This window comes from Lissotriton helveticus, chromosome 7 (genome assembly GCF_964261635.1).
Source record: "Lissotriton helveticus chromosome 7, aLisHel1.1, whole genome shotgun sequence".
Lineage (NCBI taxonomy): Eukaryota > Metazoa > Chordata > Amphibia > Caudata > Salamandridae > Lissotriton > Lissotriton helveticus.
This window is the reverse complement of record NC_136068.1, coordinates 1244843187-1244915275: the sequence shown is the minus strand read 5'-3', so window position 1 is coordinate 1244915275 and position 72089 is coordinate 1244843187.

The following is a 72089-nucleotide window of genomic DNA, read 5'->3' as shown; positions in this document are numbered from 1 at the left end:
TTCAGCCACTCCACCGGACTACACTGGACAGACCACAGCTGCGTCCACTTCAACTTCAGGAGAACCACAACCCACCATCACCCGCAACAATTTTCCCGCAGAAGCTGGAGCAAGATCACCGCTGACCAGCTCACCACCACCCTCAGCCAGAACCCACCCACCAACACGACGGACCCCGACGAAGCAGCCCGCCACCTCACACTGTGGCTCACCGACTGCGCCGACGAATTCGCACCACTGAAGAACCCTCCCAGCAGACCCGGCAGCAGGAAAGCCTCATGGTTCACCACCGACCTCAAAGACTCCAAGAAAACCTGCCGCACCCTCGAGAAAGCCTGGCGCTACGACCAGACATCAGAACACATGACCGCCCTCAAGAACGCCACCCGCAAACACCACCAGCTGATCCGCACCACCAAGAAGACAGCATTCAAAGAAAGACTGGACAACAACACCCACAACAGCAAGGAGCTCTTCAGCATCGTCAAAGAGCTCTCAAATCCCAGTGCCTGCAACACCGACATCACTCCCTCGCAAGACCTCTGCGACTCTCTCGCCTCGTTCTTCCACCGCAAGATCACCGACACCCACAACAGCTTCGGCGCACAAACCACGCACCCAACCGCCGAACCAGCGCCCCCAAACCACCACCCTCTGCAACTGGACCCCGGTCAGCACCAAAGACACCATTCGCACGATAAACACCATCCACTCCAGCTCACCTACCGACCCATGCCCACACCATATCTTCAACATAGCCGACTCCATCATCGCACCCCAACTCTGGAACATCATCAACAGCTCCTTCGCATCCGCCACCTTCGCGGAGAGCAGGAAACACGCCGAGCTGAGCGCCCTCCTCAAGAAACCCACCGCGGACCCCACGGACCTGAAGAACTTCCGCCCCATCTCGCTCCTGCCCTTTCCAGCCAAAGACCGTCAACAGACAACTCTCCGCCTTCCTCGAGACTAACGGATCCCTCGACCCATCACAGTCCGGCTTCCGAGCAAACCACAGCACCGAGACCGCCCTCATCGCAGTCACCGACGACATCAGGTCCCTGCTCGACAACGGGGAAACGGCTGCCCTCATCCTCCTGGACCTCTCAGCAGCCTTCGACACCGTCTGCCACCGCACCCTGATACAGCGCCTCAGCAACACCGGAATCCAAGGAGCGGCCCTGGAGTGGATCATCTCATTCCTCGCCGGAAGAACCCAGAGACTCCGCCTCCCCCCGTTCCAATCCGCGGCCACTGAAGTCATCTGCGGTGTCCCGAGGGGATCCTCACTCAGCCCAACCCTCTTCAACGTCTACATGAGCCCTCTCGCAGTCATCGCCCGCCGACACTACCTCAACATCATCTCCTACACCGACGACACCCAGCTGATCCTCTCCCTCACCAACGACCCCACCACCGCCAAAGCCAACCTCCAGGAAGGAATGAGAGATGTCGCAGAATGGATGAAGATCAGCTGCCTGAAACTGAACTCAGACAATACGGAAGTCCTCATCCTCGGACCATCTCCCTTCATGTGGGACGACTACTGGTGGCCCCCTGCCCTGGGCAGCGCACCCAAACCTACAGACCACGCACGCAACCTGGGCTTCATCCTGGACTCCTCCCTCACGATGACCAAGCAAGTGAACGCAGTCTCATCATCCTGCTTCAACATCCTGCGCATGCTCCGAAAGAACTTCCGATGGATCCACACGGAAACCAGAAAGACGGTCACCCAGGCCCTCGTCACCAGCCGTCTGGACTACGGGAACACCCTCTATGCTGGAACCACAGCCAAACTCCAGAAAATACTCCAGCGCATTCAGAACGCCTCAGCACGACTCATCCTGGACATCCCTCGCCACAGCCACATCTCTACCCACCTGAGAGACCTGCACTGGCTCCCCGTCAACAAGATGATCACGTTCAGACTCCTCACCCACGCACACAAGGCTCTCCACGACATGGGCCCAAAGTACCTCAACAGCCACCTCACTTTCTAAACACCCACCCGCCAGCTCCAATCCGCCAGCCTCGCCCTCGCCTCCATCCCACAAATTCGGAAATCCACCGTCGGAGGAAGACCCTTCTCCTACAACCAGGTAAGCCCTTTTGTACCCACAGGAGAGGTTTGGACAGATTGTGGGGACCCTCCCAGGGGAGGGTCTGGACAGTGGGGAGGTTACTCCCCTGTCATTTGTCCAGTTTCGTGCCAGAGCAGGAGCCAACGGCTCCCAGGACTGGTTTGAACTGGACTATGCAGAGGGACACCAAATGTACCCTTCATGCAGACTTTTGGTCGCTGAGGGGTACATTTGGTGTCCCCCTGAGACGCACCCACCCAAGTCAAATACACTAAATCCTGTCTGGGAGGTGGTCACACCTCCCTCTGACAGGATGCCTATTGTTCTGCCTTCCCCTGCTCAAGCTTGTCTCAGCAGTGGAAGCAGTGTCTCTGGTCGGCAGCGACCCTTTTGGGTTGCCTAGGACAAGAACGCTGGCACCGAAAATACAAAGCTCGTTTCTGAGGGGTGGAATCATACCTCCCATACTGGTTACTGGTGTGGGGGTAAGATTCCACAATGTTTGATACCAAACACAATAGGTTTACTTTCAGCAGTTTTAGAGTTGATCATTACGCGGTGGCATAATGCCACTCTAAATGTCATAAATGGCTAATACACTGATAACCCGGGAGAATGGACTCCGTAGGCTGCTGGGGTGTCCTGCTCATGCAGGGACACCCTCTCACCTAGAACCAAGCACTCTGCCATCAGGATTGTTAAGGGCTGCTATAGGGTGGACTTATAGGATTTAAGTGCAGTGACCCTTAGATAGGAAACCTATATCTAAAATAAGAGGTGCATGCACCACCATCTTACACAGACTGCAATGGCAGGTCTGTAGTAGTTCCATTTTGCCTGACCTCTCATGGGTGGCATAATACATGCTTCAGCCCATGTGAGGCCTCTGGGGTACCTATGACCTGGGTACATGGGTAACATATGCTAGGGACTTACAAGGGAACCTCTGTATCCAATCTGGAGTAAATCTAAATACATGGCATAACAGTTGAGGGAGAAAGCAGATAGACTGGGGTCCGGATTAGCAGGGTCCCAGTCAGACTAGTCAAAAACAGTATCACATGAAGAAAATATTGGGGGTAACCATGAGAAGCAGATGCTACTTTCCTAAAGTAGTGTTAAAATTACAAACCACACGTGAAAAAGTTAAAAAAGGTAAGAAGTTTAATGTTGGTTTTGAGATAAGAAGAAATAAAACCTCCAGCCATTTGTAGCCCCCCTAGTCCCAACTGTCCTCTCAGAATCTTGATTCCCTATATAACCTGTCATGATGACATAGGTACTAAGTCACATAGTTAGCATTCCACTCTACAGAACAGGTAGATCTTTCTCTTTCCCTGAAATGATAGAACATCAATATAATTTGAAGAAGGAAAATGAAATATACCATAGAAAAGTTTACAAAAAGGAAATAATAATACATATCATCTTACCCAAAAGCAACATAAATTAAAAAGTAAATATACACAAGTATGACAATGTAATCAACATGACATTTGTAAACTTTTGCTTATTAAAAGAGCTGGTAATAAACACCTCATTTGAACCTCAATTGCAATGCTAAAGAATTAAAGAGTACTACACAAAACAAGACTATTACATTTTCAATTCAAAGAAGTCTTTATTTCATTAAACATATCATGAAAGACTATACATGTTAAAAACTATCCATGTTAAAAAAGTCATAAACAATACATTATCAGTGACAGGGCATCGCTCCCAGAGAATTAAGTCTTCAAGTTAATCCATATAATGAGTAATAAGTTATTCTTAAAACAAGATATAAAAGCCTATACAATAAGTTAAGTATATAAAAGATCCTGAGGTCAAAAAACGATTGGCATCACAGAATTGATTATACACAGAAATTAGGTAAAACATTTTAGTTCTGGCGTAGCTTTCTCCTCCGAATTGCCCACATCCAGTGTAAAAATGTTGCGACAGCAATTACAATACATTCTGAGCAGTCAGTTTGGAGAATCCTTAATGCCTCTGCCCAGTGGTAATACCCTTCAGCAAACAAATGGGCTTCAGCCACTTGTGCCGGGGATGTTTATACTCTGGGCAGATAAACAAGATATGGGCTATACTTTCCGGCTGAGATAGACAAAATGGACAGGATATATTATTCTTAGCTTGCCATTTGCCGGAGAAGGAATTGACAGGAAGGGTGCCCACCCTATATTGGTGGTACCGTTTCCTGTCTTCGGGAAGTGTGATAATGTCCCAATAGCCCTCATAGACAGATTCTTGTTTAAGCTCAAGGAAGTTTCTTGTGAGTGATGGGCCAATACAAGTTCTAAAATTTTGCATTGACACCATTGACCAATATAACTCCCTGAAAGCCTTTTGAGGCGAAAAAGAATTAACAATAGGGTTCTCCCACAATAAGCTCAGACCCATGGTGGTGTAAGCAGCCCTAACCTCTCTCAACCATGAAATTCTATTGGCTGTATCTGCGTCTCGGACTTCGAGGAGGGCCTGGGCGTACTAAGAGAGTTCCGGTGTATCCCAGAGTCTCCTTCAATAGGCCGAAGGTCTAAAACGTGCCACATCCTCTAGTCGTTGGCAGCCCAGATCATAGAAGAGGGGCAAAAGTGGCATAGATGGAGGAAGACCAGCTAATCCCCTCACAAACTTGTTTTGAGAGCTCGTGAGTTGTGCTAGATCACTAAACCCCCTTAATTCTGCCCCATAAAGTATGGATGCGCTTATTTTGGTGCTATAAATTTTCAGCGCGGGGGCAATAGGTTTGGTGGCCGAAAGACGCAATTCCTTTATTAGAGCATCTGCTAATTGGGCGTGTTTGGGGGCCAACTGATTGATGTGGGGTTTCCATTCTAACTTGGAACCCAGTGTAATACCAAGATAGGAAAAGGGTTGGGTCTGTTCTAGCAATTCACCATTCATAGCAACCCTCCCTCTCACAAGCTTTTGCTTGTGCATGACCATGAACTTAGTCTTTGTCACATTGATGGTAAGGCCATAATCCTTGCAGAACACTTCAAAGCGCCCAATAGTATGCTGTAGGCCTTACTGCGTTTTCAATATTAACAGAGTGTCATCTGCAAACATTAGCAGGGGGATCGGTTTTCCATCCAATTTGGGAGCATTGGTAGGGTGGTTCTTAAAATACTGGATAACCCTGTTAATATACAATGAAAACAGTGTTGGGGCCAGGACACACCCTTGCCGTATCCCTCTGCGAATCGGAAACCTGTCTGTAACTTTGCCTTGCTGTCCCCACCGGACTTGGGCAAAATTTGAGTCATGGAGTTTAATTAAAAAAGCCAGTACATCCAGTGGCATACCTTGTTCTACAAAAACACTCCACATCTTAGAGCGCGGTACCAAGTCAGATGCCGACTTAAGGTCGACAAATGCCGCAAATAGAGTGCCACCTCTAAGGATTACCACCCGCCAGTAAATTAAAACAAATCAAAACCTGATATATAGTGCTTGTGTGTGTACGGAATCCGGCCTGGAGAGGGGACAGAATATCTTCCTCCTCAATCCAGGCTTGGATCCTAGACAACATGAGCCTAGCTATCACCTTCTGGATGCAGACTATCAGGCTTATAGGCCTGTAGTTGGCTGGATCCGAGCGATCCCCCTTCTTGAAAATCGGGATAATCTCGGCACCCTTCCAAGTATCTGGTATGGGGGAGCCTTTAGCAATAGCATTTGCAAGGGACTGGATGTAGGGAGCCCATACTCCCCTCTCATGTATAAACAGGTCAGCAGGAACACTGTCCAGATCAAGATACGAATCTAGCAAAGTAATAGTCTCAGAGGCTTTACCCCCAGGCTAACCCCCTGCATAGATATTAAAAATGTAGAGATCCTTAAAAGTGGGGCTTTGGATTTTTATTATTAAAATATCGCTGCTCTTAGAGTCCAGCTGGCTGACTTGGTAGCTGTCATCCTGTCTAACCCAAATAGTCAACCCCCCCCATTGGTCTACCCCTCGTGCTCGGTGTGGCTAAGTTGTGAAAATGTAGGTATCCTAGTCTATACTGACGTTCCGTTTGCCAGGTTTCCTGGAATAGTAAAAAATCATGTTTATCTATAAATGTTAGCCAATCTTGGGACTTTCATTTGTTCTTCAGCCCTGCGATGTTCCAAGAAACCAAGGATTGTACTGTAAGACCAGGACTGGGGTAACCACGTAGCTGGGATCCACTAACTCTAGGAATAACATTGGAAGTCATTGGACCCAATACTAGGCCAACAGCTGACCTTGGCGTAAGGTGAAAGCTACTTGTCCCTATATGGTCTACCCTGTTATCGATGGTATTAGTATCACTGTTGCATTCATATGGGCCGGTGAGCGGTAGAGCAAAAACTTCCTATCTATGATTGGAACTTGTGGTTTTGCCATCACCATGCCCTTGTGACATGCCTGCTCCAGAAGTCTTAGGGTCTGTTGAAGGGGGCAATAAATCATGGGCATCTAATGTGCTAAGCACATCAAATCGATTAGACACCAAGATTTCACTGTTAGTATCTCTTGGCCAGTTACTCGTTGGCCTATCACTTTTTAGTCGTTGGTAAACATCGGGTCGGTAGAAGAAACCCAGCGGGAGGACATTGATACCCTCATTACTTGTCTAAAATAAGCTGCCTGATCCAGTATAAACCGGACCATATTTGGTGACCTAAAGCTAAGCACAACACAGTCACCATCTGTGACCAACCCAGGCTACCCTTCTAACCATCTTAAATTCCTGGAAAAGGTGGTTTCCTAGCCCTGTTTTACTATTCAGGAAGTGGAGTGCCTTATTGTTAAGAGAGAACCAATGCTCCTCTTCATGAAGTGGGAGTTTCGGTACGTTGGCTAGCATAATGGTGGGAGGTGTAATGAGGCTCCCAGAGGCAGCACATTTCCACGGCCCTGAATTCTACCTGTAGGGCCTTGTGGTCCTGCACTACCATTTTGTTCAGGCGGTATTGGATGAATCCGTAGCATTACCGTTGGAATTGGGGGAAGACTTACCAACCCGCAGCCCTGGGAGCTAGGTGGAAATCTTGATTCTCTATCATTTGGCTCAGTTTCTTGTCTGGTTCCCAGGATTATAGGTAGATCTTTACATAGGTTCTTCTCTAGTGTACTTAACCTTTGAGCAATTGCGTCAAGTTTCACCATAACAGGATTGATCAGTGCTAATAACCTTTCTTCAAGCTGTTTTAGGAAATCTGGTGTCACCTGGGAACAACTATGGCCCAGCGCTACCGCAGGTGGACTACAACTATTCTCACTCCCCTTAGGGCTATCTGAGGCCGTAGACATTGCCCCAGGCCCTCCCTGCTCAAGTGCAACGTTCCTATTATTAGCCTGCTTGAAGGTCTGGTGACTCTTCTTTGACTTATCTTTCCCATTGAGGGCTTGCATAACCTTCGGTTGCCTAGTGCGGGTGTGTGGCGGAGAGGGAGGTGGTGTTGAACAGGGAGAATTGTCCGATGTTAGTGGTACAGGAGTGCCCTGCTGTTGGTTGGATGCAATACTTTATGATACTCTAGGGCTCGTAGCTACAACTACATTGGGCTCTGACAAATGAGCTTGTGGTGGAAATGGGTTTGTTGGTTCCAGGGATAGCCTCCACGCTGTAAGCTGGATCTCGAGTATTAACACGGACTCAGCCCTATAGAGAAAGGCAACACCTACCCCATTACCCCCCTTGCGTGAGATCTTACTCGTAGCCTAAGTTATCACGCTTGCTTAAATATACAGAACTTATTGGCCAACAATAAACCATTAGGTGGCACAATTTTGTCTACAACAGTTATCCAGCAGTTAACCTCCTACTCGTGCTTAAAAAGAAATATTAACAGGGTCCCTTAAGTCCGGAGTCATACGTGATAATTATGCTTACTTAAAATCTGGATAACAAAGTAAGGGAGGTGGCCCAGCCCAGCCTCTGCCTGCCGCTGATGGGTGCGGACGGGCCCGCCCTTGGCCCGGACAGCGCCCGCGCATGTCCCGCGCTGCGTGGGGCCTCCCACGGTTATGAGTGCCTCCTGGCGCTAGGCAGTGACGCGATAAAACAGCACCACAGGGGGCTTCTGGGTAATGTGGTCCCCTCAGTCCGCAGTGATGGTGATTTGGGCGATGAAAGCGGCAACAGCCGTGATTTGACAGCGTTTCCCCTCCTGGCAGCGAAGTACCAGGTAAGGCAGGAAGATTAGCAGCGTCCCGCACTGCGTGAGGCCTCCCGCGGTTATGAGCGCCTCCTGGTGCTAGGCAGTGATGCGATGATACAGCACCACAGGGGGCTTCTGGGTAATGCAGTCCCCCTCAGTCTGCAGTGATGGTGATTTGGGTGATGAAAGCAGCAACAGCCGCGAGTTGACAGCGTTTCCACTCCTGGCAGCGAATTAACAGGTAAGGCAGGAAGATTAGCAGCAACTATTACTAATGTTTCTTATCCATTGATGTGATTCACCTCAGTTAATCTGGCCATGATCCATACTTCACCTGAATCTACCACAACTCCATTACAATGGTCACATGAGCCTGGAAAATATTTTCCTCACAAATCCAGGTTTCCTAATCATGACATTATTACTTTCTTTCCAAAAATAGGTTTGGAAGAATGTTTGCCATCATACCTAGCATTGTACCTTGATTGATACCTCTTACATCTTGCAATGACTTCCTCTTCAGGATAAAGATCATCACCGCTATGTGCTTTGCTGAGCTTCAACCATACTGGATTGAGCTTGGAATTGGTCATTCTTCCTCTAAGAGTTAAAAAAAGAAGATTTTAGGGAAACACTATTTAGTGTCCTCTATGAGGCCACCAGGTTTCACGCAATTCTTCCTGCAATGAAAATTAAGGGGTATATTTATGAGGGCTCTGTGTCATATTTGCACCAAGCAACGTTGTACATGCACAACGCAAACCTATCAGACATGTTTAGGACGCCATGCAAAGCCACTTTGTGTGGCTTTGAATAGCTTCACAAATATGGTGTAATGCAACTCAGATGTGCCCCTAATTTTCCACTGCCGTTTGAACACAACTTTTGAACATTCAGCTCATCCTTTCTGCTAACCAATTGGCTTGTAGTATATAGAGAGCTGTCTTCAAATGGATAATAGAAAAGCCATCCACAAATGTCTTTGTTTCTTCTGAGATCAGCTGTACTTCATTGTCTGTCAACAAGTACGGTGGTACACCTTCCCTTGTGAATTCTTCTTTAAGAAATTCTATAATCGTTTTGGTGTTGGGCATGCTGGCACATTTGGTTACCACCCACTTAGAGGTATAATCTACCAGAAGTAAAAATCACATTCATTTTAAGGGAGAAGTTCTGATGAACCCACAACATCTAATGGCAACTTTCTACAGGGTTCAGTTGCCATATTTACAGGTAACAACGGTAGACAATGCATTGCTTTACTCTTATCACTATTACCACATGACGAACAATCCTTAACTGCCACTTCTACTTGATGATCCATTACATACCACTGATCCATCGTCTTACCGTACCTTTGGCCAAACTCCTACCCAGATGTCCTTGATGAGCTAAATTGATCACTTTCTCTTGCAATCTGATTGGCGGCACCACTTTAGAACGTCTGTATAACTTCCAGTGCAAAAAATTAAATCATCACAGAAGTTCCAAAAACGCTTTACTTCCTTGGACAAGTCCATACCATCAGGCCAACCTTTAATTATGTACTCAAATAATCCCGAGATCTTTATCAGCATCCCATTCCTCAGGGAACCAAATATTCTCTTTGACCCAACCAATGAGGCTAAGCTCATTTTCCTCATTAACTTGGTAACGGTAACCTGGGCAAATAATCAATAGCTTTTTTGCTTGCACCAGGAACCCTGAAATTAAAATCAGCCAACCACTCTGACCATTTCTTAATCAATGGGGTGAAATGTCCACTAACTTTGCTACTAAAAATCAGCATCTATAGATCGTGATCCATCCTCAAAGTGAAGGGAATACTCAATAAACATAATTTGAAATGATGAACAGCCCATGAGACCACCTTTTCCTCACTTTAAATGACAGAATATCTTTCCGTTCACACATTTGATTGCGTGAGAGGCAAAAGCTATCACCCTATCTTCTCCCTCTACCACTTGAAAGAGAACCTTTCCTAACCCACATAGGCCAGCATCAGTGAATAACGAAGTTTACTCACAAGTATTAAATTGGCCCAGGTTTACTAAAACCACAATGCTTTCGTTTATAGTATCAAAAGCTTTCGGCAATTAACTTTATAAAGGACCTGTATGACAACACCCTCCCAAAACCCTTCTCTAGGGTGAACAACCAAAAATGAATTGAGTGCAAAAGATCTATCCAAATTCTTGAAGCTCAAGGTTCAGATTGTTAAACTACCCATAAAACTGGCACCTCCCTCACTTCCCTCCAAACTAGCCCAGTATAAAACATTAGGACATATAGGGCCAGATGTAGGTACATTTTATTTTACCACCTCTTAAATACCGCATCATACCGACTCGGTATTTAAGAAGTGGTAAAATAAAAGTACCGAGATGTAGGTAAATGCAGATGTGCATTTACCGATTCGGAAACAATCGGTATTTACCGATGCGGTAAATACCGACCGGTAAATGCCCATGCATTCCTATGGGCTTTGAAGCCCATAGGAATGATTGGGCATTTACCGGTCGGTATTTACCGCATCGGTAAATACCGATTGACACAAGGGTGCAGGGGGTGTCACTTTGACACCCTCTGGCACCCCCAAAAGAGGCTTGGGTGCCATGTGGCAGGCATACCTGCCCTAAGGGCAGGTCTGCCTGTCATATGGCATAGGTGTGCATGCACACATGTGCAAGCACACCAGAATCGGTATTTTACCATCAAATAGTATTTGATGGTAAAATACCGATTTTTTAATGCTTGTGGGACTCAGAAGAGTCCCACCTACATATCAATTTTCCCTATTCCGTAAAAATACCGATACCGATACCGGTATTTTACATATTCGGTAAATTTACCTATCGGTAAATTTACCGAGTCTGTAAAATACAGGGCCCTACATCTCAAATTGCATTTACCGGTCGGTAACGGCCGAATTCGGCCGTTACCGACCGGTAAATGCCTACCTACATCTGGCCCATAGTATCTAAAAGTTATCAATAGAACCCACTGGACACTAAATGGACTGCAAAAGGTTAACCTTATTGATTCCCTCATATGTTGCCTTTCTTAGAGGCACACGCAATTTGACTCTACAACTCTCCCTGTGGTGCTCCCCTCAAACTAAATTATGGACCACCCTACACACATCCAACCACATTTTTAAACCCCCATGAAGAAGTAAATGGCCCCAGATTCATCGCCTTCTTCATCGCAAAGGGAATCCATAGATCCAGGTCAGAGTTACACATTAATATACCCCCTCAATGGCAACTGACCACCATGATGTTCCAATGGCTGCTCCTCACCTTTTTGACTTCCCCCATTGTTTCTGGTTTGATTTAATTTCGTGTCTTCATTTATTTTTATTTTTGGTAGAAGAACGCTTACAAAACTCCCACAAGTTAAAGATGAGATTATTTAAAAAACATACCAGGCAATAGCTATGACTTAGTGACGATGATTACCTGATCTGAAAATATATGTGTACAATCGTCACAATCTGAATATGTAAACAATATCATGGATGTTTAAAAACTTAGGGGTAATGAAATGTACAATTTTCTCAATCTGAATATGTAATCAATAACTTGGATGTTTGTAATGATGTGACTAAGGCCATGTATCAACAACGCAGATGATAATCAGATTAATGGAAGGTCTAATACCTGAAGTCATTCTGTATTTTGGTTTTATTTCTTATAAAATTAACTGATAAAAAATTATTTGAATTCTAAAATAGTATCAAAAGCTTTGACACACCTTTCATTCCAAACAAACTAAGTTCCATTTTTAAACAGTGATCTAAAAGTTAAAGACACACTAGCAAACCCAGGAATGAATTTCAAACAATATTCAGCCAGGCTAAGACATGAACACATGTGATCTTTATTATTAGGCGATGGTGCCTCAGCTATGCTTTCGGAAAGATTTAACTTAAGACTGATTCCTTTAGAAGACATTGTTTGTCCTAAATATGAAACAGATGGCACTTTAAATCTGAGCCCAAAGCTGTGCATTCTGTTCAACACTTTCCACAAAACCTCATCATGTTCCAACTTGTCAGCATCAGACACTAAAATGTCATCTTCATAAAACAGAACTTTGGGAATCCCTGACAAAACCTTTTTCATTGCCCTCTCAAAACATATTGCTGCAGACGCTAAACCAAAATTCATAGGAAGAAACCTATCTGCTCCCAATGGAGAAACAAATCATGCCTTGAATCAACATGTGAGGGAATCTCATGATAGCCTCATGACAAGCAGTTACACTAAGCACTTTATCTTTACCTAAAGTTGAAAGGATTCAAATATGTTAGGTAATGGTTATCTGTCAACCCAAATGTGCTAATTAAGTTCTCACAAATCCACACACATTCAGATTTTTTTATCTGAATGTGCTTGGTGCTAAAATCCCTGTGGCAAGCCACTTAGACAATTTCGTTTCCTCAATTACCCCAGCATCTAATAGTTTTTGCAATTCGTCTTTGTGAATAGAAGGAATAGATAGAACATGTTTTATTTTGCTTGATTTTGTGCTGGAAAACCTTCAGGGTACCTAAAGTATCCTTGAAAACATCTGGAAAATCATTGAATATATCTGCATTGTTTCCAGAATCAGTAAGCAACAAAACCTTCTATGTGGAATTAGTGATGCCAATGTGTCCTTGGTGAAACCAACTTAGAAGGCTATCTCCTCTTTTAGCCATAGACACCTTCCCTTTTGTCTCCCTGTCCTGAAATTGTATCCTCAACTCTGTGTGTCCTAGTACACCAATCTTGATTTCACCATACCCACTGGGTAACAATTCAATGTATTCAGAGCTAAAGATGTTCTCTCAATTTCTTTCCCCAGCCATTTTATAGGGCAAACCAGAATCAGCTAAAACACTCACTTCTTCGCCGCCAGTAAAGATCGTACATTTGAGCATAATAATAGTGTCACTATCTACACTATCATCGATTTTGACACTCAGGAGTATTTCTTTTTCATTCTCAACCATTCCCAAACCTGGACTTTTGTGCTTCTGCATAATGGCATTTTTCCCCACTTTTCTTGCATGTAGCAAAACCTGGCAAAACAGCTAGGGCTAGTAGAAAGATGAGACTTAGTGAAACACCTAAAACATGTGCCATGAAATTGCTCATTACTCTTCCTTTTTCTCATACTGTCACCTGTTACACGCTGCACACTCTCATCCCCAGCTTCACAAATGTTCTCTTCCATAATGTAACTACTCATCCCATGAGATCCTTCACTTCCCCTTAGTTTATTTTATTCCCTGTACCCATGTGGTAGTATTCTCCATTTCCTCAAAATTGACAACTGCTTCTTTAGGAGCAGAATCCCTGGCCAGTTTCTCTATAACTCTGTGAGATTTGGTACATCTTTTTCTCTATTCAGAGAATCAGACAAAGCCTCAAACTCATATATACATACTAAGGTTTTCAAACTTGCTACATAGTTCCCAATCTTCTCAGTTTTCTCTTGAACTCTCATGCACAAATTCATGTATTTCCAACACAATATTCATTTGGGAACTAAAATGGCTTTCAAGCATAACACATTTGATATGAGTCCCTAGTTCTCCATGACCCCTTCCCACAGGTATCTCATCCAGACTCTCATAAATATTCCTTTCTTCCACACTCAAATTATGGAGTAGTGCAGTTTGTTTTCTGACTGCAAAAATATTTTCTCTTCCTATGACAAGCAAATAGGAATCAATTCAATTTTTCCACTGTTTCCATTCTAAAAAGGATTCTCCCTTGTCCAAAATAGATTGTGGCAGATGAGACATATTTGCAGCAGCCATAACTGTTACTTGCAAAGATCCCAAGAATTGTGAGAAAAGTTGAAATAAAACAAATGGTTGAGGAACAGTTGACATGTGCCTATCAATTTTGATAGAATAGCTGCAAAGTATGTAGAACCTCACCTCAGTACTTCAAACAACTGAAATAGGGTGAGACTTTCTCTGCTTCTTGAGACAGGGTATTAATACTAGCTCCAAAATAGTGTGCATGTCGCCACTTACTGGCACAGGGTATGGGGTGTCTCAACATGCTTACAACAGTCACCATTGGTGTGCCCATCACCGGTTGAAGGTAGTGAAAATCACCTATGTTGGAGATCACAAAGAGATCTCCTATAAAATGACAAAACTGTTAGTTAGGCCAACTACATAGTATTTTACAGCTGGTGAAGGTTGTAACCCAAGGTTTCAAGATGGCCGCCATAGTTGGAAACAGATTTATCCAGTCCTTAGTGCTTCAGAATGGCCACCAAATGCTCCTTACTTGGTTTCACAGTTATATGGTTGGCTTACCCCTGTTTGGCATATTTAATTGACCTGTACTCACCTATACAATGGTATCCCATATGCCCAGGTCCTGTAACTTAAACGCTATCAGGGTGCCTGCAGAGCTGCTTGTGCCACCCACAGAAGTAGTCTTTGTAACCAAGGCCAAGCCTCTGCCGCTGCAGGGCCTGTGTGTGCTGCTTAATGTCACTGTGACTTGGCATTTAAAGTTATTTGCTAAGCCGGAAACTCCCCTCTTACTACATATAGGTTACCTCTATGGTAGTCCCTAGGTAGTCCTTTGGGCAGGGTGTTGTGGTAGGTAAACGGTAGGACATGAGCCTTGATTGTGTGGCACGTCCTGGTAGTGATAAACAGCCTATTTGGTTTCTAACTGCTGTGAGTGTTGCTTCTCTAATAAGTTTGATATGGGTTTCAGCGGTAATTTCTGATCTGGAAGGAGTAGCGTCACCATGTTTGGTATGTTTGGAATAGTGGTGATAAATCCTGCTTATTGGTGTAAGTGGATTATTTATTACTATTGTAGAAATCCCACTTTAAGAAAGTTGGTATTTCTGTGTGCTTATGACTCTTTGAGGCACATGTACAAGCCCCTATCGCCATCACATATTCACTATTACCAACGTTGTGGTGGGGATAGGGGCTGCACCTTATGTACAAGGTGGCGTTAAGCCACTTAATGTGGCTTAACGCAGTCTTGTATATAAGGCCCACTTTCACACTATGGTTAGCTTGAAAGGGGTGGGCAGTGGGTATTGCTGTGGGTGTTCCACTGCAACATCCATTAATTTTGATTCTGCTCCTATGTACAATGGTGGCGTACATTGGAGGCAGTGCCAAAATTAAGACCAGGTAAATCCTGGTCTTAAGTTGGCAACACGAAGAGAAATTAATTATTTCTCCTCGTTTTTGCTTTTTCCATGAATGCTGCCTTGTGCAGCACACATGTAAAAAGCAAAATGCCATGGTTTGCTTATGTACAGGAAGGTGTCCCTTCCTGGACATAAACAATCTTTAAAAGATATGCCATTTTGTCACTTTTATGTGTGCCGCATGAAGCCGCACACATGAAAGTGACAGAATGGTATTTTAGGATTGTTTATGTGCAGAAAGAGACACCTTCCTATACATAAATAATCCTCACCTGCATGCAGACACCCTTGCACCATGGTGCAAGAGTGCCTGCGTTGGTGCTAATTTGCTGAACTTAGCACCATTGCAGAGGGAAACTTAAGGCTGCACCACATTCTTGTAAATATGGTGCAGCCTTGTGTTTCAGTAGTGGTGGAGCGTTGCGTTAAGCCAAGGAGGCTAACGCCGCCCCGGCCACTTCCTTGTACATATCTCCCTTTGTGCTTTGCAACCTGACTCCAATCGACATCTAGGGTAGAGTGACAGATGGGCTTGTGCATACTTTCCAGACAGCCATCACACAGGAAGAGTTGGATGTAACAAGGTTGCAGCTGCATTCATCTGCATACTGAATGGTCTTCCCTGGCTGGGAGAGAGGGAGGTGGGTCACACTTACATTTATATAGGCTGGGCCCTGCCCTCACACAAACCGCTTGTTTAACCCTACTGATGTCTGTGGCCAGGGATGAGACTGAATGCGGGTGTTGTGCACTTCTAAAAGTTCTTTTGAAGTTACCGCCACATCAAAAACAATTGAGTATAAGTACAAGGGCTCTGACCCCATGATTTTAGACACTGTGTGAGACTTGTAACCAGATACTGCTGGATCAAAAAACTGCACATTGCCAGAATGAACTGTTATGCTGCAAGGAATAACAACCACTGTACTGACTTGCTTGTTGTGCTGACATGTGGCCTGCTGGGCTACATGAAGGACTGAAACTTTGCTCAAGGACCCTGATGAGATGGGCTGCTATCTGCATTCCTGCTTGGGTGCCCCCAGTGATCTCCAAGGGCATGTTGTCTTGATCCTGGTTGTATGCAACTCCAGGGTTATCACAAGTTGCATCTGTACACCTGTGCTCTAGGGCTCTTGTGGTCTATAAGCCTGGTAGCAGTGTGAATTACCGTAGGTGCTGTGCTGGAGTGCTCCCCTTCTTGCCCTGTTTTCTGCAAATCAGCATGTGTTAAGCACTTATGCCCAGCTTAAATTCAAGTCCAGATTGAACGGTTCGCTGCAATCTGGGTTTGCCAGAAAAATGTTTGTGGATTGCAGTGGGGGGTCTTCCCCAGACGCGACGTGCAGATGGGGACAGGACGTGCCTCGTTGAGGCACCCTTCCCCTGATTCGGTCCTCACCTCCTATTTCAAGACTTAGTCCTAGCATGGCCCCCTACGCTGCTGGAGACTTGAATAGTAGGGCTTGTGCTCTTGGGACCAGGGAAGCATCTCTTCCATTGCTGCCATCTGAAACTTCTGAACAGGGGGAGTGGCTTAAGCGCCAATGTGAACGGAAGCAGACCTTGGAGCTCCTCCGCAGCCGCCATCTGTAGCAACTGATCCTGAGCAATAATCTGGGCCCCCGGCGCTGAAATCCGTGGTGGAATACCTGGTGCCAATTTTGAGGGGTGATTGAGACGTTAATGTGAGCGGCCGAGCGTAAGGACAAGGTTTTTATTCAGTTCAGAAGCCCGCCGAATCGAGACCTAAAATGGCGGCCCCCTTCGACAGGACAGTCGCCTGACTGAGAGGACGACTGCTGTGGACTGCGGGTATCCTGAGAGCGTCCCTGCCCATAGGCGATTCTGCCTGGGAGGAGGACGTGACTTACCTGGACATCTTTGATAAGGAGGCGTTGAGGGGCAGCGGGAGTGAGCAGATATCTCCAGGCTGGCTGGCAGTGGATGCCTGACTTCAAGATGGCGGAGCCCGAGACACGGTCTGCGCCGCGATGAAGCCTTCTACATTTGAATCCTGCCTCCAACTACGCCATATTTGGATGTGATATTTGGCCTGAGCTGCTGAGCGGGAGACAACCTGTGGTATTGCTGGAGTGGAGTGGAGGGCTGGCCCGGCGAGCGATACTGCGGTTGCCTGTGAGTGCCTGAGACCTGGGGCAAAGCAGAAGCGCAAAGTGCGCGAAAAGCTGAGTGACAGTCGAGAGGATCCTGGTTGCAGTGACACTGGCTGGCATAAGATTGGGCGACTGTGGCGCAGGCTCCCGATGGCTGAAGGCGACCATGGCGAGCTGAGTGGACTACCATCAGGTGGCCCCTGAGCTCAACGGGTCACTGAGTAGAGTGGAGGAGGGGATTGGTGTCGACACGTGGACAGCTATACTGGGGCTGCTACTGGTGTGGAAGGCCTGCGATTTGGAGTAGGACAGACTGGTACTGAAGGGGTGGGAAGCACATCCCCTAGACACCAGGGGTGCGCCTGGATACTGATGCAGTACATGTACCGCACCTTCAGCAAAGGCAAACAGAACTGACGGCGGCTGAGGGGATGAAGTCGACCTTCCTCAGTACTGATTGCAACCGGAGATAGGGGCTGTATGGCTGGAGAGTTCGCTGCTGAGCCTCAAAATGGTGGCCATGTGCGGCGAAGGAGAGGCCTGACCGGGAGACGGTCGCGGACTCAGGGGGCACCTTGGGAGTGCCCTGATCTTCCCTACAGACGCCGGAGCGGCAGTGGCGGCTCTCCCTGACCATCAGCAGTAAGAAGGAAATGGGAGTGGGCAGTTGTTCCTGGTTTGTTGGCCGGCCGCATTTGCCTGACCCTAAGATGGTGGCACCCATGATGTAGGTTGGCGCCATTCCCTCGGTTGTCAGCGTGAGTTTCGGCGCGGTTGTTGGAGCCGAGTATCAGACACACGTCCTAGTGGAGCCCTGGGGACTGACCGGAGCGCAGCACCTCCTGGACGGTGGCCCGAGTGGACGGGGGCGCACTGAGGAATACCCCGAGATTGAAGAGTGGGGCCACAGTCTCACCTCCCAGGTTGCAAAGTGGGAAGCTCAAGCTTGCTTGAGGCAAACCACTTAACCGTGAACTCCGCATGGTGGCCCAACACGAACGATTAGACACCTAGTGAAGGGGACAGTCCTGGGGACAAGTCATGCAATCACCGTATCTGCGTAAAGCTGCGACTTCCTTGGGCCCCAGGTGAGAAGTGAAGGCCAGGGGTGGCACGAAAAGAAGGTACCCCAGGTCGGAGGCGAGGGCAGCCGTCGACTGAACTCCCCCGGGAGGACTTGGCTGCAGAGCACTGCGAGGGCTACAGATCTGGCACGGCACAGATAGCATTGGTGGACGCTCTGCGGTCCCTTCTGAACCTGAACCAACCTACAGGTCTGCGCATTGAGCCTGCAGTGGGGACGGCTGCTACAGGCAGCCTAGGAGGGTGGGGCAGCTGCTTACGAGACTGAGGCACGCGCTGGGTCACTGCGCAGCGTATTTCCTGACCAGGAGGTGCTTGGGGCACACTGCCTGCTGGCACACTTTAACTGCGAGGTCGACTGAGCGGAGGTTTGCCGCGAAGTGGGCCCCGCTGACAGGAGAGTCCACTAGGCCACTGACTCATTGGAATGACTCGTGCGGCCTTGTCCGGGCACGAGGAGAGACACCGAACCCTTGCACGAGGGGGGGTGAGAATATAGACTCTGCTCTACTAAGTGCGCTTTATAAATCCCCTAACACATAGAACATCCGCTGGTCTTACTCACTATTGTTGCCTGCAGGTATCAAGGTGGGCAGGGTGACCAAGAGAAAGGGGTTCGAGGTATTGCAGATAGAGGAGACGGACCAGCACATGGATGAAGAGGATGCTTCCACTGTGCGCGGTGCACCCAAACAGCCCAGGGACCCTTCCCTGGGAGAAATCATGCAGGTCATCATAGCCTCGAGAAAGCGCTGGAGAAGAGGATGGATGCCATTGGCTCGGATCTTTCCCTGTTAAAGGACAACCACAGGAAACTCAAAGAGCGAGTGGCGACCAGTGAAACCACAATGAAAGACATTCCTGATACGGTTACCTCCTTGCAAAAGTCACTGAATGAGGTGGTACATAGAGTTAAAGTGCTGGAGGTGAGGGTGGAGGAAAGTGAAAGGCGCTCAAGGCGCAACAACCTCCGCAAAGTAGGAGTCCTGGAGCGAGAGGAGGGAGTAGATGTGGTACAGTTCTTGGAGGCATGGTTGAAAGCGGAGGTGGCGCCGGAGGACCTCACCCCGTTTTATGCGCAGGAGCGGGCGCACAGGGTCCCAGCTCGCCCCCCTAAACCTGGAGCTCCACCCTGCCCAATGGTGGTGAGACTGCTACACTACCGGTACTGCGATCTCATACTGCAGAGGGCCCGGGAGCAACAGAATTTACGGATTGGGAACAGCAAAGTAATGATATTCCCCGACTATACTAGGGAGGTACAGCGCCAGAGAACCTCCTTCCTGGCTGACAAGCGGAAGCTGCGCCAGCTTCACCTGCCCTATGCCACACTGTTCCCAGCCCGGCTATGAGTGACTGCCGAGGGGGACACACACTTTTTCTCACACCGCAGGCCGCTTGGGACTGGATGGAATCCCGGGGAACACCCGGTACACTCTTGTCACAGGCGGCTTCGCCGCGAGGACACCTGCCCACCGCATTGCAGACACAGAGGCCTGTATCTCCCATGGATTGGCGCCAGGAGCAAGACAGGGCAGTTTTAGCAGTGGCGGCTATCAGCCAGGGAGCTGTTAGTCCGGCCAGCAGCAACTCGGAGCACGTGAAGAGTGGAACGGAGAGCACAAGTTCGAGTAGTGCTCAATGGCACTCGGATGCAGATCTTCCTGTCGTTACTCGGATGTTTGGGTGATTGAGAAGAGGGGGCAGCGTGAGGAGGTTGTTAAGGTCACTGCTCTGACTGTTGGGACTCGAGACTCCTTTGCCAGGTGGTGACGGGCTGCGATGACTCTCCGCAAGCACAGTGGGGGGCCTGGATGGATGTATTAACTCGAATGGGGGGTCGGTGGGGGGTTCTGGGGGCATCATGGTAGAGTCCTGAGTTGCCTTCTCTTGATAGATCTTTGTATGCACATTTTCATAGTTTGGATGGGGTTGCCTCGTTGGGTGCCTGTCTGGGGAGGGGGGGTTGGGGATGTTTTACTTGTTGTCTTTTTTTAAGGGGACCCAGGAGTGTCACAGGGATGAGTGTTGCTGAACATCTTAAATGTCACTACATGCAATGGGACCCGCATTAGATTACGCATGTCTCACATGAAATGTACGGGGCATGCATACTATGGTGAGGCGCCACAAGATACATTCATATCTGATATGTAGGGGCATACAAATTGCATTCCTTCAGGAAACCCACCTCAGAGGGGAAAGCACTGCAGAGCCGCTGGAGGGGTCAGGTTTATTACACTACATATTCTGCATACGCTAGGGGGGTTCTGATTTGGGTAAAGGCCTGAGTTCCATTCCAATGCACAACACAGTTGGTTGACCCAGAGGGCAGATATGTTGTGGTACAGGGGAAGTTAGATGGTAGGGACCTTACTGTGGTATGTGTATATGCGCCTAATGCTGACCAGCCTGCCTTCTTCTCCCTGCTATCGCGTAAGCAAGCGACTGCCCTCTCGGGACCACTATTACTAGGGGGCGATTTTAATTGTGTCACGGATGTCACCTTGGATCGCTCCCAATCCCCTCTCCCGAATGCGCTGGCACATAACCTAGCAGAAGTGCGTAGTAACTGGCAGCAGAAATGGGAATTAGTTGACACCTGGCGGGCCCAACACCCCTTGACCAGAGATTACTCCTTTTTCTCTGCCCTACATGAATTGCATATCCACCTCAACGCCTTCTTGTGCTCCCCGAAAGTTCACGGTGGGATCCGCAGTAGGGAATACCTCACTAGGACGATTTCTGACCATAATCCGGTGTTAGCCCAGTTGGGATGGTGAGGAGTGCGCCCCAAAATCCCCACCTGGAGATTCAGGCCAGAAGCGCCTGATGATCAGGTTTTCCGCACTACCATTGCAACGGCTATTACAGAATACTTCCAGTTTAATGAGGGAACAGCTGGGGCAGTGACCGTGGAGTGGGACGCCTATAAGACGGTTATTAGGGGGAGATGCATTTCTGCTGTAGCTGGGACCAGAAAGGCCCTCTTGCACGACAGCCAAAGGGATGACGAGCGGTTGCGCACCCTGGAGAGGGAACGCCCTGAAAATCCGATCAAGCAAGAGGAACTGTTAGAAGCCAGAGAAGCAGTGGCAGCTAATGTAGAGCGCCTGCGGTGCATTGATTATAAAAAATATGTTACGCAGGCGTATTCAGAGTGGGATAAGTCGGGTCCCAGCTTGGCTGGCCAATCCGTCTCGTCGCGGCTCAGTCATGATCAGCTGGGGATAAATGATCTGTTCTTGATTACTACACGGAGCTTTATGGCAGCTGGGTAGTCCCCTCTGAGGCAGACCTATGGGAGTTCATGGAGGGTGTTACCCTGCCGACGTTGGATGAAGAGGAGGCGAAATTCTTGGGGCGGAACATTGCCGTGCGGGAGGTGCGAGTAGCCATCAAAAGCATGGCCCATAATAAAACTCAGGGCTCGGATGGCCTTCCAGTGGAATTTTATCTTACTTACATTGATTTGCTTGACCCCCATCTCACGCGCCTATACAATGAGGCTAGAAGGATAGGCAGATTGCTGGATTCCACTAGGGAGGCAATCATTGTTCCCTTAGTAAAACCAGGCAAACAACCTTGGGACAGAACGGCATATAGACCGTTATGCATGCTCAACCTTGGTTACAAAATCCTGAGCAGTATACTGGTCACTCGTCTGTTACCCCACATGCCTACCTTCATCCATGCCAACCAATCGGGGTTCATCCCAGCCCGCAGCACAGTGCTTAATATACGAAGGCTCCTACATGTTTTGGAGGCGGGTTCCTACAATGTAGACTCCGTCGCGATATTTGCTGTAGACATAGAGAAAGCCTTCGACAGCTTATAGTGGGAGTACCTATTCCATGTGATGCGACAAATGGCTCTCGGCACCGATTTTGTAAGATGGCCCTATTGTATACAGACTTGACCACTAGGATCAAAACAGGAGGGGTGATCTCGGAGGCCTGCACGGTGGGGAGGGGCACGCTAAAAGGGTGTCCCCTCTCCCATTATTATTTGCTATGGCAGTGGAGCCCCTGGCAGCACACGCTCGTTCGGGGCAGGCGTACCGGGGCCTCGATGTCTATGGCCAGATACACCATATCGCACTATATGCGGATGACCTCTTGATTTCCTGGCAGACACAGGGGAAGCATTGCTGGGGGCGTAGTCCCTGCTGTGGGCTCTGAGTAGAGTGGCTGGCTTAAAAGTCAATTGGGCGAAATAGTGTCTCTTCCCGGTGCACAAAGGCAGACTAGGCCCCCAGACCACCGAAGGGGTGAAATGGGAGGAGAGATGTTTGCCCTACTTAGGCACGCTTATTTATCACGAGAAGGAAGATATTCTTGAGGGGAACGTTGGGAAGGCGATGAGGGGAGCCAGGGCTAACTTCCAATTCTGGGGTACCTTGCCGTTATCAGTGGCGGGACGTGTGGCGCTTCTTAAAATGGTGACCCTTCCGCGATTACTGTACTTCTTCAGGGCCCTACCAATCTGGGTTCCGACAGCCAATTTTAAACAGCTCAGAGCGATGGTCATCTCTTTTCTGTGGGTTAAGGGCAGACGCAGAGTAGCCCTAAACATACTCATGAGGCCCCGGGTGGAGGGAGGGCTAGCGGTCCCGGATTATGAAATGTATTATCTAGCAGCCCAGCTGTAATGGCTCATACAATGGGTGGCAAGGGCCACTAGGGAAGAAGGTGGACCCGGTGAGCTGTCGGGTCCCCTGATGGTCCTATCCCGAATAGTGTTACGGCTACCGCTCAAGACCATATACCTTACCCTGGACTTTGCTACAGCCCGGAAATGCTGGAACAGATACCTGCGAGACTGACTATAGGGACTCCTTACACCCATGACATACCGCTGAAGATGTGCAGGGCTCTGCCACATAATAATAATGAAGGAGATTTATAAATTGCATGGTTTCGCCATCCCGGGGTGTCCCCGTGCTTTGGTGAGAGAGAGGTAACGACCCAACCGCAGTCTGAGGCCTCCACTAGGCTAACCGGAGAACAGATACATTTTCAGCGCCTTCCTAAACTTAGTTTCAGAGCTCTTCATCCAGAGTTTTACAGGCAGTTTGTTCCAGTTTTGAGCTGCCAAGAACCTGAAGGATCCGCCTCCCATTTTGGCCTTCTCTACCTTTGGCACTTTCAACAGACCAGTCCCACTAGATCTAAGGGACCTTCCAGGCACATAGCTGGTGACAAGGTCCCTCAGATATGAAGGACCCACGTTCTGGGCGATGCGGTGGCAGGTGCATAATACCTTGAACATCACTCTTTTCTTCACTGGAAGACATTGCAGCATATCCAGGGATTTTTTTGAAGCGGCCCTCCTAGGCTGCATAAGTACGAGCCATGCGGCGGCATTCTGCAAAACCTGTAATTTCCCAAGACCTTTAGCCGTGGCGCCCAGGTAGAGTATGATGCCATAGTCTAGGCGAGATGTAATAAGAGCATGCACCAACGTCTTCCTAGCCCCTATAGGAGGAGCTCTAAAGTTTTGCGTAGATTTTTGAGGACTCCAAAACATTTCCCCACTACGCGGCTGATATGTACGTCATAAGAAAGAGAGGAATCTCCAGGTGGGGGACACCTGGCAGAAACTGGAGACCTGGGAACAGCAGGGATTACTGACAATGGAGTAACTTTACGAGGAAGGAGCCCTTCTACCGTTTGAAGATCTACGAGCCCGATATGACCTACCAGGATGGTGACTTTCTGGAATACACTGCACTCACAGCAGCTATTAGAAAACACTGGAAAATGGGCCTTACAGAGCCGCCCACTTCCATAGGGTGCCAATATGTAGTGGTGGCGGCGGGCACCATAAAGGCGGTGACATGTCTATATAGGCGCATGACACTAGAGTCCCTGTCCCCAATGGCTGCCCTGAAGCTTAAGTGGGAAATGGACATAGGGTAGGACGTCCCAGAAGCAGCATGGAGTGGGATAGTAGAGAGGGCCTGGAAAAGCGCGATTTCAGTTAGAGCACTTTCACATACTACATAGAGCATACTTAACACAGCCCGCTTGCATAAATATTTCCAGACCCAGTCAGCGTCCTGTCCGAGGTGCGCTATGGCTGAAGCGGATTTCATACACATGTTGTGGGACTGTCCATCTCTTGACCTCTTTTGGAGAGAGGTGACGGCTCTGTTGATGGATGTAACGAGAGAGACCTACAACACTCCATGGCACACTGTATCCTACATTGGTTTCCCCACACCTCAAAGATCTAAATCACGAGCAAATTCATAGATTTGGGATTCCTATTGGCCAAAAGAACTATAACCTCCCATTGGAAAGCGAAAAAGGGCCCTAGTATAGATAAGTGGAAGGCGGAATTCCGAAAGTGGGCTGAGTGTGAGGGCACTGTCCGGTTACAAATTGCACGTAGAACGGGCAATGAGAAGGCATTGGAGAGGGCGAGAGTGGAACTTACAGCCCCTGAAGATGCAGATGATAAGGCCCGAGCAGATAGCCCGGAGACACACACGGCATAACACACCACAATAGTTGGTAGGGTTCCACTATGAGTTATCGGCAAAGTGCTGCACTCGCCCCACATGTGAGACGCTTAATACCACAGTGCCTTCATTGATCCCATTTCATAGAATGCACATGGTTTTGGCCCATCAGGGCAGCAGCGAATGGTTCGCTAAGACAAGGCTGGGGGGGTGGGGAGGGAGGGTGAGAGGTGGTTGGGGATGACTGAGTTGGGGCAGGGATGGGGTTTGGGGTGCAGTTGAGAATGAATACTAGCAGGGCACCCTTTCACAAACTGTGCCAGGACCGGAGGGTCGAGGCGACTGCAGGCAAAGCAATAGACTTTGCCCTTTAAAGGATTCTGTTTCTTCCTAAGTGCATTGGGGAATGCCGATATACACATTTGTTATGACACTTACTAGTACTGCATAGTAAGTTGACAACAAAACAATAAAAATTATGTTTACAAAAAAAAAATCTGAAACTTCTGAACAGCATTGTCCTGAGGTGCTGTGGGTGCCCTGTGCCTCTTGCAGCTGCAGCACTTGGTCCCAGACAGCTGCCTTTGTACTGTTATATGCAGGGAAGATCCAGCGAGGTCTCCCCGCTTGGAGCATCGGTTTGTACGCCACCCGCTTGGCCGCATCTTGGGACATTTGTGTTCACTGGTATTGGATATTTGTTAATTCTGGTGTAAGACCTCAACAGTCACCCCTTGTTCAGAACTGGATAACTTTTGCAACACATTACTGTATTAATGCTAAGAGGCACATTGGTGCAGCTATGCCCTGCAGCTTGCACCTAATCACCCAATAGAGTATAGTAGGAGTGCAGATACACTGTGGCCTTCATGTGTTCCACGATATATAGTGATTTAAATGTTTCCTTGTTATAACCAACTTGATCTGCATTAACTGCCCTGAATATATGGATATTTTGTTTTTTGCCTTGCACTGTAAGGATAAAAAGTATTACTTCAGGTTTTGCATTTGTAGGCGGATGATTGTGTTTTTATAACATGTGCAACATATAAGTCTTTATCTTAGTGCATTAACTGTGATATTTTGACAACTGTCTAGTTGGCAAAGTGATTATTGGTTTATTTTGTTTTGGTCTATGTTTATATACAATACAGAAACATTTTATATAACACTGTGTGAAATCGCTTTTGTGGTGTATTTATTGTGTCACTGGTGTGAGTGTGTTGTGCAAACGCTTTACACATTGCCTCTGGGATAAGCCTGACTGCGCGTGAAAAGCTAACAAGGGGTTTGAGCAGGGGTTCTCTTGGATGTGTAACTCCCTTACCCTGACTAGAGTTGTGGGTACTGCCTGTCTTAGGTGCATGCCCTAGCCAACCAGAGACCCCATTTCTAACAATAACATTATAAAACAAAGAGTGGAGAGCTCCTGACAGTGGAAGAGCGACATCTTACCTCAACAGGAGTTTGACTGTAGACAACCACAGTAACAGAGACCAAGCATGACAAAAAGATACACTTATATACATCTCACATAAAGAGTGAATAAAATGTTACAATAAGATGTATTACCACCAGGTACTACATATACCATAAGAGTACTAAGATCTACAACTATGACAAGACTATATATTAAACCACACCATGATTTACAATTAACAACTTTCAAATACCTATCCCATTTGAATAACCAGCATTACATTGTCAGGATCAAAATAAATAGCAGCTCTTTTCTTTATCTGCAATCTTAAACAAACATCTGTGAGTAAGACCATATCTAGCAAGATGGCTTTGCCGAGCTAGGTAAATCTGAATATAGGTTTTGCATTTGTCCCAAAGTATTTTTTTTTTTTTAAGTTTGATTTTATTAAAGAAATAAAGAAAGGGAGGGAGGGGAGGGAATGGGGAAAGTAGTAGTTACAATGAATATAGAAATGAAATAGGCAGTACAATAAAATTCTCATGAGAAGCAAACATAACAAGCATGAGGATTTATGAATATATCATATAAATACGAATTAAAGATACAATACAATACAATATAATGAAAAATAAAATTATAATTACAAGAATAAGGCAAAGGGAAAATCATGGGGGTTTGCGTACCTCGACTGTGCTAGAATCTGGAGAGGGATGCACAGGAGCAGAGGAAGAAAGATATGTCACTAAAGGAAGCCAAACCAGGTCACGTTTAATTGCTAGGGAGATGGGGGACACATAGTTGGTATCTAAACGGTGATGAAAGCAGACTGCATTCCACCAAGATTGGTAGGAGATATTGGCAGCTTGCTTCCAGTTAGAAGTAATGGTATGGAAAGCTACAGCTATGAAAATGTCAAGTAATAGATAGTGACGGGGAGATTGAGGGAGATCCGGTGAAAGAGAACCAAGAAAAACTAGTGAGGGGGAAAAGGGAACTTGAAATTGGAAAATCTTTTGTATTTGGTTCCAAACTAGCTGCCAGAACTGGGAAATAGGAGGACAATCAAATAACATGTGTTTGAGATCTGCAAAGGAACATGAGCATGACCAACAAGTAGAGGGGGAATTTGATGAAAAACGGGATAAAGCAAGTGGGGTAAATAAAGTTCTGTTATAAATTAAATATAATGTTTGGGTAGTATTAGCAGCTCTAGAGGTTTTATGAAGTTTAGTCCATATTTTATCCCAAAGAGGTATCGGCCATTCCTGAGAAAGATCCAATTCCCAGGCATTCTCGATTTTAGACTTTGGTCTATCATTGGTGTAACGGAAAAAATTGCACAGAGCAGAAGCAGAGGGAGAGGCCTCCAACAATAAGGAAGCGGGTTTACGCTCTAAGGGAACATCATTGGAGGATGATAAGGAGCAAAGGTACAAGATCAGGACTGGATAGAGGGCAGCGTGTTGTGCTCGAGCAAAAGCTGGCAGTGAGAAAGAGGTTTGAAGAGCCTGAAAGGAGAGAGGAGTACCATGGGAAATGAATTGAGAGATCCAACATAATCCTCGAGAATACCATATTTTCCAGAAGATGGTGCGGTTACGGATTTTGAGAAGCGAATTGTTCCAGATCGGCTGTTCGTGAATGGAAAGGAGGGAAGGGTAAGATGAAGATAAGTAGGGTAGAAGGAGAGAGCGGGAATGAGAAATAACAGGCGTTCGAAGACGGGCTGAAGGAGATGTAAAGGCCATGAATTCGGGAAAGGTGAAGGGGGAAATAAAGGAAGACTCCATACTCAACCAAACAGGAGGGTAGTGAGGAAGATCAGAAGAGAACCAACGGATTGATTGTTTCAGAGAGAAGGCTCGATGGTATTCCCTAAAGTCAGGAAAGCGTACTCCAGAGTGAGCTTTGTCCTTGCGTAAGGAGGCAAGAGCTAACCGGGGGCGTTTACCGTTCCACAAAAATTTCGGCAGCAAAGAATCGATCCTTTTAAAGAAAGAATTTGGGATGTGTAAGGGAAGCATGGAAATAGTATAAAGAAGAAGGGGGGATAGCATCATCTTTATAGAGTTGAGTCAACCCCACCAGGACAAAAAGAGTGGATTCCATCGAGTAATAGCCGCCTTCATTTTCTTGGAAATATAATCAAAGTTTAGTTTGAGAGTGTCAGACAAGAGAGGAGCGAACCAAACACCCAGATATTTGATTTTAGATGGCTGCCATGAGAAACCGGTTTGAGAAAAGAGATGTTTCTGGCAGAGAGGATTTAAAGGTAAAATTTCACACTTATCAGCGTTTAAGCGATAGCCAGAGACCGCAGAAAAGGAAGAGACCTGCTGAAGAAAGGAGGGAATAGAAGAAATAGGATCCAAGCAATAAAAAAGAATGTCATCAGCATAAACCGAGAGTTTAACCTGAAGAGATCCAAATTGGAAACCAGAAATGGTGTCATCCAGGCAAATCTTAGTAAGGAAAGGTTCCAGAGCTAAAACAAAAAGCAAAGGGGACAAGGGGCAGCCCTGTCGAACTCCCCTATGTAAAGAGAAATAGTCCGATGACATTCCGTTAACAAAAATGGAAGCCCGAGGATCGGAATAAAGTAGAGAAAAAATAGAGATGAATTTGGCAGGGATGCTGATTCAGCGCAAAGCCTGGAACATAAAGTCCCACCCAATCCTATCAAAGACTTTCTCCACGTCTAAAGAGATAGCCGCAAAAGGGAGAACCATAGAGGAAGCCTTGTTAAGTATGTTAAGGAAAACACGGGAATTGTCTGATGAGAGACGACCCTTGACAAACCCCAATTGTTCGGGTCCAATCAAATCTGTTCCAAGGAAGGATTGAAATAAGAGTAAAAGCTTAGGAAGAAGGAGAGAAGCGAAGTGACTATAAAATTCGATAGTAAAACCTTCTGGGCCTGGAGATTTCCCGTGACGCAGTTTAGACACAGCGTGAGAAATTTCAGATAGTGAAACATCTCGTTCCAGGGGGTGAAAATCAACATGAGAAACCGGAGGAGAGGGAAGAGATTGAAAGTAAGAAGATCAGCAGACTCCGGGACCCGTTCAGGAGTGTATAGATTGTCGTAAAACTTGACAAATTCAGCCAGAATGTCTTTATCCTTAAATGTAGAGTCTCCAGAAGAAGTCTTAATGGATTCAATCTTAGTACGCTCCTTTCTTATCTTTAAGTAATTGGCTAGGAGTTTCCCCATCTTATTCTTGCCTCCATAGTAACGAGAGTTACATTTTAGTAAGAGATTAGAGGCGGCGTCCGTTGTAAATTTGTTAAAAGAGATTTTTGCCTCAATAAGTGCCTTAATAAGTGCAATAATTTCCCTAAAATATAATCCCTCTCTTATTCCTCTAGTACCACAGCTCCTCTGGATATCTTGAATGTATTAGCAGTCAGCGTGGGGATACACAGTGTTGTGCAGCCAGGCGCTCTATAAATGTTTTATTATTATTATTATTATTAAGGGAAGACTCAGATTTAGAAGCGTAATAAGCAAGTTCTAAAGTTTTAATGTCAGTTAAGATTTTCTCAGACTTGAGCTCACAGAGTTTCTTCCGCCAAGCTACAAAGTTGATAATAAAACCCTTAGAGGCTGCTTTAAAAGAGTCCCAAACCATGACAAAAGGGGAATTAGGGGTATGATTTAGCAGGAAAAATTCAGTGGCAAAGGCGCTAAATTCAGAACAAAAAGTGGGTTCCAAAAGCAAAGCATTATTGAAGCGCCATCTGCCGGATTGGGGAGAAAAAGGGAGTAAGTCAATGTCCACAAAAACCGGAGCATGGTCGGAAAGCAGAATGGAACCAATTTCAGAGCGAATAGCATGTTGGGACAGGGATTTACTAAGGAAAATATGATCAATGCGGGACTGAGATTGGTGGGGAGGGGAGAAAAAACTGTACTCTCTAAGGTCAGGGTTACACAATCTCCAAATATCTACCAAAGCATTGTTTTGAAAAGTGTTTACAAACTGAGTATGCATCTTAGAGGGGACAAATTTGACATTGGAATGACGATCAAGGAAGGGATCAACAACCTGATCACAATCACCTCCGAGAAGTGTGTAATCCCCAGATAGAGAGGACAACTTAGCAGAAATAGAGGGCCAGAAGGATCTTTCAATCCCAGTAGGAGCGTATACATTAAAAAGGGTCTATAAGCAATGTAACAATAACCCAACGACTGTCTACATCACATTGATGAGAGATTGAAGAAACGTTTAACTTTTTATGTAACAAAATTACAACACCATTCTTCCTGGAAACTGTGGGAGAGCAAACAACATGACCCACCCAACAACGCTTGAGCTTTAGAGCCTCTGCTTTAGAGAGATGAGTCTCCTGGAGGAGGGCAATATCAGTCTTAAGTCTTGCTAAATGTGCTAAAACTCTTTGCCTTTTAATGGGATTATTCAATCCCTTAACGTTCCATGTCGTTACACGGAATGGAACAGTAAAGAAAAACAACTATCAGCAACATGCTTATTAATACATAAAAATGAACTGAGAGAATTGAGAAAAATTCAAACATAGTGATGAGGAAAAAGGAAAAGGAAGAGAGAGACAGGAAGGAAAAAAGTAATGGATAGGCTAAAGAGGAGAAAAATGGAAAGAGAAAAACCACTGCTACAGAGAAAATATTGAGTTTGAGAAAAAGAAAGGGGAAGTAAAGGGAGGAGAGAGGGGGAAGAGAAGGAAAGAGAGAAGAAAATCTGTCAGGAGAACAAGTGCAGAAGAGTAAGATAAAAGGACAGAAATGAAAATGAACAAGAAGACAGTACATGTCCAAAATGAACGACTGAAGTACATACTTACGAAAACGAAAAATGCAAAAACGAGGATGGGAAGGTGGCGTCGGGAGACAACAGCGACAACATCCAGAGCGGACCTCAAACCTCTAATATCATGAATCCAAACGCAGCATATAGAACAGTATGGTACACCAGGGTAAAAAGAGAAGGGGAAAAGGGAACGTCTGCAAAAAACAAGAGAAACAGACTAGTGAGTAGAGGAATGCATCAAAAGAAAACAGGAAAAGAAACTAAATCTGAACAATAGAGACACAAAAGAATAAAATAACGAATGTAATGGGAAACATTGGAAAAGCACAACGTCAGCATCAATAAAGAGACAACCGGACCATAGCACAACAAGAACAAAGAGTCAGCAGGTCCCGTCAACCAGGATTGGATACATCCATAACATCTGGACCATGTCGTTGAAGAAACGCTTGCAAGGCTGCAGGATCATCGTAGGTGGTCGTTCTGTCCTTATAAGTGACCTTGAATAGGCAAGGATGAAGGAGACCATATCTAGCATTGAGTGCCCTAAGCTGAGGTCTCAAGTCCAAAAACTTCTTCCTCCAATCCGCGGTGGTCTTGGAGACATCTTGCGATAGAAACAGGAGGTGTCCTTCCCACATGATTTGCTTCTTGAGCTTGGCAGCTGAAAGGACCTGTAAAAGGTCAGTGAATTGCAGGAATAAGATAATGACACCTCTAGGTTTGCTAGCGACCTTGGGACCAAGGCGATGAGCCCGTTGGATATTGACGGAGGCTAAGGCCGGAGCGTCCAAGATCTTGGCGAGAAAGGATTGGAAGAAAGTGGTATGATTAGACCCGTCTGTAAGTTCTGGAAGTCCATATAAGAGTAGGTTGTTCCTACGGTTCCTGTTTTCCAAATCCTCCGTCTGGCGTTTAAGGAGGAGTATCTCCACCTCCAGTGACGGGATATGAGAACAAGAAGATTGCAAAGAATCTGTCGTAAGTTCCAGAGTCTGAACATGTGAGTCCAAAGAAGACCATTTTTCCTGCATAGCCTGCATGTTTTTGGTGGTGGCTTCCATAAAACTGCCAAGCCATGCCTCCCAGGCTGAAGACGGCTGGAATGCCAGAAACCGGTCCTCGGAAGCATGTTTCCGGTCCAGGGAAGTCATGGCTTGGCAGTTCGGGCTGGACTGTTCCCATGAGGCACAGGGTCAGACTGATTTGCACATAGCCATGTCTGAACTGGGGTGGCAGAGTGGGCTAAAGAACGGTGATGGATCAAACCCAGATCTTTTGACTGGGTGTGAGTGTTTGATTGGTTCTGATGCTCCGTCCATCACCACCCCCTTTTGTACCGCTTTGGCTGCCATAAGTGTGGCAGGATATGCTCAGACGTGAGTCCCTTGCTCACTTTGCCACGGGATTCAAGCAAGCCGGGCTGAAGACGGCTGGAATGCCAGTAACCGGTCCTCGGAAGCTTGTTTCCGGTCCAGGGAAGGCAAAATAATATGTGTTCTTCCTTTCCCTGGGCCCACATACCCTCAGTAGGGTCACCGGGCCAAATAAACTGAAAAGAGAGGTGTTCTGAAACTGCAGATGTATTCCCTGCTATCAAATAACACCCTTACTGCTCTGATTGATCCACTGAGATTTCCTAACCTCCACTCCATTCCATTGCTGGTTATCGCATGCACAGATTTATTTGGAAAATGATGGGTTTGCTGAAGAAACTATGGCTGTACTTCCATGATTCCGGGTAATACTCTAGTACCTCAGGTTGGTCGTTTGTTGGCATGGTCTCTTATCCCCTATGCCATGTGCTTCTTTTCCTAGGACATGCACTGCGGGCTCTCAGCATAGTTTTATAGTGCAGAGAGTGTTTTCTATGGGAATACTAATGGGGGTTCGTCCATTGGGGGCATTGGGGCGTTGCCCCACTAGCCATGGACAACCGTCACTGCAGAGTCAAGCATTCGTTCAGCAGTCAAAAATAAAAATATGAGCGCAGTGCGCACTCTCATGACAGTCTACACAATTCTACATACAAAAGCCCGATGACAGAATCATGAGTGGACGTCATCGCCGCGGAAGGGTGTGAGCCCGGGGGGCGGGCCTGCGGCAGTGTGAGTGACAGCCAGCTGAGCAGAAGAAATAGCAGCGCGGCAGGCAGGGCAGCAGCAGTGTGCGCATTTTGGACAAGTCATTTTTATGACTTGCCCACTCATGCGCACACACGCAGTAGCCCCTTCCCTCCTCCTCCTCTCCTAGCACTGAGACAGGCAGTCTCATAATGGGCAGTATTAGCCCTGCTCTTAGCCAATCCTGGCGCAGTGGCGCTGTTAATGCTGCACCAGGATTGGCTGACTTAGCGCGCAGACTAAGGTCATGATGGTGGTGCCGCCACGCGTGGGTGGTGGCTGTGCTCAGTGCTGGCGCTAGGATCAATCACATGTGGCCATTGGCAAGCCATGTAGTGGTGATTGGCCGCTGTGGGTACGTCACCGCGCCTGGCGTGCTACAACAACAACAACGACAAGACCAGTCAGAGTCACGAGGAGAGTGAGTAGACCTCACGACTCCGACCTCGTGACTCGTCGTGCCAGACTGTCTTCTTGTGTCTATCAGTGAATCTCTTCCTCATAAGTTAAAACGTACGTTTTTTAGTCAGTGACTGATGTCTGACTCACTGTGTACAGTTAGAATGCGTGTGTGAGTGGCTCGTGGCTGGCATCAGTACTGGGTGCAGTGACTGACTGGGTGGCATCAATCATGCATGTCATGTTAGGATGATGAATAGACATAAACTGCAAAGTGCAAAGTGCAAACTTAACTGTGCAAAGTCCAGAGGTACACCCCTGTAGCACACTCTCTGTTACTGTGTTTGCACACGACTTTAACTTCAGGTTTAGACAGTTGAAGTGGGATAAAACATAAAGGAGAGCTGGATTACTGTTGCGGCTGTCGATCACTTTTGGGCATTTTCACCAATGCAATTACCACCAGCAAATGTCTGGGGTAGTGATTGACGATTGTATGCACTTTTCACCAAAGGGAGCTCAATTGGCTCACAGTGAGAGACAGTGAAAATGTTGATACTTCTCCAAGCCAGCTAAACACTATTCAGTTCCTTCCACCCTTCATCATTCGTTTATTCATAAGAGGGACGCGAGACGGCTGGGGGCGGAGGCACACATACATAGGTCGAGTTAAATGAAGATTAAGAGGTAGCCATAGAGAGGGGCAGTGCGAGAGAGAAGCAGAAGAGAGAGAGAAAAGAAAAGAGAGAGGAAATAACAGGAGTTCTAAAGCTACAGGGGCTGAACGGGGGAGAGTGCTATGGGATAATAAAGAAACAAACAGAACGACAGAGATAATTAAACAATGAAAGAAAGAGACGTGGAGAGGTAAGAAGGAGACGGAGAGAACGACCGATGGAAAGAAAAAGACAGAGTCCGAAAAACGATTCAAGAAATAGGGTTTATTTGTCTATAAACAGGGACACTTGCAATTATGTGGCAAAAGAAGACCAAACTTGGCCACAGGTGGCATATTCTATGTCAGTATTATTTACAGCATTATCCTTTTCAAGGCAGTAATACTATGTAGGCAAAGGGTGCGCTTTATTTGTAGCAGCTCAGCACTTGTATGGAGGGATTCACAGTTGAAAGGTGAGCAGTCAACCCTACCAAGCGTTTTCATCCTTTTGAGGTAGAACATTTTTTCTTTCAAAAGTGTTAATTATGCAGCATATTGTGTGTCATGTGACAAGTGGGGCAAACAGATAATTAAGCGGAAAACACTATGGTCGTGGAATCACTCATTCTAGTGGCCTGTGGTAAAAGAGAAAGAGGGAGAAGCTAAAATCGGCCAATAAATGCAGAGACAGACAGGAAGTCTGCGAGAGGGAGCGTGACAGAGAGGACGAATAGCAGATTCTATAGACAGAGTGACAGACAGAGAAAGCGCAAAGGGGGAAGATGGCTTAAGCAGAAGATAATATAAACAGAGACAAGCTGACCTAGAGAGACCCCGGACTGCGCCAGGGCCGGGTGGGCACAGAGCAGTCCAAGCGCTTCAACCCACAGAGCCAGCCACCGACACATCTGACCACTACTCCAGCCTCCTAGGCTTGCAGACTCACCTGACCTGAGGGCTGGGCCTGGCCAGCAGCTAAGCTTCAGAGGTCGGTAGGTGCGAGCAGGCCGGTAGAGCCGGCAGCAGAAGCACAAGGCAGAAACAGGGCAGGGCAGGGGGGGGGGGGGGGGGGGGGTGGGGAGCACCCAGATACCAGAGACACCGCATGCAGATCTCACTGGCATATGCTAACGGCAGGCAGCGGGCGGGCGCATTGTCATTCCAAAGGGGATAATCAGCCTCAATCGGAATGACAATAGGCCCACCCGCAGTCTGTGCTAGCTCAGGGAGGGGCTGCTGCAGCCTCTGGAGTTCAACAGAGAAGTGCGAGCAGCCCCTGGAAGCTGAAAAAAAAGTTATTGTTTTAAGTCGGACTATTCTTGCCGTCCCGGGATGCTTTTTTAAAAGAAAGAAGTAGGGGAACGGACTGAAATAATTTTTAGAAGTAGGGGCACGCCGTGCCCTTCCGTCCCTGCCCACTTCTACCGCTGACTTTTAAATTATTTTACACGCACTGTGTTACTAGGCCTCGGCTCGGAGCCAAGGCGCTGGGCGGCATTGATTTGAAAGGCGATGGGGAGGCTCAAGCGAGGCAGCGCGGTGGCAGGACTCCATCTGGTTAAGCGTGCCGCCAAACGACACTTAGACAGTCATGCCGTCATAAATAACATGTTGGAGGCGAGGCGCACAGCTAGGTGAAATACAAAAGTACTTACTGCAGAACAGGTGCCGCCCCGGCCGCAACATGCATCAAATGCTGATGCCCGTGATATAATTTGATTGATGTAGGTGAAAGGCTTCTGCAAGAAATACTTTTTTAAAATTGTTTGAATGAAATTTTTATGTGGCTTTTGTCGCAAGATTTACATGATGCCAAACATGTGTTTAATGCTTAGCTCGACTGGCACCAGCCCTTTAGGAGCCAAGCCAGGTCCTCGGCTCGGCTCTGCCTGGCTTTGCTCGGCTCGCCCACCTCTAGATGCGGTGAGGCCTAAGCCTAAGGCCAAGCCTAAGGCCCTGTGATTCAAGGACAGCCTGCGTGTGATGAAGCAGCTTCTAAAGAAGTCTTCAGAGATGGGGAGGGTGTAAGAGTGGTCATGGGAATCTTTTCTCCTCTTGCAGCTCACTGCTGAGAGTCGAGTGACCATTGCGCATGCACCATAATTTGTAGTGAATATGCCCTGGGTGACATGGCTGCAGCGGTAAATCCTCAGATATGGGAGCAGTGCGAAAGCGTTCTTTGTCTAGAAAAGTAACCTGCCACAAGGCATATGTCGGGTGTCTTTTAATGTTACTGGCACAAGAACGAAGTGTATCCTCTCCGTGAAAGACCATAGTTCTGTCTGAATGAAAAAATAAATCAGGCATTTTATGTTACATTGATAACATTTCCTGGGGCACTACCAACACACACCTTCAAATAGTGTTACAGTGGAGTCAGTAAAGAGGTGCATAAGGCAAGCATAGAGTGGATAGTGATGTAAGACAGAAAAAAGTGCAATCGACATTGGTGTGTAAAGATAAGCATAGAGTGGCCATTGATGCACAACAGCAAAGTGTGCAGTGCGCATTGAAGTACATAAGGAAAGCACAGAGTGGACACTGATGCACAAGAGTAAGTGTGTAATGAGCATTGTAGTACATAAGGAAAGCACAAAGTAGACATTGATGTACAAGAGAAAAGTGTTCAGGGGATGTAAAGTACATAAGACAAGCATAGAGTGGACATTGATTTACAATATGAAAGTGTGCAGTGGACTTTGAAGTACATAAGACAAGCATAGAGTAGACATTGCATTGATTTACAATAGGGAAGTGTACAGTGACGGACATTGTAGCACACAAGCCATTAACATATTTGAGTGGTCTAGTGCATCTATTTAACAGATCTGAAGCGTACCATAGTCTCTGCATGTTCAATTCTCCACAGGTTAACACAGCCTTTCACCCTTCTGAAACTGATAAACTGAAAATCTCTATTTGGTTAATAGTTTCAAAGTCTGTTATGAAGTTCTCTGGTTATACTGAATAAGCAGCTAACTACGCCATTATCATATGAAATCTCTTTATTGTTGTCATAACTACACTTTCACAATTGCTTTATTAACTTTCTAGCTTTCTCATGTTTGTTTGAACATGCACTATTTGCCAACTATTTTTTCAAAATTTACCCGAGAGGGTAGTACCCACCTTCCAGAACCACCCTTATGATGGTCAGGCTTGTTCGCTCACTACAGGGCACTCATTCTGATCTTTTACGCCTCACCACTTTCAAATGTCACCAGCCACCACTGGCAAACATATTAGAAGTTCTACACAAGCATACCAATTTAAGTATTCATGTACCATTTGACCTATGTGTGCGCCCCTCCCTCACTGAACACTGTAATTGCAAAGTAATACTTACCTATTTGCATTCACCTATTCGATATTTTGGCGCTCGATATTTTTAACAGGATATTGTGTCCGCACAATATTTTTGTTTACAATATTCCGTCTGTGATCCGCTCGCAAGTATGTCCAATCAAATGTACTAAACATTTGTAGTAACAACCTTTTCCCCCACGTTTTCTTCTCTCTTCATTCCCCTTCATGTTCATGGCCACTCCACACACAAAAACATCAACTGACTAGTGTGACTTCATCACACACAACAACCTTGACGCTCCCCCATAGCGCCAAACTTATCTTACCCAAAAACCTCTTCTGTACTTTTTTATTCACATGGAGTCACCCCAAGTTGCTTCAACATCATTCACTAATCCTCCCCATGCCAAACAGATGGTAGCCTTGCTATCATACAGAAAACCTCGATATCAAGTACCACCATCCACTCCATTTCCATTGGTGATAACACATTTGTAAATGCCTTCAAACTCACTAACTGCGCCACCACCAAATCCATGAGAAACTATTACTTTCTCCTGCCCACAAACCTCCCCTTAGAGAATGGTCTGACCACTAGAGGCAGCTCCTCCGCTAAGGCGGAGGAGCATTGCTCCACTGCGCTGAGAGCTGAAAAGGACAAAGAACATGATAATAACTTTAGTTATTATCATTTTACTTTTCTTTGCTACGGGGCTGGGTTAGGGCAGGGCAGGTCTCAGGTCAGGGCCTGGTAGGAGTGGTGAGTACACACTCTCAAAGTGCGCATGACTGCTTGGCCAGCTGTCCTGGCCCAGACAAAGCAGCATGCGCACTTAGCATGGTCCCCACCAGGCTGCATTACACAGCCTGGGGGGGGGGACAAGCCCAGACCCCTAGTCCTCATCTGAGCACTGAACCATGGCACTCAGACGGATTACATTGGCTTAGGGGAACCAATCACAATGCTTTGCCGCATTGAGATTGGCTTTTAGGGGAGCCAGGATGCTTCCAGGTTCTGAAGTTTCCAGGAAGATAACGAACAACGGAGAGACGGAGGCTGTGGTAAGGTAAGTGTTTTTTTTATGCTGCTTTTATTTTTCAACCCCACTGACACCGGTTTTCTGCCAGCTGCCACTGCGGACCACTTCACTCCAACTCTTCCTCAATACCCCTGACCACCCACTGCACAAATGTAAAACTCACCCCACCAACAAACTGCTAGACCTTTGAGAAAATTACCTATTATTTCGCTTCCTCAGGCTCTATGCATTAATTCACCAAGCCAACAACTGTTATGAAAAATCCCTTTGATGATCTCCACATCACATCTGTAGCCCTTGTGGACGTTTACACACTATATTCCACACTGCCTTCTGCCTATACAGGGGCCTTCACAACTATGGCCACTCCCACAGCCTACGAGACCTCACTCAACTGGGTACACTTATCAGCACACATCAAGTGTGAATCACTATGCATAGTACAAACTTGGCGTATCCTCAGGGGGTGTTTGGGTTGTTATAACCCTCTAATAAATGTATTATTTAGTAGAACGCTGTGTAAAGGATCTTTCAGTTGGGTATGCTAAAGTGTCTGTTGGATTTCACCTGGGATTTTTAATACTCACTCAAGCAAATTACACACATGTCCTTCTGTTTTGAAGGACGTAAAACATGGGTATTTTACAAAATACTGGGGCATATTATCAAGGGATTTATCTCCGCTTTTTTGGCTTTAAAAGCCAAGAAAGCGGAGATAAAATGATCTCCCTATTACCTAGCTGTCGCTAACACCAGTTAGCGACAGCTAGTAGGAGATAGCGACCATCTTGGGCCCCGCTTTGCATGTCAGAGATATTTATCACTAATGACATGCAAAGTGGGCGTGCCAAGATGTTAGTGACTGGAAACAGTCGCTAACATCGCTATCTACTATTACCAACATTTGGAGATATTCGCGCTAAGCGCGAATATCTCCAAAAACTAACACCTGCCCTGAGCAGTTCTTAGCCATGTTATCCAATGGGAGGTGGATAACATGGCTAAGAGCATTAGCTCGGTAATGCATGAATATCGCTGACTTTACAGCGATATTCATGCATTTCGGCCGATTTTTATCGCTTAGGAGATAAACCTTGATAATAGCAAGGCTCCTAAGCGATAAAAATCGCCGTAAAACGGCGATAAAATTATTGCCGCTAAGCCAACATAGCGGTAATTATCGCTAGTTGTTGGTAATATGCCCCACTGTGTTTTAAATACCACTCACAAGACGCACTCCTTTCCCTTGACCCTTAGGTCACCCTCATGCCCTGCTTCCCATATAATAATTAACATGGTATGCCAGCGTGATTTTCGTAAATTCTGAAGCTCACACCCCCTCAATCTTACTGACCAAGGTAACGCCCTGGCGTACAGAAGTGTTTGCACTAGATAAACAGAGTGCTTAGCTTCGAAATTCTCCTCTGCCCATCCAGGGCCACCACAGCGGCAACATGATACTGCTAGCAGTCGGTTATAATAAATACAGTACCAGATTGGTAGTGCAAGTAATAATAGGTACGAAGATGTCAGCACGAACATCCTTCCAGAAAAGCTGAATGTGTAAAGTTGCAAGTAGGCATTAGTTATACATTCATTGCGCACACCAAGAGAAGGATAATGCACAGTACACTTGCAGATAGGATTCATTATGGCCAAATTAAGCATGTCAGTGGCTCCCCAGAAGTGTCTTCCCGTAAACCATGAACATTCATCAACGGAAGAGGATCAGAGAAAAGGCAGCCACTGACAGAGAAATCTACGACATCGACACCAGTAGCTTATTTTTCTATTTAACTGACAAAAAATAAAATGACGTTCTTCGTTGAAAGCTCTGACATTATTTTATACTTTTAAGTTATGGTTTTTAATGAAGAACAAAACCTTGCAAGTGAAGTTCAAAGAGAATTGCTGATGAAAATGCGTTTGATGATTCGTCCCTTGCAAATTCGTTCCAGAAGTGAATTATAGAATGTGAGACGTAGGTGGCAGTACTGAGCCGAAAAGACTAAAGTTGTTGCAATTACAGATTTGTTAGAAGCATCCAGCTAAAAGTCAGAGTAATTTCAGTTATAATTCAGAACACATTTAAAGATTACGTATATATTTTTCAGAAGCAGATGTACTGCTGGAAGATCACACTGTAGATTCCGTGGCTATGGACTTGCTTAGGTAGAATACTGGAAGAAGGAAAGTATAAATATTAACAGTCTGATGTCAAAAGGAGAATTCAGAAAAAAATATCATCCCGAGGGATTATTAAAGACCAAAGAAGAGAAACATAGTTGGCAAATGTACGCATAAATATAAATACGTTCACTATGACCATCCCTAATGACAGTGGACAGGTTTACATAATCGTCTTGCTGAGAAATGGAACATCAATCAAATGACTCAAAGATATTAGCATAGGACTTAAATCAGTTCCCAGAACCAGCTAATTAAAGACACTAGCAACACTTTCTATGAACAGCAAAACATTATCATTATTGTACCAGGCAATGAGATCGAATCAATATTGTTTTCCAATCTGAAAAATATATTTAGATTTCGAACCATAAAATCATTTTTTCTGCCGGGTTCGCAAGGATTAGGTTCTGAACCATAGTAAAATGATACGTATCATGTGGCAGTGATATTCTAAGCTCCAAGAACTAGTTGTGCATTAAAGGACAAGTTATTGACAAGAGATACAGTTTCATGTATAGCACGAAATGCCTGTATTCTGATATACTTTGTGCATCTCTTAAAGTCTGGCTGGGTGAGCCTTGATTCATGAGCACAATATGCCATCCTCTGAGCTTCTAGTACTCTGTGTATTGTATACTACGTTAACCCTTTCGTTGAGCACATATTTAACTTAGCTTGACTATCTGACTACACACCAGGCCTTAATTATACATGAACACAACGATTTACATTTTAATTTACCATAATTGAATAGTAATGTATAAAATGGAAACTGAATCATTGTAGTGGCAGTCTGCAAAAATAGCTACAGGCAATTTTACTTGTTATTTCTCAGTCTTTAAAGAAAAAAAATACTCTAAACCTTGGTGATATACCGAATTAAACCATGAATGCCTAATGCCCTATATTGTATTTCTGAAAGGATTGTATGTCATTTGGAAATGGTTTTACGTTAAAAAAAAATCGATGGTGATATGTCTACTTACTGCGCTTATTAGTATGGTCACATAATTATGTCTATATTTTTTATAAATATTATAATAACCTTGGTGGTATTGAGGCACCACTCTGCAGAAGTACAAGGCGCTCTGCACAGCTCAACACTGAATGCCTCATAATGCAAATGAATGGGGGTATCTTGCCCAGGCGAACGTGGTGACAAGATGCATTTGAATGAAAAGATCTTAAAATATCCCGCACAATCTCAGTAACCAGTGCTCAGCCTCTGGCCGACCTTTAATGTGAGAGTACTTTCTGTCTCGTCTAGATTCTTCAATACGTCAAGAAGATGGCACCACCAGAGAGAAATGCATCTTGCCACGCCTTTGATGGCATCCTTCTTACCCCTAGGAATGTTCTACAATGGGCAACTGCATATTCGCTCATTTGAACAAGGGTCATACTTAAAGACCTAGGGGCATATTATCAAGAACGGCGTTAAAATTATGGCTGGTTTAGCGGCAGAAAACTGCCGCTAAAGCGGCGATAATGGGTTTGATAATATGCCCTGGAGAATTCCAATAGAAGCACATGTTCACACTAGAACATGGGCTTCTATTGGAATTCTCAAGGGCATATTATCAAGCCCATTATCGCCGCTTTAGCGGCAGTTTTCTGCCGCTAAACTGCTGATAATTTTTAACGCAGTTCTTGATAATATGCCCCAAATAGAGTATGTCTTCTTGAGATTACGAAATTGCCTAAATCACACTCATTTCAAACAAAACATTTCTTTGGGGGTTAGAAAAATATTTATTAAATCTCGGCCCGGCAACCTTATTCAATGCCAATTATTTTATATTTTTAGGTAATTATTCACATAAATTAGCAAAAAAAAGAACATTAGTCCTGGCTTCGAAACGCTTCGGCAGTTTGTTTTGGTGGAATCCAGCAGTATCTATAAGAATCTAGGACTTGCTAGCCCAGAGAAAATCATTTGTTGTGTCATTCATTTGACTATATTTCCCAATTTTCTTCATTACTTACATTGAATGTTCCTTTATGTATATGTTATTGTTTTTTCGTACTGTATTGATGTCTTTGTATGATGTTAGATGTATTATTTTGTACATTGTTTGTTTCTTTGACTTTATGTGTGTTAGAACTATGTACAATAGTGTAAATAATTGAATGTACAGATTGTGTTCTTTTTTCTGCTAATTTATGTGAATAATTACCTAAAAATATAAAATAATTGGCATTGAATAAGGTTGCCGGGGCGAGATTTAATAAATATTTTTCTAACCCCCAAATAAATGTTTTGTTTGAAATGAGTGTGGTTTACGCAATTTCGTGTTGTACATTAATAAAGGTCCAGCCTGAATCACTTTTTTAAGGACCTATCCCCTTAGGGTTTCAATTCTTGAGATTACGGGCACGTGAACAGTAACCCTGGGCGAAGCACTACGCTACGCTCGCGGAGTTTGCGAAGTTTTTGCAACTTCGCACTACGCAAGCTGCATGTAGCACAGTGCGAACATGCGTACTGCAGCGTAGCGTAGTGCAGCGGTCATTTTTTGCTTGTTCGCGGTCCTGAACGCCATGTTCGCGACCGCGAGCAAGCAAAATGACATCCCGGCGAGATTCTCAACGCGAGGAGGTCAGGTTTGTCATTGTGAGTGGTTGCGCATGCTCGCGACCGCTCTCAATGAGAAACTACCTGTTCGCGTTGAGAAAGCTGCCGCACGAGTAATAATGTACTCGAGCAGCAGAAAACTACAGCTCGCACTGTGCAAGATGCCTTTTAAATGCTTGCACAGTGCCGGATGCTTGTCCGCACTGTGCAATCATTGAAAACGCATCTTGCACAGTGCGAACATGCTACTACGCAGCTCGCGTAGTGCTGCGTGAAGTTTGCGTAGTGCGAAGTGCACTTCGCGTAGCTTCGCGTAGCGCTACTACACGAACTACGCCCAGGGTTAGTGAACAGCGCTACACTTAAGCAATGTCCTTTATGTCCAAGTGCAGTCATTAAACTACAAACGGCGCAAAACTCTATTCTACAAATAATCTCTTGCTTCTAAAATGAGTGCATATTTGTCTTAATGATGAGAGTACATTTATGTGGAAAATCTAATCAAAAGGAAAGCGAATCCATATTAAAATTGAAATAAAGATGTATTTAGCATCTTATAAGTAACCCTGGGCGTAGTTCGCGGAGCCGCACTCCGCGGAGCTACGCGAAGACGCAGTTGCACTCCGCGAACTTCACGTAGCTCCGCGGACATGCGTAGTAGCTTGCTAGACCCGTTCGCGCGCCATTTTTCGTCTTCGGGAGCGCGGTGCGCGTGTTCGGGGCGCTGCCTGCATGCTCGAGATAGCTGTGTGTTAGACATGTTGGGGAACTCATCTTCTCGTTCGCACTGCCAAAGTGCGTGATCGCGTCAAATATCGCGCGAACTTACCCCGGCGCACGCGATAATGTTATTCAGCGCGCGAGAACTACGCTACGCACCGGATCGCGGAGTAATCGACAGCTTCGCGTTCTCCGTAGAACGCGGAGTTGCCAAAACTCCGCAAGCTCCGCGAACGGAGCGTAGTTCTTCGCCCAGGGTTACTTATAAGTACGTTATATTTACCTTTCACCAGCAAATGTTGAAAATAAAATGTAACTAATAAAACAGAAAGTTCTCAGCAATCCGTGTGACGTCATTTCTATTCTTTGTCACTTTACTTGTATAGCTCCGAAAATTGCATTGATATGAGAAACAGAAGAAATACCTTACAGGTTCATCAACTCATTATGGAAAATGATATCAAATCAACCCCCCGAGGCACTGCCCACGGAGAACTCAACAGAAACAGTCTAAAAGTGGTCTCGAGAAGAGGTTTAAGAATACTTAAGGGCTTTTAAAAATTCTAAATGACGAGAAATGACTATTAATGTGTTACTTACATTAGGTTCCATGTAATTTGGGCAACTTGAATTATCTGTGCTACACTACCCTTACTTCATAATTACAGTTACATGGATCAGAATATTCTTTCATTATGCCAATTTAGTTGTGGCTCCAGTCCAATTCAAATTCATTAAGCATGAGAGCAAACTTGTTGTCATCCTGTTTTTGGGCTATATTTTATTGCTGGGTTTTAGCCTATGCACACTGGAGCACCTATGTGCAGTGTATGTGCTCTGACCCAAATACCAGGTAAAAATTGGCTAATCCCTGATTGGCTTAATTAATTTTCTTATAAGGTCACAGCGTATAGTGCAGACAAAACACCTATGTCATTGAAAGTTCAATGTCACCTGTGGACGGCAGATCTTATTATGCCATTGACCAGTGTGACAACGGAAAAAGTGACGTCAGACCTACCATTGTAACCTGACTGCTAAAGTGCAACATGCTAAAATAACCCTTTTTTGACAGGTAAAAACCACCTGTTTAAATATTAGTAAGCCACTCATATGTAAGCCTGTAGTGCACAAGGTAGGGTGCATGATATTTCAAAGTGGAACATGTTGAAAATTAAAGCTACCATGTGCCTACAGCGAAAAGGTCGTGGAAGCTGTTTTCACAGTGGCAGGCCAAGGTACCCTGGGTAGAAAATTGGAGTGTAGATTCAACTGCACAAACTACCTCTGGAATTACACCAGCTTGAAAAATAATTAAACAACTCAATACTTAACTTGATTTTTAATAAATATTCAGGAAAAGTAACTATAAAAAAGTTACCTTTTCTCTGCCTGAAGATCCTGGCGGTTAATTTGCATTAGCTCTCCAGCTTCTCCCAGCCTTGCAGCCTGTAATTGGCCTGAATAAGGTGTGAATGTAGTGTGAAATTACTTGTAGGAGCTACACAATAGGTCACTGTGATTGCCAGGTTGAGCTGAATGGGCATTGATTACCCCTTTGACCTCAGCAGAAGGGTTGGGGACTGTCATCGTGTTGGCACCCCAATGTTAAATCCTGCCTGACAGGTCTGTTTGAGGCACTTGAAAGGGAGCAATCAGGATGCCAGGACATTTTTTGTGCATACCCTGTCTGGTTGCTGTAGGACCTTACTTTTGTCATTCAAGCATTCTGACTCCTTGTTTGTTGTGGGTAGGCCTGCTTCAAACATGATTTTAGTGTTAGATCTGGGAGGATACTAGTGATTTCCATAGTGCACTCCCCTTCACAACTAATAACCTCAGAGCTCAAATTTAGTGTGGCTAAAGACTTTCGCCATCTTGAAAATGTCCTTGCCTAGCACATCGCATTTTGGTCTGGCTTGCAGCAAGGCAAACATGAACTATTGAAAAAATGAGTAGGATTGCCCCTGGGAACTTTTACAGCATTGGTTAGGGAGTGCTAAGGAGCTACGCCCAGCCACTAGCTAGTGACAGGCATGAATGTGGCACCACAAGGTACATCTTTAGAACACTTTCTAGAAATGTGGAAGAACTGAACAAGGGCTGCACCTGCTGTTTAAGAGGTGTGAGGAGACCCGAAGGGCTGTACCTGCTCCCACTTGTACCCAGGACAAAGAAGTGGATTCCAAGGGTTGGTTGGCTGAACTCCTGTTGGCTGCAGTTAAAAAAGAAGCTGTAAGATCCCTTTTTCCTGAAGGGCCCAGCTGATCTGTAGCAGCTGAACTTGTAACCTGCTATTGGCCTATGGTTGTTTGGGCACCAGAACCAAGTTTGTAAACTTTTGAAAACAAGTCTAACAGACCAGCAGGAATTACAAACCTTTTCAGATTTGTTGTATTCCAGACTTTTACTGGGACTAATCCACTTGGTGTATCTGACCTGGGCTCCATCGATGTCGGCCTGAAATTGCACCTGGGTCCCAGTCTACAATCACCATTGACTTTTATTAGTGCTTTACATTTTCTTGATGCGTTTAACACATAAACATAAACCTGCACTATATGTGGTTGACTATGATTTACTGGTTTAGGGTCCTACACTTGAATACATAATATGCTGTAGATGTTTTCAGCAAACATATTTATCAGAGTCTGGTCAGATTTATGGATACTGTGTGCAAATAGGCTAGAGGTGAAGGCATCACATTGTCTGAATTCACAAAGAAAAACCTTTTTTAAACGCAACAATAGTAAATAAAAGGTTTGGAACTATTTTGAGAGAACATCGCATTAAGCATCTGTGTTATGAGCATATTGTTGAAGATAATCAAACATAAATTTGACGTTATTTGGAATTTAGGAAAATTGACAAAAACAGGAAAGAAACCAATGAGAATACAGGATACAAAAGCCATTCTCTAGAGAGCAACATCAACTCATGACTAAGGCTGATTTCTCTTTGCTGTTAGCATTTACATATGGTTATGCCAGATGGGTTGGGTCAGTTAAGCCATCATATTTTAGACATTTATACATGAGGTGGACTGTGTCATTATTCTCTGATGTACACATAGAATTCATAGAAGGAAACAACATGTAGGAGAAAGCTCATACTCTTTAAAAGAACAGCCAACTCTACTTTTGAGAGAGCACAAAAATAATGTGAATGCTTATATCAATATTTTCATTGGTACATTCAATGGCTGCCTTCCAATCCATTGCTCTTTAGGATGTTTCTGCCATTAGTGGAAGGCACAAAAATAAAACTTAGTGTTAGATTTGTGCATTCAATATCTAAAAGCAAAAGTACTCAATGACTAGTCCCCATCCACTTTCAATGAGAACGCTCACAAACTTAGGGCCTGATTTAGATCTTGGCAGACAGGTTACTCCGTCACAACAGTGACTGATATCCAGTCCGCCTAAACATAAATCGCATTGAATATAATGGGATTTATATTTCAGCGGACAGGATATCCGTCACTGTTTTGATGTAGTAGCCTGTGTGCTGAGATCCTAATCATGCCCGTATACTGGTTTTGACCTTGTTGGTGCTCAGCAGTGAGGTTCTCTTGACTCCCCCATGGCACAGCGAGCAAGAGACACACCGATTTATATTTTGGCTGACGGTATATCCGGCACCATTGTGATGGAGTAACCTGTCTGCCAAGATTTTAATCAGGCCCTTATTCTGGTTTTGACCTTGTTGGTGATCAGCGGTGAGGTCCTCTTGACTCATCTGGCAAAGCAAGCAAGAGACACACCGGTTTATGGAAAATCATTCCTGACATGATTCTTACATTTGTTTACATGTAATGGCTGAGCCTAAGTCAGGTTGAGTAAATGAGATTTTATTTGGGTAAAGAAATCCTGGTGTGGGAACTAGGGAACAATGAGAGGAGGCTTTACTGAATGTGAGCATTGTTGTAATATGCCATCTTCCTCTGTGTGACAACTTCTTCTCGTTCTTTGTACATTCTTTTGCCATTTTGGATATGCATTCTAGACGTAAATCATAATTTTTTCTTTGTCCACAATCATGGCTGCATCATCCTTGGAATTTTTGCATGTTTGTGGGAAAATCAAGTAAATTCAGTGCACAAAATACTAGAGAAAATGCGTGTGGCCTGCATTCTGCCCCGTCTCCCAACAATAGCGTGACCGGACCAGTCGGGCTTCATCCTATGCCACTCTATATGCCACAACCTTTACACCCTTTTTTCTTCTTTACACGCTGAACCCCCATCTTCCTGCAATAGCTGCATTGCTGGATACAACTAAGGCCTTTGACTCTCTGGACTGGTCTTATCTTTTTACAGTGCCTAGGCGTCAGTCATCGCTTTCTCCAATGAATCAGGCTCTTGTGCATGAACCAGACTGCTAGATTCTGAGTTAACGGGGAGATTTATAGCCTAATCGCTATCCGTAGGGGTACCAAAAAGGAGTGCCAACTCTCCCCAATCTTTTATGCAATTGCTATAGAGCAACTAGAGGCTCTTCTTCAACAACACCAGGCTGAGAGCAGCCTTAACTATACGTTCTATCAGCTTATAGTCTCCTTACAAGAAGATTATGCTATTGTCTACTTTACAGAGCCAGCCACAAACCTTGAGCTGGTTCTGTTGGATTTCATCCGTTTTGCTGTGCTGACTGGAGTAGCCGTTAACTGGTCCAAATTGATAATTTTTCACCTCTGTGCTAGCACAATGCGTTTCCCAATTGACTACTCCCATTAGATGGCAGGTGGAAGCGCCCGATACCTTGGGATACAGATTAGCAGCGACATTAACCAGATTTGGTTGGAGAATTATGGTAGTGTGTTTGGTTGGCTGTGTGTACTTGACAAATAATAATAATAATAGGGAGATTTGTAGAGCGCCTGGTTACGCGCACCGGTGTGTACCCGCGCAATAACAAGTGGAAGTGACAGAGTCAATTGTTCGGAAGCAGTGCAAGTCTAGCGGAGAAAGAGTTGGGTTTTAAGTTTCCCCCTAAATCTGGATTCGGAAGGTTCCTGGCGCAGCTCCGACGGCAAGTCGTTCCAGCCTCTGGCTGCCAAATATCGGAAGGACCTGCCCCCCATCCGAGCCTTTCTCACTTTGGGGACTTTCACTAGCCCTGCACCAGCAGAGCGTAGGGCTCGGGATGGCTCATAGCGAGAAATCAGGTCCCTCAGTGGTATAGGCGCCTTGCTATACAGAATGCGGTGGCATGTACATAATGCCTTATACTCAATCCTGCTTCTCACAGGGAGCCAATGGAGTGCCTGAAGCACTCTCCCCGATGCCGACCTTTGAGGTAATCTCAAGACCAGGCGGGCCGCAGCATTCTGCAGCACCTGGAGGCGACTGATGTTCTTTCCCGTCGCCCCCAGATATAGCAGATTGCCGTAGTCCAGTCGCGATGTTACCAGGGCATGCACCAGTGTCCTGCAGGCCTCCACCGGCAGCAAGTCCAGGATCTTCCGCAGGCTCTTTAGGACACCAAAGCATACCCCCACAACTCGGCTGATCTGGGGTCCAAATGTGAGGTCAGCATCAAGCAAAACCCCAAGATTTCTGGCTTCTTGACACGGGGTGGGTGTCGTCCCCAGACAAGGTGGCCACCATGCCGACGACCAAACTGGAGAGCCTCCTCCCACCAAGAGCACCTCCGTCTTACTGCCGTTTAGGCAGTTGGCAGACATCCAGGCTGCCAACTCCTGCATGCGGACTCTAAAGTTCTCTGCAGCAAGACCGGGCACGCGCGATAGGGAGATGGCCAGCTGCGTGTCGTCGGCATACGACACTATGCGGAGCCCATGGCTCTCAACTATGGTACCCACTGGGAGACATACAGGTTAAAAAGAGTCGGGCTCAGGGACGACCCCTGAGGCACGCCCTGACCCAAATTAACCACTCTCGAATAGTGGTCTCCCTGCCTGACCTGAAAGCCTCTGTCAGTCAAAAAAGACTAGATCCACTTCAGCACAGCACCAGAGATCCCACCCTTGTTCAGACACTGTAGCAAGGTGGCATGGGCTACAGTGTTGAATGCTGCGCTGAGATCTAATAGGATCAAGGCCATAGTTTTGCCTTCATCCACCTCCTGCCTCAAGGTCTCAACTGCCCTAAGTAAGGCTGACTCCGTAGAATGTCGGGGCCGGAATCCGAACTGAGTATTGTGAAGGAGACTAGCCTCCTCCACAAACTCCGTTAACTGCATATTCACGGCCTTCTCCTCCACTTTGGCCATGTAGGGTAACAGGGAAATTGGGCGAAGATTTTCAAGTTTTTCAAAGCTGATGTTTGGCTTCTTTTGCAGGGGGAGCACTACCGCCTGTTTCCAGTCTTTAGGCACAGTATGGGTCCTAAAAGAGACATCTAAAAGATGTCTAATGTAGGGCTCCAGAAACGGTAGGCTGTCGGCCAAACAACAGATGCCACTTACTGTGCGAGTGGCCATCCATGGTGGTATTACCAAGCTCCTCTACCTGTTTGTAAATATCCCTCTTCCACTCACTAGAGCATACTTTACACAGATCAGGTTTCTCCTGATCCAGCTAGCATAGGCAGACTGACCACCATGAATGTTTTAAGAAACATTGTCTTTGACATTTGAACAGGGCTGGCTGTCCCCGACATTGAGCTCTACTATCACTGTGTGCAGGCACATTACACCCCATCCTTTTTCTGCTGTCCCATACTGCAATAGAGGCCGATAATACTGGCAACTGCTTCTTGAGATTGGCTAGTTGCACCACACATGTGAACTCCTGTGGGGAGATAGACATGGTTTCTTGCACTGTAAGGGCTTTGCACTGCCACTGTAGCAGAGCCCATCTAGAATACCTATATTTTGGCACCCTTCCACTAGCTGATAATCCAGCATTGGCCCCACTAGAGCTGCATCTGCCAAACAATGACTGTGCCGGCTGAGGCTGGAGACTCAGGGCAACCTATACCCTGCAGATTAATTTATATCTATAAATGATATGCAGGCCCACACCAGTTGGACATACTCCCATATCACAGACTGCGCAGCTTCTTCACATAACTCAGCAAATCCGCGTCCCTTGAGGCCTCAAGTTGTGTGCTGGATAATTCCTCTCCTAAATGATCGATAACTTGCTTGCACTCTGCTATGCAAGACAAGGCACCAGTAATCACACCTAAAGTGCTTCTGAGGTGGTGGACAGCCATAGGCGATGATTTAAATGGTGGTTACTTCTTGTCAGGGTAAGGAGGAGACACTTTTTAGATATCCCCTATTCACCTCCTTGGTAGCTTGGCACGAGCAGTCACGCTTATCAAAGGCAATGTGTAAAGTATTTGTACCAACACTCACAGTAACAACGTGAAAACACCACAAACTGACTCCACAACCGTTTAGAAAGATTGAGTATTTAATCTAAACTAAACAAGACCAAAACAACAAAAATCCAACATACACAGTTCAAGAGTATGGTTTCAAAAGAGTTCTTAAGGTTGAGTTAAGATAATCCACAGTTGCGTCACGTTTTAGCCAATAGTACCTTTATATGCGACAAAAGTTCCAAGTGAAAGCTGCAGCATTGAAAAGCAAGCTATGCGTCACTCCTGAAACCCTGGGGAGGCGATGCGACAACCCCGCTGGGCGCAGCGGGAGTGTTGCGATGACTCCGGTGTGTACGGAGAGGGATACAATACCTGCGTGGATTCCGGTGCGCAGGTTTCGGTGGAAGCGACTCGCAAAAGGTAAGATGCGATGATCTTCGGGACGGCAACAATCTCAGGTGTGGTGGCGATGCGCAGCGTCGATCTTCTCCTCTCGCGGCCCCACGATGCGATGGCTCTGCAACGACTCTCGCAGCGACGTGATGGAGCCCGGAAGCAGTCGGTGCGACGACCTCACCCAGTGACGACAGGCTCTTCGATTATATTCACAGCGATGGTACTTTTCCTGCACCGGAGCGATGCATTCCGCAATCAAAGGATGCATCGGTTCTTGCAGCGGCAACAGGCGCTGCGATGATCTCGATCTTCGCGGTGGCGGGAATTTCCTCGCACTGACGGGGATGCGCTCCACAAGCGAGCGATGCGTGAAACTTTGCAGAAAGTCTTTAGTATCTTTTTTTCTAGCTTCCCAAGCACAGGTACAACTTCCATAGGCACCACAACTGGCCCAAGCACTCTGGGAAGGACAGAACTCTCCCAGTAGAGTTCAAGGAAGCAGGAGTCCTTTTGGTCCAGGGACTTTTTAACAGGGAGCCAGCTCAACTCAGGCCCTTGGAGATCTCTTCAAGCAAGGGGACACAGCACAAAGCAAAGTCCTTCCCCTCTCCTTGGCAGCAAAGCAACTGCAGGTCAGCCCACAAACACACAGCAGGACAGTCCTTCTTCTTCAGTCTTCAAGCTTTCTCCTTGGCAGAGGTTCCTTCTTGATTCCAGGATGATCTAATTTTCTGTAGTCTGGGGTCCTATACTTACACCCCTAAAAGTCTTTGTTCCCTTTGTGCAGGAGGGCTCTGAGCCCCGTCTGAACCAGTTCTGGGTGATTCTTGAGCACTTTGTTTTCCTGGCCTCTCCTTTCCTTTCAGAGAGAGGGGCAGGGTCGTCAGCCGCCCAGCAGGAGGTGGAGCCAGCATTGTGGAAGGCAGGCACCGCCCTATTCAGGCCCAGGTGCTACCCCCCCCCCCCCCCACCACTCTAGATGCAGATGGAGCTGTTCAGCCCAGGGATGAGCCACTCAGCCTCTGAGAGCCACACAGCCCCTGTCACTCACAAACCAGACAGACAATTCACAAACAGGCCAAGGCACACAGAAAGGTGAGACAAGAGACAATCACTTTCTAAAAGTGCTGTTCTCAAACACAGGATTTAAAAAACACCTTTCCTAAAAGATGTGTTATTAAGTTCTGAGTTCAGGGATACCAGACTTTTATGTTCTCTCTTGCTCCTATGGGAAGATATGCAGGTAATCACTGTAGCCAGCATTCCCCATTATAGCCTATGGGCAAGGTAGCCTTACAATAGTGAAAATCGAAAATGGCTGTAATTCACTACCAGAGCATGTCACCTGCACTAGTACATGCTCTACCGTTCACATACACTGCACCCTGCCCAAGGGGGTACCTTGGGCCTTCCATAGGGGTGACTAATGTGTACAGAAAGGGAAGGATTAGTCCTGGTCAGTGGGGACACTGGCTAGCTTGACATGGCAGTTCACAGACTGCACACAGGCACTGTGGTGGCAGACCTAAGATACCATTTTAGTGCTACTCATGTGGGTGGCACAATCAGTGCTGCAGGCCCACTAGTAGCATTTGTATCACCAGCCCTGGCACACTCAGTGCACTTTACTAGGGACTCCCTGGTAACACAAATATGCCAATCATGGAAAACCAATCACAATTACAATTTATACAGAGAGCATATGCACTTTAGCACTGATCAGCAGTGGTAAAGTGCCCAGAGTCCTATTGCCAACAACCACAGGTCAGGAAAAATAACGGAGTAAGAAGCAAAAAGTTTGGGGATAACCCTGCAAAAAGGGGCCATTCCCAACATACACATAACATTTCGTGAACAAATGGCATTAACATACAACTGTTGACTAAAAAGTTGATACATTGTAGCTCATTTAATTTGTAAATATGTCTTCAACAGAAGTCTTTCTTCACTATTATTCACGTTGGGAAGTCACATGTTCATTTAAATGGGTTGTAAACATGGATTCCGGCACTCGTGAGAAAGGGAGAGAGTCCCGAAATGCGTTGAGTGTTTCCAGAATTGCCGATCTGTATCTAAAGCAATAAATTTGACTTCCATAAAGTCCTTCTAGTGTCCGCGGCTGCTGTGTTCGTAGAGATGTCAAACAGCGATGTTGATTGATTTGGTGAGGCTTGCCTGCCTCGCCGTGGACTGCCGTCGCAAGTGGCAAGCAAAAGGCGCTGCCAATGTGTGAACACTGGCTTTGGTTTGGATAACATTTGTATACCGCAATTATTGCACACAGAGGATGACCCGTACTGAGGAGATGAGATGCAAACACTGTGGTGTCAAAGTGGCTGACTTCCTACACCTTACGTAGGGGTGCGCTAAACTAGTTGATTATTGGAATGCTCTTCAACTCCAGAGACTTGATAATAGAGAGTCCGGTGCCCCAAAGTACACTCACAGTCCTTATGAGGTATGTAAAGGATTTTCCAGGAGGCATATGTAGTCTAATAGCAATGCTGCTGCTTCTTGCTAGGAGAAGGGTGGTGATGCACGTGGGAAGGCGCAAAAGTTCCAAACACAACCACTGGCTGAGAGATGCGGTGTATTGCTGCCGGTAAAATCTCACCCCAAAGACAAAAGTAGCCCCCTTGTCACTTTGGACTGATGAAAACGCTTCCTCCTCAATGCCCTGATGAATGCTGCAATAGCAGCATGACTGTTATGAATATGGCATTTCCTTCATTTGTGCTAGCACATTACTTGGGTATTATAAGATTTTGGAATGTGATGTGAGAATTCTAATGCGACTATGGAGATTCCATTAGGTACCTAACGTTTTTTGTCATATATTTCAGCAAAACTCAATGCAGAATCTTGCAAAAGGTTTGATGTTTCTAGGAGGGCAGGCACCACTATTTTTTACTTTTCATTTACTGTTGTTTTTTTGCTGCTAAATGGCCTGGCGTTTGGAACAACGAGGTGCAGGCCGATTCATGTGTGATTAAGGGTTAACAATATAAGGCCAACGGACATTTTTGAATGGTGGAGGCCAGGAGTTATATATACATTGTCTTTTTTTCCTTGTGCATTTCTCATTCTACTGTGGTGTTAAACTGTTTGGGTCCTAGTCTATTGTAGACCCGTGATGTATAGTAATGTTTTTTTTTCATATTCTCACTACTGCTGTGCTAGTGATTTTTTTGTTTACTGTTTTTTTTGCTATTTGGATGGCCTTGAGTTCATTCCAAATTTATAGCATTTTTTTATCTGCATTTGCCAGTTGGTGGCTAGGGTGGGGATGGCTCGAGGATTGTCAGCCCAAGTAGCCAGAATTTCTTTTTGTTCTCAGACACCTTCTTCTCCATGTGCTTGCCTGCCATTTTGAGTATTTTGTACTATTGTGTGTGTGGATATTTAACATTCTTTTAATTTGGTCATCAGTTTTCATGCGTTCGAGCTATTATTTTTTACTTTGGTTGAATATTTTTCTATTCCTTTTGCTGCTTTACAGGTGGTGCATTAGCTCACGAATGGGCCTGCACGAATTTTGAACATACAATATATATTTATGTAGTTGTTGCCTTTAACTCAAAGTGCTTGCTGGTGGCGGAGGGAGGGCCTCCATACAGAGGAGGGAGACATGATTTCTTTGTCCATCATGACATCTGCATTTTAGGGCATGTGCTGGGCCACCATGAAACCAGTTGTTCATCATAGGTGGCCATTTTGCCTTTTTTTTTGTGCTTTCTAACTTTCCATTTTCTGTGCTTCTCCATCAAAATAAAAGGTGGCATACATATTTAGGGCCTCATTTATGAGGCTATGCGTCACTTTTATGCCGCTGGTGCGTCACTTTTTGTGATGCACCAGTGGCGCAAAAAATGCGCCTTGTAGCGCCATATTTACAAAGTGACGCACCTAGGTAGATGCGTCACTTTGTAAACCCCTGCGCCACATTATACCTGCGCCAGGTATAATGTATGCAAGGGGGGCGTATTGACGCAAGAAAGGGTCGTAGAAGTGACGCAGTGAAATCTATGTGATTTCACTGCGCCACTTCTAGGACACAAATGCGTCAATTTCTTACGCCTGCCTCACAGTAGGCGTAAGACTGACGCAGGCCCTTTCACATGGGGCTTGCTCCTTGTGAAAGGATACATTGCTGGAGGTGCGTCACTTTTGTGACACACTCCAGCAATGCGCCACATTTGCGCCATACAGATACGTCAGAAATACTGACGTATCTGTAACTCCTTGCGCAATGATGTGTCATACTGTAAATATGACGCATCATTGGTAGTGCAAGGATGGCGCAGTGAAAAGTGACGCATCGCTGTTTTCACACAGCGATGCGTCACTTTTCATAAATGAGGCCCATTTGGGAGGATGTGAGCCGTAGTCAGTCAATAATTCCCTAAAATACTTTCAACTCAAACTCATAGTTTCAATAATTTAAATCTGTTTTTAATCCTTGGTAGTTACGTCACATAGCAGACAGGCTTAATACAGGAAAATATGTAAAGTATTTAGCAGCAATAAAACAATCAAAACGTCAAAATAAAACTCAATACCAACCCCACAGCCTATTTCTAAAAATTAAGAACAATTAAATATGAAACATCACTCTAAAATCATTAAAATTGCTGAAGGGGGACAAGAGTTTTAAGGCAAAGACACCAAGAAAAAAAAAATGGCCAAGAAAAAGCAAAGTGCCAATCCGAAATCACTGTTGACAGTTGCCCAGGACCTAAGTGCAATCTAAGGTCGACTGTGGAGGAATGCCGGTCCAATTCACCAACTGGGACATCCTGGTTAATGTTTCTACCTTCTGACATAGTCTTTTTACGAAAGTCAAAATCCTCCAGCAGGGCAAGGTTAAAAGCTGTATCTGATGAAAAGCTCTCAAACCTATATGGCTATTGGACACCGTCATGCTGAGCTATTGGCTTAGAGGAGAAAAGTTCGGAGAGGAAAAATTCAAATTTTGTCAGCTGGATACTGTGCACACCTTTGCTAGATCTTGATGTATTTCTAACTTTGAACTTACTGTATTTTTGGAGCTGTAAACCTTCCAGTCAGTCAAGCATCAGGTTGAATCTGTCGGAGTCCTCTTGATATTGGATATCTTTGCTGCGAAGTTCTGCTAAGCCCTGGTAATCTTAGAACTCCAAAGTCCCAACTTTTCAGACATTCCTGAGCAAATCATCTTGGTCGCAATGAAGGCTCTCAGGACATCTGTGATGACACTTTGGGGTCTGGTCACACTTCAGCACAGGACACCAGCAAGGTTCAGTCTTGGTCTAGTTACTACTGATCAACTGGTCACTCCAGAAATAAGTCCTTTTGCAGCTTTTGATGTCTCTTTTGCCAAACAGGAGTTCAGGCAACTTACCCTTGGAGTCCACTATGTATCCCTCAATACAAGTGGGAGCAGGTCCTTCCCCTCAGGCCACCATACAATTTACAGGCATCAGGCACAGTCCTCTCCTGTTCTGCAACAGGTCCTGAATGTATTCTGAGGAGCAGGGTGTGATGTACGACTATTGTTCAGTTCACTCGCCAGTGGGTGGGGTGACTGCTAGACACTAACTGACCTGTGGGCACAAAGTCCCCGAGTAAACAATCTTCTCACTTTTGCAGCATCCTGTTTGTCTCACTGCTACCTATCCCACAGTTCACCATTCGCTGTGAACTCTAGCATAATAGAACCATTATGCCCATGGAGGGAGCTTGTAGCTCATTTAGGCATATGTCTAAGGTAATCAGCAGTCCCCTCCAACTCAGCCATTAAAATGGTTCTAGATCCAGCTCTCTTCTCTAATAAAACTAATGGCAAGAGGGATAAAGTGTATCCTATGATCCGAAGACCCCTCAAAACTAATCTATGAAAGTAAAAATCGTTTCCTGGTACAAAACGGGGAACAAGGAGGGGGAAAACATTGGCACAGAAGGCAAAAAACGGGGCACGAGAGGGGGAAAACAGTGGCACAGAAGGCAAAAAAACGGGGCACAGAGAGGGGGAAAACAGTGGCACAGAAGGCAAAAAACGGGGCACAAGGAGGAGGAAAACAGTGGCATAGAAGGCAAAAGACGGGGCACAAGGAGGGGGAAAACAGTGGCACAGAAGGCAAAACACGGGGCACAAAGGGGGGGAAAACATTGGCGCAACACTTAGCTTTCTTTTTTTTTTGTCTTTCAGGTGAAGATGCTGGAAAATTCAAGAAGAAGTCTCCACAGTAGCCGTGAAGATCATCCTTGCGAAGACGGACATCAGGAACCCTGCTGTGCCGGTTTTCAGGTGAGTAAACAAGAAGAGAGAACCTTCGTTACGAACATGAGGAAGGCCAAGCACTTTCTGGAACTCGGGTGTGGCCTTATATAGAAGTGCCACACCCAAAATGGCTGCCACTTAGAAGCATGTCCTACGTGACATAAGGAGTGGCACTGATTCCTTTTGAGTTCGGCATTCGGCTAAAGCGCTGTTTCTCTGCCTGCATTGAGACAGTGTTTGGGCAGCATTTGAGACCAGAAAATGAGCAATTTTGTATTGCGCATAAAGGTTAAGGATACAAGTGATAGCAATGTTCAAGAATACTCTATTTACATCCCAAAACAGAACGTACCGCAAAGAGCATTACAACATGACTTTCTGGTTTACATTACACTATAATAGGAGCATAAGAATATCAACAAACACCATTAACATATAATCATAAGTTCACATAACATAATTAACAAAGAATACACTAAAAGGGGGTGCTGGTTGCATGGAAAAAATGTAAATATAAATTGTAAATCCAGTATTTGTAAAGCGCACAGATACCCATGGGTGTCCTGGCGCTGGGGGCCGTTGGGAAGATTAAGTGAGCTATTGCCCAGAGTCACATGGTGCTTGGCAGACCCCTGCCGCCGGTGCCGGGGATCAAACCGTGATACCCAGCGTCCGGTGTCAGTCGCCCTGGCCGTTGCACCACACCTCTTCCCAAAAGGGGTGGGTTTTTATATGTGGGTTTCTCTGCCTTCGTTAGAAGCAGAGAAGACAGAGGAATCACGACAGTGGGGCTGAGGGTGGAGCCCTGGTGAATGCTGCTGCTGATGTTCTTGGGTTTGGAGGAGAAAGGAGGTAGGTGGTTCCTCTGTGTTCAGCCAGGGAGGAAGGAGGCTATCCAGTTGAGAGCATTGTGTTGGATGCCTAGGTGGTGGAATCTGGTGATGAAGGCATGATTGGAGACTGTGTCCAAGGCTGAGGAGAGGTCGAGGAGGATGAGGGCTGCTATTTCTCCTTGGTTGAGGAGGAGTCTGATGTTGTCCGTAGTTGTGATTAGGGTGGTCTTGGTGCTATGTTGGCCTGGAATTCTGATTTGGAGGTGTCGAGAAGTTCAAGGAATTCTGGAGCTGGCAGTTGATGCCCTTCTCCAAGACCTTAGCTCGGTAGGGGAGGAGCGAGATGGGTCTGTAATTATTGAGTTCGCTGGGGTTTCTTCAGTAGAGGTTTGACCTCAGCGCTCTTCCACATGGCAGAGACGGTGGCTGTCGTGATGGATGTGTTGAGGATCCCTGTAATGTGGGAGCTGATTTCTTCTCTCCCTATATTGTAGATGTCGTGAGGGCAGGGGTCCGTGGGTGAATCAAAGTGAATTTAATTCATGATAAAGGTGGTGTCTTGGGTCAAGAACTGTTCCCAGTTAGAAATTCGGAGGGTGTCAGTTGTGTCTGCGTGAGATGGTTTAAGTCAGTGGGTTGGGGGTCAAAGTTGCTGTAGATATCTTTGATCTTCTGATGAAAGTCTGCTAGAATGTTGCCGAGAGCCTGGGAGAGATGGATTGTGTTTTCAATGGCTTCTGAGCAGGAGAACTCTCTGACAATGGCAAAGAGCTCCTTGGCGTTGTTGGTGCTGGCCTCAATGCGTTTGGTGAAGGCAACTTTCCTGGATTCCCTGAGGTGGCGATGGTCGTTGTTGAGGGTTGCCCTGAAAGCGCTGAGATCGGAGGGGATTTTACTGTAGCGCCAATGTCTCTCTGGTTTCTTGCAGTTGCGTTTGAGGGTCAGAAGTTTGGGGGGAGCAGCTGGCACGTTTAGTGGGTCTCTCGCTGGGGGATTCTTTAAAGGGAAATCTGCAGTGGAGTAAATCAACTTTGAGAAATTCTGGACTTTGAGTTTGAGGTTGTCGGAGGGGTCAGGCAATGATGGCGGAGGTTCAGAGGGGTTCTTTGGCTCTGTTCGGCTTCCGGCGGAGCGGCCAGGTGGCCTGGTCAGTGATCCTGAAGGGCCAGTGGAGGTGAAGTGGATGATGCTGTGGTCAGTCCAGGTCTGTTCAGTTGTGTGGGAAATCTTGATTCTGTTACTGGAGGAGAAGATAGGGTCCAGTGTGTGACCTACATTGATAGGTTTACCTAAAGGTTTAAAAGCTAATGCAGTCAGGCATTGATGTAAGCCTGAACCCATGTTTTCCGTGTACACCTACTGAATGGCACGAAAGGTGACATTCAACTTTCTATGCCATTGGTGGGTTTTCCAACACCATATACCATGGCCTTATTGAAAAGTCAGAAATGCCAGTCAGGATTAGCCAATTGCACCATGTTTAGGGGTCAGTTCACATGTATTGGGACTTGAATGCAGCAGCCCAGCACATTGACTTCAGAAACCAGCAACATCAGTCCACAAAAATCGAGACTGGCCAGGAACAATTAGGTACTTTCTCACTCTGTTACTATCCCCCAGAAGAAAGGTCAGGAGAAACATAGCCATTCCCATGGCAGCTCTCATTTCTTAAGGTGAAGAATCTTTAAAGGCCATCTAAATTGGCATCATCAATTCTAGGCCTCTGTTACACAGTAAAGTCCAGTTCCTGGCCACAAATGGACCCCTTCAGTAGTTTTGGATTCTCCCCTCTCTTCTGAATCAGCTTCAGAGGTCTGTGGTCAATCGGAAGTCTGAAATGAGTCTCAAACAGGTAGGGCCTTAGTTTCTCATGAAAGGTTTCCTTCTCAATGGCTCTTCAACCCTGCTTTCTAGGAATTGCACATCTATTAAGAAAGGTGACTGACTAGTCTGACCTTCATCATTTATCTGTGACAGTACTTCCCCTATCCCATGCTCTGGAGCATCTGTCTGGACAACAAACTCCTTGCTAGTCAGGTGCCTTGAAGACTGGTGCAATGTAAAGGGCCGCCTTCAGGGTATAAAAAGACTTCTGACACTGCTCTGTCCAGATCACTTTCTTGCTTCTTAGAATTCAGCTCTTTTAGGGTATTTGCAAAGGTGTCATACACCTGGACAAACCTCTGGTAATACTAAGTCAGATGAAGGACGAGAGACACAACCAATGCTTTCCCTATCTGGTACTTACTGTCTTAGTTAGTAAGGCCTGCTTGTTGCGGAACCTAAAGGAGTTTCATGAGGTGAGCTAGGTGATCCTGCCAGGTAGAGCTAAAGAAAAATATGATCAAGATATGCTGCTCCAAAATCCTCTTTCCCAACAAGTACCTAGTTGCCAAGCCTCTAAGCGGTGGCAGAGGTACTCTTCAGATCAAAGAGACCATTCTAAACTGAAAGTGGCCCTCAAGGATGGCAAACATAGACCTCTACAAATAATCCTCATTCAGGGCAATCTGCCAGTGCCCAAGGATCAATTCAAAGATACTCAGATACTTGACAGACCCTAATCTGTCTATCATCTCACAAGCTCTAGAAAAGGGGTGAACTTTGATTTTAGTGACAACACTCAGCCCCCTCTAATTCTGGGTTCCCCTTTTGAGCGTTAGCTTAGGTATGTATTCACAAGACTGGAATAAAGACAACTGGAAGGGCTAATGATAAACAAGTATAGTATCTAGGCAAATCTTTCTTAATGCTGGGCATTGCTTTGTCAGACAGCCTGTAGATTTTGTTTATGACAGGTAAGCTGTCAACAGCAAATTAGTCCATTATTGGGAGGCAGTACTTTTCTGCTGTTCTGTCGATGTAGAGGAGACTACAAATTCCTCCACTGAGCCACCTTTCTTATTTTGGGATAGGGGATCAGGAAGACTCTGACTCTCTTCTTCCTCCCTCCCATCTGTGATCATGAACATAGCTGTGTCCACCCTGTCACATTGGGGTTTCAGCCACGCGGTTTCCGTGATTAACTCGGTGAGTGTGTCTGAAGACCCTCAAACACCATCTCCATCCAACACAGTATAGGGCCCAATCTGTTTATCTTGGGGGGCAGTGAAAGTGATTGGTTTCACTCCCCACATCTTTTGGCCAGTTTGATTCTCCACCACAGTCACTTTCTGATCTACTCCTGAATGGCCTCCATAATTTGGTTAGTTTGTTTTCATATATATAGCTATCTCAGCTCACTGGCACAGTTCATAGTCCACTATGTCATGCTTAGGTTCCTTGAGAGATTTCTCCCACTCTCCTCTGGCAAGTCTTAAAAGCCTTTCACAGGGTGCCCATATAGCTGTTCAAAGGGGCTGAATCTCACTATCATCTGCTGCACCTCCCTGTAAGTAAAAATATAGGCAAGGAAACAACATGTCCAACTTCAGCCTGAGACTCTAATTCAACCTTATAAGAATGCCTTTCAGGGTATTTTGTTTCATTTAGCTTTATTTCGGTAAAAACTGTACCAGAGTAGGATCTGCTTACTATGGTTACCCCCACTTTTTGCTGGTGTTTCACAGTTTTTTTTTTTACTTTGGTCTGACTGGGGCCCTGCTATCCAGGACCCCAGCCTAGCTGCTTCCTCTCTAAATTGACTATATGTACATTAGGTACACTCCAGATTGGTTACTCGGTTACCCTTGTGAGTCCCTAGTATATGGTACACCAGGTACTCAGGGCATAGGTACCCCAGAGGCCTACCAGGGACTGAAGCATGTATTATGCCACCCCTGGGAAGCCTTCAAAAATGGCACCACAGGACTGCTACTGCAGCCTGGGTAAGGTGGTGCATGTACCCCTTACTAAGATATAGGTTACCTATATCTACACCTATATCTACATTTAATCACTGACATATATAAGCCTATCAGTCACTCCTATGGCAGGCCTTATCAATCCTGAAGGAAGAGTGCTTGGTTTTGTGTGAGAGGGTGCCAATGCATGAGTAGAGCTCCTTTGCAGCTTTCGGAGCCTATTCTCTGAGGGTTATCAAGCCACGTTACTAAGAGACTCTCCCTTATTAACCTATACAGCGTTACGCCACAGACTCATTGATTGTGGACGGAAAACATATGTCTGGACCGCATGTATAGTTCTGCCTTACTGCACTGGAAGCTTTTACGTCTAAATATTTGAAGTTTTGAGAAACTCCTCCTACCGTACCATAATTGAGGCTAATTCTCCGCCCCATTGGGTCTAATTAGTATTCGGAATTGTAAAAAACTTCGACAACAATACCTTTGGGTATGATTTCCAAAACATAGGTACCTTTACTGGTATTTGACCAGCAGAATATATAGGAGCTCTGACGAAGTTCCCTCTGGCAAGATTCGGGAACGAAACGCATTGGCTGTGTGACAGTTTTAAAGATTTATTGAATAAAAAGAAGCAACTTTGTAACAATTCTTGAGATTTGTGTACTGACTCTGCAACGAGTGCACCTTCCATTCTTTCCGTGAATTCACTGACACAAATAAGCCTATCAGTCACTCCTATGGCAGGCCTTATCAATCCTGAAGGCAGAGTGCTTGGTTTTGTGTGAGAGGGTGCCCATACATGAGCAGAGCCCCTCTGCAGCTTTCAGTGCCTATTCACTGAAGCTGGTCTGTGATGCAGCCAGACCATATACTCTGAAGTGCATTATAACCTCGAGGAAAATGCTAACTTTGGAATTGCTGCATGGAAACATGTTGTGCTTGGTGTCAAACCCTTTGGAATCCTACCCCTTCCCCCCACCAGTCCTGGTGGCGGGGGTAGAATTCCTCCCTTCTAGAGGGAGAGACATGTACACACTGGTCTGCCCAGTAATAGTTTAAAAGAGCCCCAGCATCACAAAATGGATGTTGCAGCCACAGACACGAGTCTGGCCTCCTGCTGCTGACTGAAACTCCGGCAGGGGAGGTCTGGACAATAGGTTTCCTGTCACAGGGAGGTCTAACCACCTTGCAGACAGGCTTTAGTGTATTGGGGCTGGCTGGGCGCACTCTGAGAGTGCTTTGATGTCTGCATTGGGGGCACATTCGGTGTCCCTGTGCATAGTCCAGTCCAAACCGGTTGCCAGCCCCTGCTCTGGCGTGAAACTGGACAAAGGAAATGGGTATAGCAACCCCTCTTTCCAAACCCTCCCATAGGTGGGTCCCCAGAGTATGTCCAACCCCTTTTCTCAGTATAAGTAAGGTAACCCTGGCAACAGGACTTTAGATTACACCTGGACGAAACTCTGAAACTGGATCCTGGAACTTTGACGCTCTACTAACGATTCTCCTTTGGGGTCAAGGAGTGACTCCCCTGTTCAAACAGGCACCAACAAAGCATTTGCTGGTCCTCCTCTCCAAAGCTCCCTCCAGACTCGGAAGGTATTTCAGCCCAGAAAGAGGATTTCCAGACTTCTCAAAGGCTGATCCGAGTCCCCAGCAAAGCTGAGACCTGCAGCCCTCAAGAGTGACGTGGGACTGAAATTCCTGACACTGTGCACATTTTCTAGTGCATCAACTTCCTGAGCTTTCCCAAATTTGTGCTTTGGGTTCCTTGTAGCTCAAGCTCCGAGCACCATCTGCACCGAAGATTGTGGGCCTACACTCCAGGACTGTACCGTGAGCCTGCTTCTAGCATTTCGACTCAAGGCTCCTTTGCGATCCCTGGTCCATCAACTGGTGGGTCCCCACAAAGGTAACTCTACTTTTCCTTGGGCTTTCCTGGTTGCTCCAGATGTGCCCTGACTCCCTACCAAGTGGTGAGTCCCTCAGTACTTGCTGGTCTGCACCGAAGCCAATCGCTGCTTTCTGTGTGGGTTGCTGTTGCCAAGGCTTGTTGGGTCCAATCTAGAAACCGACACTGCAGCACTCAACATCTTTTGTAGGACAGCTCGATTCCAGAACCTGGTTGTCATTGGCGCCTCCTGGTCCTCGTGGTTGAAGAATGAAGCTAAACCTTCTTCACCTACAAGCACCCAACATCGGTGGGCATCCGCCTATCGTCTTCCTGGTCACTGGCAAGTGACCCAGACTCTGCCCCTATGCTTTCAGGTTCTTCTCATCTTTGACCCAGGTTTGGATCACACCAGACACTTTCCACTTGGATGCCAGCAGCACTTTGCAGCAGATCACCATTGAAAACGACGACGAAACCCGACACTAAAAAACACCTATGCACACGGCTTCCCTGGGTGAGGTAACTCAAGTACTCCGGTGCTCCCGTGGGTGTTGACACTAGAACCTCCTAGTTCTAAAGTGGCTTGCTCCAAGTCCTCTTCTAAGTGTCCTTTATCTTTAAAATTCCAACCACGATTTTCCCAATAGAAATTAAAGGTGATACGCGGCTGTGTTTAGACACTGCACACGTCCCCCGTGGGCTCCCTGAGTCACTACCTTGGGTGGTGCCTGGTGGCCGCAGCAGTTCTAAAGGCTCTAGGCCTTGTATCTATGCAAGTAGTGGTTCTTATACCACTTTATTGATATATGGTTTGGTACGCACCTAGGGCTCAACGTATATTGTGCAAATTTACTGTGTGTTATTGAGTTTACTGAATGTACTTTTGCCTCTAGCCTCATAAAGAGACTAGAGGGATGTGTTTAGAATAAATACATATATTTTATATATATACCTGGTGTGATTCTCCTTTCATTTAATCATATACGAGATTATGAACTGGTAATACAAGCTACTTTACATTCCTCCAAGACTTAGCCTGAAGGCTGCTCTCCACAGCTACCACTAGGATAGCTTTCTATAAAGGTTTTCTTTAACCTACCCTCAATAAGGGTCATTTGGACTGGTACAAGGTGCCCACTAGATTAGTGGACAGCATATGCCAGGCCAACTTCTCACAAAAACCATAAAAGTATTTCCAAAAGGTGACCCATGCTGCAATCCAGCATCAATAATAAACAATATACTCCTAATCGAACCAGTTAAAATCGCCTTAATATCCTATGGTCATCTTGCACTGCCCATATGAGCCGGCTATATAATCCAATACACATAAAACCTGATTTATTAGTAGGGGTGGGCGGCATTTGCGTTATCGCGTTACGCAAAGATACGCAAAATGGTAAAAAATCTCAGCGAGCTGCGCAGAATTCCACGAGCACACGGAATTGCTTGTTCCGCCCGTTTGCTATGCTTTTTTCCTGTTCGTAGACGCTCTTTGCGTGCTCGGGGGGAAATATCTTGCGAACTTGCCCATGCAGTCGCCAATTGGCGTGGCCATTTTATTTCACTTGTCCCTCCCGCTAGCGATACATGTTTCCTGTTCGCGACCGCGGATGTCCGATGGTGCGTCTGATTGACGTGTTCGCGATCGCACACTCTTGCGTGATCGCGTGGACGGCTACCAAAATCTCGTGGCGCACACAAACGGATAGGAAAACTCATCGGCAAACGCAGGGATCCCAGTAAGTCGCTACCATGCGCAAACATGTATTTGGAAAGCACGAACAAGGAAAAAATTCCACTACGTTCCGGATAGCCGATTTTTCGGCAATTCCGGGTTCTCCGCAGAACGCCGAATTGCCAAAATTCAGCAAATGCCTAATCATTAGTTGAATCAATAAAATCTTATAAGACACTTAAAAACGTATTTCAATTAAAAAAATAAAGTTCATGCCACTTTCATGTATTTGCCTAAATTTGGTATGGTATGATTACCATAATTCAATATTAATAAGGCATAAATGTAGCAGGAACATCACAACATGCTATTACAATCTACTAAACTATATGGTGTTCAGCTAAGTTTTTATGTGTTAGCAGCAGCAAAAACTTCATAAGAAGTAAAAACGTACTGATGCATTTCAGTGTTATCTATGCTTGAATGAAAAGCTCTTTGTAATGATCAAAGGACTAGAGTTTCACTTTTTAGGAGAATCTTTGACCTCAATATCCACAACCAGCCCAAACACTTAACAACTGCAACACCTATTGTTAAACAAGGATCAATTCTAAGGATTATGAGTGCATTAGCGCAACTCCCAGTCCCCAGATTTTTCCAGAGTGATTTGAGCCATTTCCGCTGTTGAGACTCATATCTGGGGCAAAGAAAAAAGACATGAGCCACTGTGTCTAGGTGAGTGTTGCAACTAGGGCACAGTGCATCCCTACCAATTCAGGGTATTTCTAAATTTCTCATTGGTCTAATGGGGCAATAACAATTGGTGAGTGTATAAGCCAAGTCTCCCTAATACCAAAGAGACTTCAAGTACACCGGAATAAAGGTTATCCCCCTTTCTGATATAACCTCCTTGGAGAACCCCACTCGGGTAAAAGTACCAAGCAGGACTCTGACCACCAAAGGGAAGACACAGACCTGAGAGGTACTAATTCAGGATATCTAGTGGCAATCCCGACTTCTACCAGGAAAAACCTAATCCCTCAGGCTGTCTTAGGGTCATGACCCTGACATTATCTGTCTTCACCCTTTCAAAAAGCATCCCCACCACTGGCAGTAGAATAAGGGAGGCATGGGGCTCTCCTTCTTTATTGCTACTGGCTTGACAGGTTGTGCAGGAGTACTTCTGCACTTCCTCAGACATCTGGGGCCAGTAGAAGTGCTTACGTAACCACTCCCATGGTTTCACCTGCACGAAGTCCCCCATCCAAGGGGAGGTCATGGGGCAATTCCAATAGCAAAGTCCTGTAGCACTAAGGGGCTTTCAGAGTCTGCCCCTGGTCTAGGGTCTCTTGCATCGCTGTACAGGACACCACCCTCCAAGTAGATCTTGTGAGTCCCACTGATATGCCCTTGCTCCTGTGCCTCAGACTTGCACTGAAGCGATTCAAGAGTTGGGCACTTAATTTGAGCCTGACAGAACTCTAGGACAGTCCTTATTCCTCTTTTAAATCTGAGAATTTGGCCGGTCTTCGAGGACGGTTTTCTTCTCCCACCTTCATTACCAGGACTTTCCCCTCTCGGTCAGAGTACAGATGGAATACAGGAACTGTTGGGGCTAGATTTCTACACTCCATGGCCTTCCTCTTGACTTCAGAGATGTGCACCAGACTCCCCTGACTCTCTTTACGGGTAGCCTGGGTACTTTTATCCACACACATTGATTCAGGCAGGCCCTGCATTTCAGCATGGGTCCTCCTCTCCAATTCTGCTTGGCAGAGGTTTCAGGATCATTTTCCAAAAGACTCTCTACTTAGATGGTAGAGTTCACAGCTTCCTACTGTGCATAAAATACCCCACCACACTCCAAGGTGACCATTGACACAAGATGCTACTTCACCTCATTGTCAGCATTGACACCCTAGAAGAGAATACACAGCTTGATCTGCTTTGGTAACACCAGCTTTTCAAGTACAGTTGTCGTGCTGGCGGCTCCTTTATCTCTCAGTGTATCTAGGTGGGTCCCATTGTTTGTTGGCCATTTCCTAGACTTTAATATGCTGGGAGGCAGGTTAGCTTTGGTCTCAACACCCACTCCACCTATGCAAACTGGTGTGGCTTCCCTTCAGCCCTTGGTTTCCCCATGGCCAACATCCAGCCCTACTCCTGCACTTGCAAGCCTTTCAGAATGCCCACTGATCGATAGCTTCTGGAAACAGGCAGAGTCTTCCTTCTTGTGCCCTGGCTGGTGACAGTGAAAGCTCACTCAGGCCTGGTTAGATCAAAATTATTTCCCTTGTGCCTCCCTCATTTCTCCTTAGTGCTCTTTTGTAAATCTCCCTCCTCCTGAGATTTTTAGGGCTTTTTTAGAATTACCCTTTATTCTTGTTGCAACCTTCCTTTCCCTGTTCAAGTCCTGACTACCCTTTCATTGTACATTAATTGCCCTGACAAGATTTCTGGAATCAGTCAGCTTTGAGTCCACTAGATGCTGGTGCAAATCTGAAGAAAGGTTACTCAAGATGGCCCTTTTCATAATCAAATTATATAGCCCATCAAAAGAATCCAATTCACTGCCCTTCACCCATTTGCCCCATGCTTACAGAGAAATCTATGAGTTCCTTCCAAGACTGTTGTAAATTATTGTGTCTGTCTCTTATCTTCCTGCAATACTCTACAGGCATGAGACCAAACGTGGTTATTACTGCATTCTTCATATAGGTGCATGGATTAGATACCTCACACATCACTATGTCCCCTCACCAAAAAGCTAGGCATCAAACCCTCAGGAAGGTTGGGTAGGTTGAAGCCCCTCCGATTGACACTTCATTTCTACTGTACTTTCTTCTTTAGGTTGCACCAACCTCAACTTAGCCTTCAGTGCCAAAAAGGTCTAAGCTTATTTTCCTCCAGTTCCAACTTTTTTTCTCTAGGACGATGGAAGCCAACTTAGCTGATACTCAGTCTCTGACTCCTTTTGGCTGCACTCCAGCTGGCGGAATGACAGCTCTGAGGGAGTGGCGCTGGGTGTCCTCACTTCCAGCACTATAAGTGCTGGAGATATCTGTACTATATTGGGGATTGATGTTTTAGCCTAAGAGGTTGGGACCATGCTGGGGGCAATAGAAAAGTGAAGAGATCCCAACACTCAAAAATAACTCAATTTTACAAGAACAATAATGACAAGCAGAACTCCCCAATACCTACCCTTAACCAAGCTGCGGGCCAAGGTGGTTTTCATGTTCACACAGCCACGATATCAGCTAATCCTTCAAGAGATGAGCAAAATTCATACTGGGCATACTGAAGTTGTTCCTTCTATTCCATACACATACAGGTTTTCCCCTTTGGTGTCATCAGTGGCTAGTGGTACTGATGATTTGGGAAGTAAAATCCAGAATGAGCCATCCCTGAGAGAGCTTAGATCAAACTGCCTATAGAGCTTGAATAATTAAAAAGTTTTTGATAACTTTGTTGGAGAGTATTGAAGGCCAGGGGATGGATTTCAGCAATTGCACATGGTTAAAACATCTAGGGCCTGATTTAGATCTTGGCAGGAGTCTCATCGTCCCTCTGTGATGGAGTATCCAAATACTGTGCTAAGCTGATGATATCCCGCCCATCGTATTTAGATGTGTGTTGGCTGAAATGCTGTCCACATCGAAAGACTGTTTCCTGTTGGCTAAGTAGTGCACCTTCATTGAGGTGGCAGACTCCTCTGTTGGCTAACAGTACTCCATCATTGTCAGGCCAGGGGGGTTGTGCCAAGCCTGTTAAGATGTTCCCATTGTGCTGGCAATGTCCTACTGGCAGTTTGCTGACAGAGTGAATCCCTAGTGGAGTACTGTTAAGTACTACTGATTTATGTGTCAATACATATATATATATGTTGTGTTTACTTCTAAAACATAGCCTGAAGCTGCTAGTCCATGGTTTGTGGGACAGGACCAGGTACCCCAGTGTCTCTAGTGGCTGGAAGCTACCATTTCTGGTCCTCACACCCGGAGGCGCCTAAATCAGTGCGTGAGTCTGAAGCTGCTGGTCCATGGTTTGTGGAGCAGTACTACGTGCCCCAGTGTTGTTAACGGCAGGAAGTCGCCATCGCAGCTCCTCTCACCCGGTGGTACTTACATCTGCCCAGTCACCTTCCTTCAGTGTGGGTGCCTGAAGCTGCTGGTCAGTGGTTTGTGGGGCAGGACTACATGTCCCAGTGTCTCTAGCGACCAGAAGTCGCCATTGCTGGTCCTCACACCCAGAAGCTCCTACATCTGCCCGGTCGGCTTCCCGCAGCAAAGGACCCTGAAGTTGCTGGTCCATGGTTTGTGGTGCAGGACTACGTGCCCCAGTGTCTTTAGAAGCCGGAAGCTGCCATCACTGGTCCTCATGCCCGGTGGCACCTACATCTGCCCGGTTGGGTTCACGTAGCTTGGGACGTGACCGGCCAAAGAGCGGGTCCATCAGCGCCCGTCAATGGGCGTAAGAGGCCAAACTGGGCCATGTCTCTTGGTCCCCCACAAGACTAAGGTACTGCTTTTTACTTATTTATTTGCATTGCCTTGGTGCCCTAAGGAGGCTCCGTGCAGCTTGTAGGAGCGATGTTGTACTGTCTGCCTTGAACATCACAGAGCATTGTATAACTTGACATTGGGGTGGGTTAACCAGCTGCTCTAAGGCAACAAGGCCTGTAGTGTTGTGTAATACATACTTTTTTTCCTGTTACACCTTACCCTAAAACATGTGCAAACGTGTGCAAAGATTGCCAAAAGGAAGATGACCTCAGGAGCAATAGGGAGGGGTGGGTACTGTAACAGAAAGTCCTGACCAAGAGGTGGCTTTCCCTGGAAATGGAGAAAATTAACCAGGACTCTATTCCCATAGACGATCACGAGGTAGTAGGAAAAGCAGGCAAATTTCCGTCCACAGTAATGCCATCAAATGCGGTCATGAACGACAAGGCTGTGGAGGTATCAGCAGAGGATGACATCACTCTAGCTGAACCGTCACTCAAAAGGAAGAAGGCTGGGAGAAAAAGATCCGTCCTGTCACAGAACAAGGCATCCCCATAAGTCAATACTGACTTGGAGCAGATCACAAACTATTTCCTAGGCTGGAATCCTTGTTTAAAGCATTGATAGCCCCTATTTTGTTACAGCTTAAAGGTATAGAGGCCAAGCTCAGTTTTCTCCCCCTGACTGTTCCTGGCATTCCAATTAATGGTGCAAAGTCTGTGGCTGTGGGGACCAGTCGTTCGACTGGACCCACATCCACAGGTGCCCTTAGCATAGGGAGGACATCACATGACCCTGGTCGTACACATCAGGAGAGACAAATCAGTATATCATCCACTCAAGGGAAGGGTCAGGGGACAGTTGTGCTGTTGAGAACCTGTGCACCACAGATCGCGTGGATCACTCATGAGGTGCACAACCATCAAACAGGAGTAAAGCCAATACATCTATCATGAATAGACCCCCAATGACCTGAGTGGGAGCACTGACCTCTTCAGATATTTCCCCAGAATCAGCACCTCTGGTGGCCATCTTATTGAGCAATTACACAAGGTTCAAAAGCATCCACGTTGGATCTTATGCACAAGGTTACTCCTGGTACGACAGCAACATAGTAA